General features: G+C 40.5%; 1 protein-coding gene across 1 annotated transcript; it reads left to right on the forward strand.

Annotated features, from left to right (window-relative positions):
- Window positions 1–26,383: 26,383 nt before the first annotated feature.
- On the forward strand, window positions 26,384–52,845 carry LOC127526643 (E3 ubiquitin-protein ligase RNF135-like). The gene is made up of 5 exons (XM_051922583.1): window positions 26,384–26,761; window positions 27,275–27,410; window positions 28,193–28,261; window positions 35,794–36,048; window positions 52,366–52,845. Exons 1-5 carry the CDS (start codon window positions 26,384–26,386, stop codon window positions 52,800–52,802), a joined length of 1,275 nt encoding a protein of 424 aa, XP_051778543.1. The 3' UTR covers window positions 52,803–52,845.
- Window positions 52,846–72,089: the final 19,244 nt, after the last annotated feature.

Here is a 72,089-nt window from a genome sequence, read left to right on the forward strand (position 1 = left end):
AAGTCAAGTTTATTTTTGTAGCACATTTGAAACAACAAACAGTTGATGAAAGTGCTTTACAACACTAAACGAAATTAGAACATTTGAGAAGTGCTGACGAGAACAGGCCTTCAGCACAACAAAGGTAGCCAATCCAATTCATCTAAAACCACTAAAATAATATCAGATTGAGATTTGAAGGTCACTAAAGTCCTGCTGCCTGCCACACACCTTCATAATTTATTCCATGAGTCTGTGGTTCTGTGTGCACAATTTACCCCTAATGTGTTTGCAACTGTGTGCCCATATTCTTGTTGAACTAATTTAAAAGTAACAACCTGAATCAACTGAATCAATCCTTTTATAACTTCTAAACCTTGCATCATGTCACCTCTTAATCTGTGTTTAACTGAAAAGGTTCATCTCCTTCAGCCTCTTCTCATAGCTCACACCTCTCAGTCCCAGAATCAGCCTAGTTGCTCTTCTCTGGACTTTTTCAAATGGTGCTATGTCTTTTTTTGTAATATGGAGACCAGGTCTACACAGTATTCCAGATGAGGCCTCACCAGTTCATTATAAAGCTTAAACATGACCTCCCTTGACTTTTATTCTATACATTGTGCTATATAACCTAACATCCTATTAATCATCTTGACTTGTTCTAAACACTGTCTTTCAAGTTGCAAACCTCCCATTGTGTTTTCAAATCCTACATTTCTAATTATTACGTGTAGCACCATACATTCACTTACATAAAATTTCATCTGCCACAAATCTGCCCAAGTCTGTATTCTGACCAAGTCCCTCTGTAATTTGTCAGATGTTTCTAGATTATCAGCCATTCCACCTAGTATGGTATCATAAGCAAACTTATCTGGCTTGTTATTTTTAACTTTAACAGGTTTGACCACCCTAACCTACTCTCACCTTGGAGTACTGCACCCTCCACCCATACTTCTACTGATACCAGCATAGGAGAGAGTTTCCCCCCTACCCACAATTACAGCAGCCCAGGTAAGCATAGAGCTGAGGAGACTTCGTGCCAGCAAAGAAGTGGGTCCAGATGGAGTATCGCCACGACTGTTGAAGGCCTGTGCGTTGGAGCTGGGAAGTCCTCTACAGCGCATCTTCAACCTGAGCCTGGAACAGGGGAGAGTCCTGAGGCTTTGGAAAACATCTTGCATCACCCCAGTCCCAAAGGTATCATGCCCTAGTGAGCTGAACGACTTCCGGCCTGTTGCTCTGACATCACATGTGATGAAGACCATGGAGCAGCTGCTTCTTCACCACCTGAGGCCACAGGTCCGCCATGCCCTCGACCCTCTGCAGTTCACATACCAGGAGAAGGTGGGAGCGGAGGATGCCATCATCTATATGTTACACTGATCCCTCTCCCACTTGGACAGAGGCAGTGGTGCTGTAAGAGTTATGTTTCTGGACTTCTCTAGCGCCTTCAACACCATCCAACCTCTGCTCCTTAGGGACAAGCTGATAGAGATGGGAGTAGATTCATACCTGGTGGCATGGATCGTGGACTATCTTACAGACAGACCTCAGTATGTGCGTCTTGGGAACTGCAGGTCTCATATTGTGTTCAGCAACACAGGAGCGCTGCAGGGGACTGTACTTTCTGTGGTCCTGTTCAGCCTATATACATCGGACTTCCAATACAACTAGGAGTCCTGCCACGGGCAAAAGTTCGCTGACGACACTCCTATCGTGGGCTGCATCAGGAGTGGGCAGGAGGAGGAGTATAGGAACTTAATCAAGGACTTTGTTAAATGGTAAGACTCAAACCATCTACACCTGAACACCAGCAAAACCAAGGAGCTGGTGGTGGATTTTAGGAGGCCGAGGCCCCTCCTGGATCCCGTGATTATCAGAGGTGACTGTGTGCAGAGGGTGCAGACCTATAAAAACCTGGGAGTGCAGCTAGACGATAAATTGGACTGGACTGCCAATACTGATGCTCTGTGCAAGAGAGGGCAGAGCCGACTATACTTCCTTAGAAGGCTGGCGTCTTTCAACATCTGCAATAAGATGCTGCAGATGTTCTATCAAACGGTTGTGGTGAGCGTCCTCTTCTACGCAGCGGTGTGCTGGGGAGGAAGCATAAAGAAGAAGGACGCCTCACGCCTGGACAAACTGGTGAGGAAGGCAGGCTCTATTGTAGACATGGAGCTGGACAGTTTGACATCTGTGGCAGAGTGACAGACACTGAGCAGGCTCCTGTCAATCATTGAGAATCCACTCCATCCACTGAACAGTATCATCTCCAGACAGAGGAGCAGCTTCAGCAACACACTGCTGTCAATGTCCTGCTCCACTGACAGACTGAGGAGATCGTTCTTCCTCCACACTATGCGACTCTTCATTTCCACCCAGGGGGTTAAACGTTAACATTATACAAAGTTATTGTCTATTTTACCTGCATTTTTATCACTCTTTAATTTAATATTGTTTTTTATCAGTATGCTGCTGCTAGAGTATGTGAATTTCCCCTTGGGATTAATAAAGTATCTATCTATCTATCTATCTATCTATCTATCTATCTATCTATCTATCTATCTATCTATCTATCTATCTATCTATCTATCTATCTATCTATCTATCTATCTATCTATCTATCTATCTATCTATCTATCTATCTATCTATATTATTACACTGATCATTCATATATGTTAAAATAGCAGCACTGACCCTTGAAGAACACTACTCTTAACATCAGCCAATTCCGATAAGGCTCCTCTCACCATAACAATCTGCTTTCTGTGTTTTAGCCAATTCTGCAACCATCTACAAAATATACCCTTGACGCCAAACCTCTCATGTGGGACCTTATCAAATCTCTCTATTATATATAAAAATCTTGGGACGAGACAAGACTTTTTCAGAGAGACGAGACGTGACTTTCTCAGAGAGACACTTTCACATCCAGCGAGACAAAGAGTAGATGACAAAGTAGAACATCGTAAAAAATTCAAAAATGTTGGCGTGATACCCATGCAGAGCAGATTAGAAATAATGGAAGTGTGAAAGTTCAAAAGTCACCAACAAATGATAGTAAATATCACATTAGCGCAAACAAACGGAAATTATTACTCTGTGAAATAATGGAACAGATCAAATATATTGTTCAGATTTAAACTATAAGTCTGAGACTTGTAGATCGTCTAATTTGAAGCCCCTTAGTACCATCTAAAAATCAAGATTAATAATATCATAGCCATCTCTCTTTTTGCTTTTGGCTTCTTTATAGAATTCCAGCATATTAGTAAAAGACAAGCTCCTCATCTGAACCAATGCTGACTGTTCACTAAAACACCTGTTCTTGCCATGTAATGTTTAATGTTTTCCTTAATAATTCTGTTCATTAATATTCATTAGTTTTCGTCCTGGTCGTGGAACAGTGGACCAGCTCTACACCCTTAGCAGAGTCCTGGAGGGTGCATGGGAGTTCGCCCAACCAGTCTACATGTGTTTTGTGGACTTGGAAAAGGTGTTCGACCGTGTCCCTCGAGGAATCCTGTGGGGAGTGCTCCGGGAGTATGGGGTACCGGACCCCCTGATAAGGGCTGTTCGGTCCCTGTACAACCAGTGTCAGAGCTTGGTCCGCATTGCCGGCAGTAAGTCGAACCCGTTTCCAGTGAGAGTTGGACTCCGCCAGGGCTGCCCTTTGTCACTGATTCTGTTGATAACTTTTATGGACAGAATTTCTGGGTGCAGCCAGGGTGTTGAGGGGGTCCGGTTTGGTGGACTCAGGATTGGGTCACTGCTTTTTGCAGATGATGTTGTCCTGTTTGCTTCATCAGGCTGTGATCTTCAGCTCTCTCTGGATCGGTTCGCAGCTGAGTTTGAAGCGGCTGGGATGGGAATCAGCACCTCCAAATCCGAGACCATGGTCCTCAGCCGGAAAAGGGTGAAGTGCCCTCTCAGGGTTGGGAGCGAGATCCTGCCTCAAGTGGAGGAGTTCAAGTATCTCGGGGTCTTGTTCACGAGTGAGGGAAGAATGGAGCGTGAGATCGACAGGCGGATCGGTGCGGTGTCCGCAGTGATGCGGACTCTTGATCGGTCTGTCGTGGTGAAAAAGGAGCTGAGCCGTAAGGCAAAGCTCTCAATTTACCAGTCGATCTATGTTCATACCCTCACCTATGGTCATGAGCTGTAGGTAGTGACCGAAAGAACGAGATCGCGAATAGAAGCGGCTGAAATGAATTTCCTCCGCAGGGTGTCTGGGCTTTCCCTTAAAGATAGGGTGAGAAGCTCAGTCATCCGGGAGGGGCTCAGAGTAGAGCCGTTGCTCCTCCGCATCTAGAGGAGTCAGATGAGGTGGCTCGGGCATCTGATCAGGATGCCTCCTGGACGCCTCCCTGGTGAGGTGTTCCGGGCATGTCCAACCGGGAGGAGGCCCCGGGGAAGACCCAGGACACGCTGGAGGGACTATGTCTCCCGGCTGGCCTGGGAACACCTCGGGATTCTCCCGGAAGAGCTAGAAGAAGTGGCTGGGGAGAGGGAAGTCTGGGTATCTCTGCTCAAGCTGCTGCCCCCGCGACCCGACCTCAGATAAGTGGAAGAGAATGGATGGATGAATGGATTAATTTTTATGCCATGTAAAGCATAATCTTTTCCTTAACATTTCTTCTATTAAATTACCTGGGATGGTTGTTAAGGTTACAGACCTATGGTTACTTGGATCTCCTCTGTGAAAGAAACAAATTGAAAATTTATTAAAGAAACACATTTTGTCCTCAACTACAACTTCTTTGAGTCAGAAATCAGACAGGAGGAAGCTTGCTCATGCATCTTTCATTTCTATTTATGAAGTGGGAGCACCCATAAGGGATAGTACCCAGAGCAGAGGTGGCAAAGGAATGATCACAGTACAAAGATAGAGACTCATTCTTATAGATAACTGAATTTACATAACATTATTGCTTACACATCATCTAACATTTACTGTGATTGGTTCATTGACTTACACCATTTAACATTTCACTCAGACTGGTCCATTGGCTTACACACCCAAATAGCATACACACATTTTTTATTACATTCTTGTCCTTCTCCATATCTCTTAAGTTCAGCTCTTACGTTTTTTATGGAAAACTGTGTACATGACAACTGTCAAGTCTTACTGGGTTCACAAAAGAAGATTGCATCAACCAACCCTCACCTGAAACACTCTGTCTAAGACAAATGATATAACGTTGTATATATATTCTTCCTTAATGTACACTGCACACAAAATACATCATGCAAAAACTATGTTATTCTTAAATAAATATATTATTCTCTCACAACCCCATTACCCTTTTTATATAATGACATCATATTTTTTGATTTCCAGTCCTTAGAAATTTCCCAAGTAACTTCCTAAAAATATGCCTCATGAGTTTACAGTATATACAGTATGTATTTGCTAACCTCTTTATGCACTCAAAGACAGATGTTCTCTGGTCCTGGTGATGTGTTAGATTTCATCCTATTGAATCTAAGCAGTACTTCTTCCTCTACAATTTCCAAATCACTCAGTACCCCATTGGCAGTCCCTGTTACTGCTCGAAGGTTAGCCACATCTACATGTGTGGAAACTTCAAGTTCAAAGCATTTGCTATTACAATGTCTATACATTCTTGGTTACATTTACTGTTCTTAACATTTATCATCTTCTCCTTAACTGTTTTTTATTACTAAAATATAGAAAGAATCTCTTTGGGTCATCTTTCACCTTTTCTACAGTACTTCTCTCTAATGGTCTTTTAGCCTTTCTAATGGTCTTTTTAACTTTTGCTCTCAAATAGCCTTACAATTAGCACTGCAGTTATTAGTCTTACACACCTTAAGTGGCTGTTTTTTTTCCTTGCAGATTTTTTTTATTTACCCAATGACAGATTAATAGAAGGATCAGGACACAATAAATTAAAATAAAAAATAAAAATAAAGGAAACAAGAACTGACACTTATCTAAGAAAAATTAATGCAAGTGTGTAATCATAATACCGAAAATAAAATTAAAGAAGCAGCAACAGAGTTGAATACAGTCTTAACATGACCTAAAATCAAATTTAGTACTATTTATTATAAAGAATGAACTGCTCTTGATTTTTGAAGATTCTGCTTTGTGAATACTTCCAAAATCTAGTTTCTTCCCATATTTTGACTTAGTGTCTGTTTTTGATTTACTTTTATTGGATTGCATATTGAATTGTTTAAACAATGCTCATTTTTCATCTGCATAATCGTGGTTTCTCTCATTAGTCTTGATTGCATCAATCAACATTCTCAGTTTGACTTACACTGCCAGGCAAGCACTAAGAATATGGAGAGAAGCCACAACAAAAAAATGTTTTTAGTCCACAGTTGAAAAACTTAAAACAGGCATTTGGTCAAAACATGGGAAAGCAACAACATTAACTACTGTTCAAAATCCAGCCTTGTGTTCTGTGAATTATGGGGAGCACACACTTCCTGAAGAATTATTCTTTTATTTTGCAAGTTCATCTAAGTGCCATAACTTTCCAGTAGGTTCAGAAGATGTAATTTGGAGGAAAGTCTCAGTGGCTGGATGGCAATGCTAATGGAATATGAGATATTAAACCAATGGATGGAGGCTGCTGGATGGATTAAGCAGGTTAACTTGTATAAGACATCTTTTGTAAATTGCCTTGGATTAATAAATAATAACTCTCTGTACTCACTTCATCCATCCATCCATTTTCCAACCCGCTGAATCCGAACACAGGGTCACGGGGGTCTGCTGCAGCCAATCCCAGCCAACACAGGGCACAAGGCAGGAACCAATTCCGGGCAGGGTGCCAACCCACCGCAGTCACTTTATCCAGTTCAGGGTTATTCAAACCAGAGCTTCAGATATAGGTTAGGAACAAATCTGGATGAGCATTAAAACACTAAAAAGAATTCAAAAATCATGAAAAAGGCAAAGGAATTTTAAGTAAACTCCAAATAATTCATAGCACAATACTAGATGGTTTTCAAAGAAGTCCAATTAAAAGAGTATTGGGAATGAAGGGGTCTGTGTTGTTTACATTTTCAATTTAAGATTCCCTTCATTTTTGTGAATGCTGTCCTTGGAACTTCACCATTGATAGTCTAGGCCTCAAATGTTGCAAGAATGACTGAATTGTCCACCTCTCTCAGTTTAAACTCTGTTTTCTGCTTGGATATCTCAGTTTGCATATACAGTAGCTAAAGGGCAATTTCTTCTTTGAATCTGGTGCCTCAGTCAGATCACATCTTGCAACATCTTTTCAGAAATGAAATTCCAGAGTGATCTAAAGAAAAATTCTTGGTTTAGGATTTCTGCTTGAGAAATCATTCCTTTAATGGACCCCTAGCTAAGAACCAAACTCTTCTGTACTTACATCTAACCCAGAAGTAACAAAGAAGGAATAATTGAGGAGAAATTGGAACTTAGCTTAACTTTCAATTGTAGTATAACATCTTGAAACAAGCAAAGCAGAATATCATCATAGTCATCATTATCATCATCAGAAGAGACTTTGATTCACTTCAGTGACAGACATGATACCTCAGCAAATCTCTCATCAAGTGTGCAAGTCCAGTGGCCCTTTAGTTGTTTCTGGGTGTTGTTGCTTTTGTAAAAGGCATCCAGATAGCTGATCAGTGACTGTCAAGTGTTGAAAAAGGGGGTGGTAGCTGTTCCATAAATTCAAGTTATTATTAATCCAAACAATTCTTGGATTAAAAACACTTAATTTGTTAGAAACAGGTAAATAACATTCTGCTCACCCAAACTCCCTTCCTTCCCCTTCTCACCCTGCTTCTTTAGAACAGTTGATCAAGTTCTTATTTAAAAGTGTGGCCTGAAATTAAGCTCATTCTTTGTCTCTAAGTATTTATCTTAAAAATGCTTTTTTCCCCTTGCTCTTCAAGTTGCCTGTCTTAGATTGTTTAAAATCATTCTCTTTGATTTAATCAGGAACAGGTTTAAAGCAAAATCTTTTTTATCTTTCACAAGCTAAGAACTTTTATATATGTAGATATAAATGAAACTTACTATACACATATGTTGTACTTTCTAAAATCTGCTTAATTCAATTCAAGGGTGTGTGTTGCTATAGTTCATCCTGTCAGCTTTAGGCACAAGTCCAATGTAGTGCACACTGGGAGCTATTACTCACATTTTTGGGATACGGGAACAAAACTAGAATACCTCAAGGAAAATATTATGCAGAAACAATGATTACAATTATTACAAACTCTATACAGAAAACAACTGTGTTTGGGATTCAAACTCCAAAGGTTTGATTCTGTACCACTGTGACACCCCTTAAACTAATAAACTGTTTTTATATATTCCAAAAATAGCTAAAATAGAATACCCATGTTTGTTCAATCATTTAAGGTGAAAATCACAAAAATTGCTCTTTTTACTGATTGTTTGAATGTTTTTTGCTTTCTCTACTTGTCCTACATTTAAAGAAGATACACCACATTTTCTCATTGTGTCTCTCCACTCTAACAGTAAACGACTTGAAGTAGCTGAAATCTGTAGAGTAAAAAACAGGCTGGAATAGACAAAGATGAGACGGCAGAAAACAGGCCATGTCAGGAGGCTTACTTCTGCCCTGCCACTTGTTACATTCCACACATTTGTGCTGATACCAGAAATGAACTTCTACAAAAAGTTCCTCTGGTCAAAGTCTAAATGAGCATCTGAGTAATAGGATTTTTAGCATCCAGTACAGTCAAATGTATTGTGTTCCAGTTGACCACTGTGGTGTAATATAATTGTGTGACTGGACACAAGTTTGAGGTTACTTAGCCTCTACCAGAAGGCTAAATCACTTTGCCTTCAAGGAAACTGGGAGCCTGTGAATATTGCAAGAAAGATATTTCAGCTGTGTGAAAGTTTCATGCGGTGATCCCATGAAATGTGTACGTTTCTGAAACTTCATATGATATATACATCCAAAAGTTTGGTTTATACAGCTATTTATCTGTTTTAGGCTGTGGTTACACAACCACATCTTGGAATCAGAGTTGGTGATAATTACCTGCCCTGTTTAGAGTTTATGGACTAGACATGTCCTGTGTGTTTACATACATATTCAGCTTACTTAGAATGTATGTGCTGATCTTGTGTTGTAAAATAGCAACATGGGTATGTGTTAATCATGGATCCCCGCATGTTTTCCCTATGGATGCTTTTCATATTTCCATGTTTCAGAAGAAGACCTTTTCTTTTTAAATTATGCTGAGTAAATGAAGATGGGCTATGACAGTATATGCCTCAGCATCTTGTCCCCAGGGGGAATCCGGATTTTTATAGAAGCTCCATAGATAGATAGATAGATAGATAGATAGATAGATAGATAGATAGATAGATAGATAGATAGATAGATAGATAGATAGATAGATAGATAGATAGATAGATAGATAGATAGATAGATAGATAGATAGATAGATAGATAGATAGACAGGCAGGCAGGTAAGCAGGTAGGCAGGTAGGCAGAGAGAGAGAGAGACATACAGAGAGAGAGAGTTTGGTCTGAGCACACACCAGAATGACTATTGGATCACCACTCTCTGGGAATCACGGCAAATGGCCATAGTGCCAGAACTGACACTCCCTCACAATGCTGGTGATGTGTCTCATTTGGGACTCCATGACTATAAAGAAAGAAAATTAAAAAGAAAGAAAAGTTCTGACTTTTTGTCTGTCACAATCATAGCTGGTGTATTGCTGTTGGTAAAAAAGAGCCCCAGTATTGTTTCTTGACACACTTCTGCTGAATAATTCATTGGCTGAAAGTCCTTAGTATTAGTGTATCAGGGAAAAGATGTGCAGCATTGTTCATAGTGGCACTCAGTTTTGTTTTAATTCTCTCCTTTACTATGACCACCAGGGTCTCCAGAATGTACCATATTACTGAGCTTACCCTTTTAATTAGCATGTTGATATGGTGGGCATTTCTTGAAGTGATGTTACCAGGCCAGCTCACCACAGCGTAGAAAACTGCACTGGCTATCACAGAGTTGTCACTTCCCACATTACAGGAACATAGTCTCTTAAGGAAAAAGAGCCTGCTCTGCCCTTTCTTATACTGTATAGTTCCTCTGTGTTCTAAGACCAGCCAAACTGGTCATTAATGTTGATCTCCAAGTACTTAAAAAGAGTGGATCAGTTCTATCTCCACTAATTGAACAGTGAACAGACACATTATTTCTTTGATGCGGCAAAAATCAATAACCAGTTCCTTGGCTTTACTGATATTAAGATGCAGACAATTCACTTTGCACCAAGAAACAAAGTTCTCCACCTCACTGCTGTACTCTGTCCATCCCATTTATCAATATACCCTATAAGTGCCGAATCATCTGAGCATTTCTGCAAGTGACATGACCTGGTGTTACATTTGTTGTCAGAGGGTGTACAGCATGAAGAGAAAAAGAGACAGGACTGTTTCTTGTGGTGCTCCAGTGTTGCTCACATTTGGTATCAGAAACACAGTCTTTGAGTCTCACAAACTGCCATCTGCCTGACAGACAGTCAATTGTCCAGGACACCACAGGCTCATCTACCTGCATATCTCTTGAATTTACCCTGTAACAGGGACAACTGGATGGTGCAGAAGGCACTGGAGAAATCAATAAAACACAATCCTCACAGTGCTGCCATCTTTGTTCATGTGAGAATAGGCCTTGTGGAACAGACAGATAATTGCTTCCTCCACTCCAGTCTTTGATAGGCAAACTGCAGTGGGTCCAGGTGGTCTGCCACAAAAGGAATCATATAGTCCAGTTCCAGGCTCTCAAAGGTATTAATGATGTGAGACGTAAGGGCAACTAGTCTGTAGTCATCAATTCTTTGGGGCATGAAGACAAATTCCAACTGTCAGAATTTCAATATCTGAAGTACAAACTGTAGTTTTACACCATTCCTCATTCACATAGATGTCCAGTCCCCCTCCTGTCTTTTTCCACACCACACTGGGTCTCTGTTTGTTCAAATAAAATGAAATTCGTCAAGCATTAAAATACATGGTGATTTAAAAAGATTCATCCCATTTCACTGTGCCATATTTTTACAACCGTGAGGCGCCTAGGAACCAATTACATACCAATTGAAAGAAGGGGTCACAGACTTTCTGACTGTCACCAGAAGATGGCTCCCTTCAGTCTGCAAGGAGATGACGACCCCTGACCAGAAAGCGTTTCTCAACAATGAGCTTCCTCATCTCTGGATTGGCCGTAAAGGAGCCCATGATTTGGCACTCCACTTCTGGCCCCCAAGATCACCAGATTTCACGCCATGTAACTGTTTTTTGTGGGGATACGTTAAGGATTCTGTTAATGTGCCACCACTCCCAACAACACTGGATTATCTCCGAAATCGCATTGAAAGAGTTGTGAGCACAGTGACACCTGACATGCTCAAACAAGTATGGGATGAATTTGAATTTGATGTTGTCCGTACACCTGGAGGAGGTCATATTGAGCACTTTTAAAAAAACATAATAAACTTTATGCTCACTTAAACCACTTACAATTTACTGCATTGTTCTGTAATGATTTATAAGTGAAATAAATCATGTTGAAATCAGATGAATCATTTTGAATCACCCTGTAGTGTGAGGTATCAGCTCTACATTAAGCACAAGATGCTACTGTACTTATATGCTCCATGACCCACTGTAGTAGCACTACAACTTAAAGGACTCCATTTCCCAGCTGCCCCGAGGGTATTGCCCTGATTGGACATTTGATGAGAGCACAGGGGCTGCTGGGGACAAGAGGGGCCTGCAGCAATCTTTAAAGGGAGCCAGCTAACAAGTAAAGGAGGTCAGTTTTTGAGTTTGTGTTCACTTGCTTGTTTTGTCATCTACATCATCTGCCTTGGATTATTGCTTTTTCCTGGATCACTGCCTGTATGAATGTATGGACTGTCTTGTCGTATAAGTACTGTCGTGCTTCATTGGAGGAAGCGCTCCCCAATCTCATCACCTCTCATCGCATCAGGACTACCGGCAGGACTATTTGATGCATTACTTATGGAAAGCTGATCCCTGGTCTGTCATTCTTTTCCTTCATTCCATTTCATCTGTTACTGCTGCATTTGGACTGTGTTAAGGACTTTGTTGCGAGTGTTTATTGTTAGATGTTTATTGTTATGTCGGGATTTGATATCATCAGTGGGGGAAAGGGAGGGTTATCTGTTTATTTGCTTATATTTTTTTGTTTCATGCAATTTGCAGCTTTATTAGTTCCTGGGGTCCCCACCAAACAAATAAACAAATCACTGTCCCTATGATGGCGTGAATCTGAGCAGCTCTAGACTGCTATAAGCCCAGACAGTTCATCCATCTTATATGACAGTGAATAAACATTGCCCGTTACAGTGGATGGTAGACCAGTTCTAAAACCTTTTTGCCTTGCCTTTATTCTTGTGTCACCATGTCTCCCTTTCTGTCTGTGGACAAAAAGCTCCTGTGGTAAAGTGTAACTGAACTCCTTTGACATTCATGATCGCAATGAAAATAGCTGATTATGGGAGTATTTAATGCACCCCGCTTTTACTTTCTCAGTGTCTCTTACTGTTTCAGGTGTTGCAGACATAGGGCAGCCTTTGGGTCATCTTTGCGACTCCATCCAAGTTTGCAGCCCATTTGAAGTTCACTCATGACTAGCTGGCACCTGGGTTTGCATACAATGCAGTTCGTTGGTAAATTTAAAATCCATTTATCTCTTTTCTAGTGGCTACTATCAGTGATAATTCTAATTATAAATTAAACTAGTTACTAGAAATTAAGTTCAGAAGTAAAAAGAAAAAAAGAAATCAGTGAGAAATGAGGAGCTCCCGGAAGCAGAAATCCTTCACCTCAATGTATATCAATAATTTGAAAGAAATCAAAAGAAAGAGCTTGTGGAAGGTAGATAAAGTAACAGCAAAACAGGAATGTCAGGTTCAACAGCGAGGTAGAACTGGATTATGGCAAAATGTATTTTTAGAGTGCTAGAGACTTATTTAAAATCTGTTGTTAGTACACCTGTTAACCAAAAAGCAGAGCAGTGTGGTAGAAAAATCTGTTTTATAAATGACAATACAAACTAACAATTATAAATCATTAAAACGGTCATTGTGGATGTGATGTGAAAAACACATTTCAGCATAGCATTTCTAAGAGCAACACAATGCTGAAATTACTACAAGGTTAAATAAAGGACTGTTCTTTTACAATCAAGTGTCAGTATTTGGCTTTAAATAAGAATTTTGTATATAGATTTGAATTGTTTTTCAAATAGTGATGTTCATTCTGACAGCCCTAATACTTAAAATCCATCCAGGAAAATCTGCAAAAAATAAACAAAGACTGCTAATTCTAACAATAATGCTAATTCTGATTTCATTTGATTTGACTCATTGCTTTACAAGCTGTTAGTAGTTGGAGCTCAGGAGTGCAAAGGGAGATAGAAGACTTATGCCGTGCTATTATGATTTGTTTCTCGTAGCTGTGTGAGTATATATATATATATATTACATTTTTAGTTCTGAATCGCAATCTGAATATTTAGGTGGTGTGACAGATAGGGGCGCTCTCGCTCCCTTGAACCCTCGGACACCACGCCAGACACCAGGTAAAAGTCCAAAATGACTTTATTATTAATAATAAATGTGCACAAAGCACCCTTCACTCCACTATACTCCAATAAACAATGCACAATAATCAATAATCAATCCTCCACTCTCCCAGACACGTTGCCACCCTTCCACCCAGCTCAGCTCAACGTCTGGGATCTCCCATCGTCCTTTTATAATCCCTGACCCTGAAGTGTTTCCAATCCTTCAGTCCATGTGACTTTCTTTCACTTCCGGGTCAGATAAAAAGTTCTCTTCTTCATCCCGGAAGTACGTCATTTCCCTTGTCGATTTGCCTATGACGTACTTCCGGGTTATAGGGCACATACGACTCTCTGGGCCTCCCTGCAGCGTCCTCTGTTGGCCCCTGTGGTATCCAGCAGGGCTGTAAAGGAAAACTCTATCGTCCAGGATTCCCTGCTGGTATTCGGGGCACCTCCATACTGCAGGGAGAGCTCCACCTGGCGGCCTGGGGATATTGGCCGGGATGACAAGCCGGCCATAGACCACAGTGGTCACCTACCAGGTAACACTTGCGGTTGGTCGGCCAGTCGGCAAACATCTGTCACGTCCTCTCAGCAGCTTGTAGATATGTGATATAGTATTCACCAAATAATACAAAGAGTAGAGTCCCAAAAATACATCTAGCCCAGGGGCCCCAACCCTCCTCAATCTGGTCTTGGATATGGGCAATCAGAATTCCTCACTTGTTCTCTTTTTACCATATTCTGAACTTCAGCACAGCATGCACTACAAAATCTGTCAGTCCAAATATAATTCTGTTGGTTATTTATAACATCACAAAATAATAGGTAGTGAACAGCTATGTTTCATATGTGATCCCGCAAATACAGAACTCACTAAAATGAATGTTTTGGAGTTTTAAAAGTGGGGTTTGAAAGAAATGGACATTGCTTCTTAAGGGTTTAGCAACACTGTACGTTCATATTGTACCTGTATGTTTCTCAGAAAAGAGTATAATTGAAAACAAATGGAGAAAAACTGTCTTTTGGAAATTAAACATTGCTAAACATAACAAACAATGCTACAACATTATTTACTCTTAGACAAAAGCTATAATCCATGTGAGACAATAAAGTTGTTATCCATATTAATTGAGAAGGAAATGCTGTACCTGCGGTCCTAGAGAAGATCCCATTTTGGCCAGTACAAAAATTTGTGAATGATTATAATGATGTCTTCCTACCAGCACAATCACTCTCCTGTTGCTTGATGGGAATTGTAGTCTCCATACTGTTGTTGGGCTGCCCCGTCCATTACACCCCCCGCCCCCCATATGTCATGAAGCCTATATTTTAACTTCAACTAACAGCAACATACATGCAAAACTTCATAAAAAGCAGCTCAGCCTTCTATGCTTGATTGGTGAAAATACCCACAAATAAACAGATAATGATTTTATTTATATAGATATATTATTATTATTATTACTATTTTGTAGCCTAGAATTTTTTGCTAAATGTCGTTTATGACAAGTTGGCACCCTTGATAACAACCTTTATATAATATGGAACCTTTCCATAGTAAACACTGTTCTTAGGTGCCTTACAAATGCAAAACTATTACTAAAATTATTATAGCTGGAGCAGTAAGTCAAAAATGAAGATTACATTGGTAACCTTTTTGTTTAAAGTTCCATGCCGTAACTGCTAGACCTTACTGCCAGCTTCTGTTTCTCAGTCTTCTCTGCAATGTAAACATCACCAATCTTATAAAACATATTTTTCCTTTTACTATAAAAAAGGATCTATCTCAATCAGTGGTGGTCATATTTTATAGGACAATCACTCAACACATCCTTTCTTCCTTCATAAATATTTATTTTGGCAATGCATCTGTCCAGTCAACCCTCATATGGCAATGTGTTCTCAGGACAGTAGACATGATTATGAGCTGAAAACCAAACTCCTTCCATATGTGCATGGGAAGACTGTAGTTACCAGGACAGACATTTAAATCTGTTATTACAATTAAGAGGACTCTAAAAGCTGTTCAAAACAAGATTCACTTAGCATATCAGTAGTTTCTTTTCTAAAGCATCTACCAGAAAGATCCCAATGTTTGATTTTATTTTTCATGTTACGGCCTGAGGAAAGTATAATTTTCCAAGTGTGACAATTGCACTTTATTATATAGGACATACATTATGTGCTTGTTGAGTAAACAGTGTTATATATTTTGTATTGCTGTTGCAGGTAACATTTTGGGTTGTTTAATATTGAATGTTGTGTTGTGTTCTGATGTTACTTTTATTAGACAAAGTGATAAAAGGTTCAATTCAATATAAGCATCACTGAGCTAATATCAATGCATGTATGCCAAGTCTAAAATTGTTGGTGATGCCTGCTTCATGACTCCTCTGAACTTTGCGTGCAATGCATTTATATACAAAATTGGCCATGGTTTGCAAATGGAGAGGATTTGTATTTCCTGAATCCAGTGATATTAATGAAGTGTGCAGTGAATGGGGCTGTAGAGTCACTAAGGGGGAAATATAACAGATATTTAGTATTTTTGTTATATTACAAGAAAATGTTGTTAAAATGTAGTTAAATGTAATTTTAGTTATTTGCTATTTAATTGTAAATCCTCCTTCATTATTCTTCATTTTCATTTCTTTTATGGTACTGCTTGAGTAGACATGATACAGTAACTGTGGCTATTGACACACAGAATGCTTTTACAGGTATTTACCACTAAAAAATTCTGAAATGTCAGGAGGGAAAATTATATCTGATAATGCTTTTTGCATAGTGGCCCCATACAATGTAAATTTTATAAAATGACACAAAAACACAGATAAAGATTTGGGGCATCACCTTGGTAACCCCAAATAATTTGACAATTTGAAAAGTGTAAATGCGAAATTAGCTGTGGTGATGTCTTTACAGACATGCGTCCAAGCAGAACCCAAATACATAGCTGGTTTGCCAGTTTATGAAGGAAGATGGTAGGATGGGGCAGGTCCACGAGGACAGACACTGGAGATGACATCAGTAATGGTAGGGCTGTCAATCAGCCATTCTGCAGAGGGAGAAAGAGAGAAAGGATCAGAGAACAGTGCCAGCCCCTGGCTCAGCGGGCAATTACATTTACTAAAGCCCATAAGCTGTCTTGCATGTGTACAATGTGTATATATCAAAATGAGTCAAAACACTATGAATGTGAGTCAAATTAATAGCTAATGAAAACAAATATATTTAAACTGAAAAGGATTCAGAATGGTATAATGATCTTAAATAAGAGCAGCAAAAACTAGTGAACAGTAGAACTGTGCATTTAACAATTTAGGTGGACTAAGAGTATTAAAGAGCATATGAAAACTCTTTACAAGGAACTGCACCAAATTAATAAAAAAAAAATTAACAACACCCCTCTTTTGAAATTCTGACAACAGTGTGAAAATATCACATTCAAACTGTTTAACATACTTCCATATAACATTAGTAGCAGTGATCATTACTTTTATAATAATAAAATACTGTTGATAGCATTAGGAAAAACATGTAATGCTTGTTATCATACTTAAAAAATAGAAATGGTAGTTAGGTTCACAATGCTTCAGCTGTGTAGCCTGATGAGGCATTATGTTGCTAACCTTTTTATTTTTTTACAGATTTATTTACAGATTCTTTTCTCCTTTTTTGCTGATGCACCTTGACACAGGCTCATGCATGTACTGTCTGCAAAAAAAGCAGTTAGTTCAGAAAATAGGAGTAAGGCACAAGAAAATGACAAACAAAACAAAGTTAGGGTGAAAAATCATAAACCAAAACTCAAACTCAAAAGACAGTGGCGTGGACTAGGAGTCTCATGTTCTAAAAACGTTTCAAGGCACTTCCAATAATGAAATGAACTGACAGAAACTGTGGAAGGCCCTCTAGATGTATAGGGCATAGGGCAGTTCCTGGTAGTGATGGCTCCAGCTCTTCAGAGACAACCCACAAAACAGATGGAACATAACACGGGCAGCTCATATACATAGACAAAATCAAAAATAAAAAGATACACAATCAGTATAAATAAAAGAAAAAGTGATCACAATAGACATTAAACATGATTTGAACCCTAGCCAGGGGAAGAGAGCTTTGTTTCAATAACCAGAAATCAAAATAGAAAAGTAGAGTAAGTCATTAGATTTGCTTCATTCTCAAATGCAAAATGGCCATCAAGAAGACCTTTTAACCCCTCTTCAATCATCCCAATGTCATGACCCAAGAGGCCACGCCCCTACCAACCAGGACCTGCACCATGACGACTTAAAGTACAAAATAGCCACCCCCATAGTCTAAACGCAATGGCATCTAAAAAGACATTAGGCAAAAGTCAATTTCTAAACAATGGCTCCAATCAAGAAAATAACCACAGAATTAAATTCCCAGAGTGCATAAACACCTAGATGATTTTTCTTAACCTCAGAAAAGCCTGAAAATATTTTAAAAGAAAATCTATTCATAACAACCCCCGCCCCCACCAATTTCTAGGTCATGGTCTCAGAATGGGCTCATCAGGCTTGTTAGAGAACCATTTAAGAAACCTAGAAAGTAGATCAGACACATTGATGTCACTGGAATGGGGACAAGAGAGGTCCTCAGTGCCATACCCATTCCATTAAATAAAATACTCAACCCCTTTACAGTCAAAAGTGGACTGAATCTCAAATTTTTCAGAACCGTCCACTGACACTCTGATTAGAAAAACATGGACTATATCCCACATGTTTTAACCAAGAAACATAAAATGTACAATGAATCTTAATGTGTCTTAATGACATAAGGACCTATATAATGTGGTACAAAGACAGAACCCTCAGGCAGATATCATGAATAACCAATCAAACATTTTGCCAGACCTTGTATACTGGAGCGGACTTCCTTTTATGGTCTCCAAAATGCTTGGCAATTAAATGTGCCATCTTCATATTCCTCCTAAACAACTTCTGCTTACTCTTCAAAGAGTTAAAATATTCAGTTACACTAGGAATTGTTCTAAGATCCAGAAGATGAGGACTAAAACCATGCAAGCACTCAAATGGTAGACAGTTAAGTCCTGTGTGATAAAGAATGTTTCTTTGCTAATTCTGCCAACAGCAGTAAGTTGCTCCATCTACCCTGACTTAAATTGCACAAACAGCTCAGGAATTTCTGGAGGTCTTGATTAACCCTCTCTGTGAAATGAAACATGCATGTTTGGAAAAATGATTGTCAACTACACACAAAGTTCTGTAACCTTTAGAACAGGGGTGCCCACACTTTTTTGGCTTCTGAGCTACCTTTAAAATGAGCAGGTCGAAATGATCTACCTACATTAGAAATGCTATATATATATATATATATATATATATATATATATATATATATATATATATATATACTGAGTATGCTTTATTCATAAAATATATGTTGTCGTACCTTGCATAACTGAATAACCTTTATGACACAATAACAATTCAATACATTTATGGTCACTACAGTATTTGGATTTAATAATCTTCATGTGGGAAAAGGCTGACTCGCATAAATAAGTAGAGCCGAATAATGCAGTCAAGGAGGTAGCACATTTCTTCATGTCTGGGTACTTTTCCTCTGTGAGTAAGTTCCAAAACTGTCCATGAGCCCCAGACTTCAGCTGAATGCCATCCTGTAGTGTCAAAATCTCATCCTCCACTGTAGAGGTGTTTTAGGTGAAACAGTGTTGCAATTTTTGATGCGGGTGAATCACCCTCAACATCTTCCCTAAATGGATAGCACTTAAATGTAGCGATTGGTTCAAGTAAAGCTGAGTCTTGAAACCATCTGTCAAAGCCTGACAAGCTCTGTCAAAGTCTGCTCTGTGTAGCATATGCTGTCAAGTTGTGCACACGCCTTCCATTGCGTCTCCAGCTCTGATGTGAGGTTTTGGATGTTCCCCAAATCAAGGCGCTGCAGCTTTGAGGACAGATGTTGCATTTTTCATTTGAAAGCATTAACTGAGCTAATCATATTGACCATGGTTTTGTCTTTTCCTTGCAGGTGCAAAATTAAGCTCATTCAACATGTTGGTCAGATCGGAAAAAAAATACCAAGTCTAACAGCCATTGATCGTTATTAAGTTGCTTGTATTCTGCATGTTTAATGACAAGGAGAAACTCCTTTTTCTCTGGCCAGGGGTCTCGAAATCTCAGCAGGAATTTCTCCCTAGCCATCTGCCTCAATGAAGGCCTCTTTTATCATCTCTCTATCTTGGAAGGACTTCTTATGCTTAATGATCGAGTGACTCACCCAGAACGATGCTTCGGTGTGTCTGCCTTTGCTTTTGAATTCAGCCGAGTGAAAAATGACGGCTGTCCGATTAACTGCGATTTTAGTTCCCTCTCCTTTCTCCTTCTCAGATCGCTTTTTGGAAGAAAGTCAGTTTTGTAGTTTTATGAACAGTTCGAAAGTGCCTTAGATAGCCGGAGTTTTGCAGTAGCTCGCGCGTTTGATCGTGCATGCGGGATGACCAGTGGGTTAGAAGAAAAGAGAACTCAGACTGGCCGCCCTGTATGGCAAATGCCATAAGGATGATATATGAATGCAGTACGATCTACCTGCACTACCTTTCCGATCTATCGGTCAATCGCGATCGATGTAATGGGCACCCCTGCTTTAGAAGGAGGGAGATCAGTGATAAAGTCCACTGAGGGTGCTTCTAATGGACATGAAGGGCAAGGAATAATAACTACAGGGAGACCCCAAGAGGAGTTTCCCCTACAGCAAACCTCACATGTTGAAATATACTCCCTCGTGACTTTTTGCATATTCTACCATTTAAAATATCTCTTGAGGTTAACTAGAGTTTGTGCCACTCCCAAGTGGCCAAACATATTAGACTCATGACCCCAGTCTAATACCTTATGACGAAGGTTTGGAGAAACAAAATACCATTTAGAAATGTGACAGTAGGAGGCTTAGTAGACTGAGCTTCTTGAATCAGTGTTTCTAAATTGTCTGATGGAGCTGTGACATATGCTGAATGTGAGTTTTGAAATCTTCAGGAAAAATACAAAATGTCATAATGTCCAGGAACATCCCTGAATATATAATTGGCAAATGAATGACAAATCACCAGAGCGTTTGTTACCCCAAAGGGCATTACCCAGTATTCATAATGCCCATTAGTGGTGTTAAATGCAGTTTTCCATTCATCTACTTTCCTTATTCTAATCAAATTATGTACACCTCTTAGAAAAAATGGTGGATCCCATCACTCGAATTAAGAAGAAATGAGATAAGTGGAAGAGGGTAATTTGTTCTTTGCTGTATTTTCGTTTAGCACTCAATAGACAATGCATGGTCTAATCCTTTTTCATGATGAAGGATTTTGAAGGAAGCCTGTCACCACTGAACTGCACAAAAGAGTAACAAATCACTTCTGTAATCTCTTTTTAATATATTCCTCCATAGCTTCACTTTTTGGATGGTTTAATGGATAAATTTTAAACTTGGGGAAGGGTGTGTCAGGTGAAAGATCAATGATACCATCACATTCACAATGCGGAGGGAGTCCTTGTGAAAGGTTCTTGCTAAAAACATGGTGTTAATCAAAATATTCCTTTGGTTGGAGGATAATCTATGCACAAATAATAGGGGTCTGTACCTGAATATCAAGGCAATCTTTTATACCCCAGTTATTAATTTCTTGTCTTCCCAAACCAATCCATTACAGAATTATGTTTATGTTTATCCTTAGAAGACCAAAGATAAGCTGACAGCTGGAGGATGGAATAATGAAACAAATATATGGAGATATTTCAGCGACCCATTAGCAATTGCTTTCCAATCCACTGAAATGACCCCCGGTTTAATTTTTAAAGGTATAAAACTGACTCCTTGATCTTTTGACAATGAGGCACTAATAAAATTCTCTGTTGCTCCATAATTCCTCAATGTTGTTCATTAATGTTGGCACCATAAATAAATTCTGACAGAAAAGTTAGGTATCTAATTTTACCCTTCCAGTACTAAATGAGAGGTTAGATGACCGCATTTCCCGTGAATCAATTTTCTCTTTACGTCCTCTACTTTGTTTTGTGGCAGTACACTTTGTTTCAAGAAATTCTCCTCTTTTCCTTTTAAGTGCATTTATTTCTTTTGCTAAAAACTATTTGACCGAACATCTTTTCTTAGAGCTCAGAGGTGATTTCTGCCACTTGAACTCACATACCATCAACCTCCCCCTTTAATTATTTTAAATCAGAAAACTTCTGTTCTTTTTCAGTGTCACTCATGGTCATCTGAGATTATGTACTCTAAGCAGAAAAGGACATAAACCCCAGAACTGGCACCTAGATTATTTGTTTTAGTCTCAGGAAAGCCTAGAAAACATTCCAAAGAAACACCATTCATAACAATGATAAATCCAATAGATGGCATAAGATCTAAGACTGAGCAGGCAGATTTTAGATCTAGTGTACAACTGGAACACTGCATGTTGTTTTGGTCTCCATATTACAAGGACAAAACAGCAGAAGAAGTTTGAGTAACTACTTCCAGAACTATGGGGAAGAAACTATTAGAAACGATAGAAGAAGCTGAATCTTTTTAGCTTAATACATGTTGATTAACAAGTGGTATGATAGTGGAGGGCACATTGGTTCAATATGTAGCATTGCAGCCTTATAGTTCCAGGATGGAGGCTTTCAATACCAGTCCCATCACTGCATGGAATTTGCTGTTATCTTCATGTTTGTATTCTCAATAAGATGCTGGTGAGGGGACTGTAAAATGATCATCTGTAAGTGAGGGTGGCTGCATGATTGAGTATGGCCTATGATAGACTGGAGTACTACTAACTTTTGGTTTGTTTTTCTGTCCCAATGTTGCCAAGAGAGATTTTGGCTTTCAGCAAGAGTGTTCAGATAGCAGCAACTTGTGGCAAAATTGAGATAAACACAAGGGCCAGACATGGAGTCTTAACCTATATCTGACAATGCTATTCTGTGAATACATGAGAACTTTCATTCCTACAACCACAGTCTGCTTGAGGGCTGTAGAAATAGGCAAACAGACATTTTCATAATGTGGGAAATCTAAACTCCACTGCAGGGCAATATATAACAGAACATAAAATGGAAATAAAATGCAGGGATCTGTCTTGAAGCTTCTATCACAGTGATACTTTTATATATAAATGAATCTATACAAATTAATGAATCTATACAATCTGTATTAATCTATATAATTTAATCCCTCTTTGTAAATATGGGGGTGGTTAAATAACAGTCATCTGTATCTCATACAACTGTGCATAATCATCTTTAATTAATGTTCAGTTTCATTCACCCTGCTTGTCTCCTTATCTCCTGTTTGCCAAGCGTTACAAATCACAATGAAAGTTGCCACTTGTCAGCCTTTAATCATTTCACTAAAGTGTATTCCTTTGATGCATTAAGCAGTCAGTGCACTCCCCTGTAACTTTCCAACACAAGACAGTAAAGTGGGAAGCAGAATGTCTGGTTTGTGGGTCTGGCCATGGAGCTCAGGGTTTGGAGTTTGCACAGAGCTTCTAGGCACTCACCTCAGGTACTTGTTTGGCCACCCATAAGAAAAATGTCTTTGAGTAAGAAAAAATTGATTTGGGCAATTTGCTGCAAAAGGCTTGGTCTTCAGCATTATTGGTACCGTATTAGCAGAATTCCTAATTGAGTGCCTATTGTGGATGATTGGAAGGACACTTGAAATGTTAAGGAAGTGTTAGGGTGTTAGCCAGGTCATTTCTTTTAATCCCAGCATACTTACATTTAAACAAAAAGAACATTTGATGGCATATACAGAGGTCTTTAGTGGGAATTATTCAGGTCGTCTTCGGGAGCTCCGCACTGTTAACAGTACAGGTACAATATGAAATGCCATTCTTTGGGGCATCTGTTCTTTTGTAGGCCAATAGGAGCAGAGTCAATTGTCCTTAGTGGGCATCTTGTCACTGCTGTTGGTGACAAAAGAAACAACAGTTTTAGCAATTGCACCCCATCTTAATCCGGGGTGGTATCTCAATAAACATGGGAGGTGATCCCCCCCATGTGCACACGTGACATGATATAAAATCTCATTCATACCTTTCACTTTCCTTAAGTTCATTTCTGATCCTCACTCCTTAAGATCACACCTCCTCTCCTGATATTTTAATACTACTTTTGCAGCCCCTTGGTGTCTCACATGGACACCCACCCCCTTACGTGAAGCTACTAGTTCTGGCATGATGATCTTCAGACTGTGGCACTGCCTGTGTGGACTTTGCATGTTTCTCCGTATCTTCATGTATTTTCTTCTGGGTATAGTTTTCCTCCTATATTCCAAAGCCATGCATGTTAAATTAATTGTAGACTTAACAATGGCACAATGTGGGTGTGACCATGTGTGGTCCACTATGGACTTACTCACCATCCAAAGGTGATTACCAGCTTGAGCCCAGTGCTGCCGGCCATTCACAAGATGAATGGATGGATTACTATATGGTTCCTTTGTATATGACTTTACACACATGATATGAAATTTACCTTGTCATCAACCGAGGGAACAAAATGTCCACAAAAAGAAATGCTGAGCACCAACCATGTCGCCCTTTTTAATAATTGCAAAGTCCCCAAATAAACAGGCACTTGCAAATAATCACAAAGAAACAAAAGAAAAGTAGCCAAGCAAAACTGAGGATGGTTTAAGGCTCTGAAGAGCAGTTGATATTCAGGTAGGAGCTCTCTCCGGAATGAGACAACCCCTGCTGGGAACACCTCAGCTTTATACCAGCTGGACCAGAAGTGGCGAAGTCAGTTGCCTTCATTGGGTTGTGAGAGAAAGAAGAGATGATACCATTTGCAACAGTGCCCCCTCGTGTCCCATAGTGGTAATGCTGATCTCTGATGAGCCTGAAAGACAAGCCTAAGTGATCATGTGTGACAACTTTCACCTTTTATTGTTATACAGTATTGATTCACAATGGATTTTATTCTTTTTTACATTAATCCACAGATCAAGACTTTTAATGTCATTATGAAAACAGATCCCTGCAAATTGATCCAAATTAATTATTAATATAAAACACAATAAATAATTGGTTACTTAAGTATTCACGCCCTTTAGTGTGACACACCTGAACCATCACTGGTGTAGCCAATTGGTTTTAGAAGTCACATGATTAGTTTAATGGAGACCACCTGTTTGATGTTTCAATTAATTGTAGTGTAAATGCACCTCATCCTGAAGGTCGAGCTTGTGCTAAGCCAGTATTGTGGCCTAACATGCACAATGAAGTCAAAAGAACATTCCAAGCAGCTCTGTGAAAAGGTGATTGAAAAGCACAAGTCAAGGATGAAGACAAGACAATATCCAAGTCACTGAACATCTCTTTGAAGTTCAGGCAAATCAATCAATAAGAAAGGAAAAGAGTATGGCCTAGAGTAGTCCGGCTACAAAAAACTGAGTGATCATGCAAGAAAACATAATGAGGGGGGACATCAAGAGCCAGCTGGAGGAGTTACAAGCTACAGTGACTGAGATTGGAGAGACTCAGCAGGCAACTCTTGCCTGGCTGCTTCACCAATCGCAGCTTTATGGGAAAGTGGCAATTAAACACACACGACATCTCAGGAAGTCAGCTGGTAGAAAGCTCTATGGTTCTGAAGAGACTAAAATCGAGCTTTTAGTTGATCTGACTAAATGCCATGTTTGGTTTAATCAAAAAATAAAAGGGATGCATCTCAACAGTAGGCTTTGGAAGGTTTGCGAGAGGAGATGGTGAAGTGAATGCAGCGACATACAGGGAGATTCTGCAGGAACATTTGATACAGTCCGCAAGAAACCTGTGTCTTGAGAGGAGATTTATTTTCTTGGAAGAAAACAACTCCAAACATAAAGCCAAAGATACAAAGGGATAGCTAAAAAAACAGCAAAGATAATTTCGTGAAGTGGCAGAGTCAGAGTCCAGATCTCAATCCAAATGAGAAATGAAGACTGGACTTGAAGAAAACTGTCCACTTATGATCCCCATGCGACCTGACTGAGCTTCAGCAGTTTTGAAAAGAAGAATTAGGAAATTATGGCAGTTTCCAGATGTGCAAAGCTGACAAAGAGACTTAAGGCTGTCATGGCTGCCAAAGGTGCATCCACTAAATTCTGATTGGAATGGGTGAATAATTATGAGATCAATTGTTTTGTATTTTATATTTGTTATGAATTTAGTCCCCTTTGCAGAGATCTGTTTTCACTTTTATATTAAAGATTTTTTTTCTTTGACCAGTCAAAAAAAAACCAAATGAAATCCACAGGGATTCAAAGTTGAATAACAATAACAATGTCAAAACTTTCAGATGGGTCGAGTACTTTTTATAGGCACTGTAAGACTGCAGTCCTTTTATCCTTGCTATCTGATGCTTGCCTATGCAGGTCCAGCTGTTATCCTCCTGCTGTATCACACACATATGCACAAATACCATCAGTCAAGCAGTGAAATTATCTATGTTGCAGATAAACATAAAACTTTGGATCACTGAGTGGAGGTGGACCTCTTGTCCTTTGAATGCACAGCACCATGGAAACCTGTGACACGGCAGGAGCAATAAAGTCTTGGAATTCACTAAAAGTCGTAAAAGTCTGCTAGTGGGATGCATTGCTGTGATAATAAAGGGGAAACACAAAGCATTCCAGATGGTGACTACTAGGATCTTCTGTTATAGATTTCTGAAGAGATAGGACACCGTTTCTTCCTTTGCTGTCTTGTGAGTTATGGTTTTTCAGGCATCTTGCAGCATGCCCAAGGGAGAGGAGTATGCTAGAGAGCTTTCTTGCTCCTGCTGTCAGCAGTATTTTGACATGCTCCGGCTTCTGCCCTGTTCTCACAGCTTGTGCGAGCCCTGCTTACTGAAGCTAAGCGCAGCCAGCCGCCTGCAATGTCACCTCTATCCGTGGACTTGCTGCATTTTTTGCCCAAGCTGCCATGTGAATGTTGAGCTTCCTTGTCTCAGCTACACTGGCATCCTAAACACCTTGCCAGTTAACTATAGCGTAAAGGTGGAAGCAGAGCAGTGCAGTGCTGCCGAAGACAACAGTAACCATCGGTTGGTCTGCAAGAGTGGCTGTGAACTGCTAGAAGAAGGCAATCTGCTCAGTTTGGAGGATTCTAGACAGGTGATGTCTCTCTCTCCTCATTTAAGTTGACAATGTAAAATATGGAAGCATGGGAGCTGCCAAGGAAGAAACAATAAGCATGAGACAAAATGAGCAAAGAAGTTCACTCAGTACAGCAAGGAAAAGGGAATGCCAAACATGTTAAGTAATTGTCAGGTTGTATGAAGAGAGCCCACTGTAAAGTGCAGACCTGAGCCAGAAGTGCCTTGGCATTTGTGAATGTGACAGACGACATGAACTGTATGTAACCGTGAGGATTTTTGCTTAAGATTGCAGATGAAAGTAGGTGTATATGAGCATGCATTTGAATGGCTGTGTTTATGTAGGCTGTTTGTGCATCTACATGAGTTAGTGTAAGTTTATTTGTGTCAATGACAAGATTACGTTGTAAAAGTTCAGAGAGCTCATTAATACAGAAATGACAGTAGTTTTAGCACACAATCAAAATGCAAGCAGTTTTTTATCTGGTGCTCACAGGTGCTTGTCTTGATGGTCTTGTTTGTTTCTTAACAGAAAAGGACCGTGATAGCTGACCAGAAAACCTTGCAAGAGGCCATGGCAGCACAGGAGCAGCCATCCAGCTTTGGGAAGGAAACCACACAAACAGAGGCACACACATCTTCATCTCCATCAGCAAGGTTGACAAATGGTCAGTGGAATGTTCCTTGTTGCTAGTTCTTTCTGCATTAATAATAAATAATAATGAATTTAATTTATATATTGTCGTTCTGATGCACAACAAAAAACATTAACAAAAAAAGATAGTTCTGTCCTCCTAAAAAACAAGCATGATTAAGAAGATTATGGCAAGCAAATCCCGTCTGGTTTGGGCATCTGATAAAGATGCCTCTGTGACGCTTCCCTGTTTAAGTTTTACTGGCATGACCAGCTGGGTGGAGACCCTAAGGAAGACCCAGGGCTTACTGGGTGGATTATATATCCTGGATGACCTGGGAATGCCTTGGATTCCCACAGTACGAGTTGGCGAGTGTTGCTGGGGATAAGGACGTATGGGCCTCTCTGCCAAGACTGTTGCCCCCATGATCCGCCTCAGATTAGCAATGGAAAATGAATGAATGAGTCCTGTCTTCCTCATGAGAATTCAGGCAGTATGTACTCTATAGTTATGGACTTTTATAAACATGAGTCTTTAAGTGAAGGCATGGGCAAATGTTTGGCATTAGGCCTAATAAACACATGATCTCAGGCAGTTCTTTGTATTTATTTATGTGTATATTCATTTGCTATTTTACTTTCATTCATTAATACAAAATGATTTTCAGTTTGTTTCTTTGGAATTAAGAACAATAAATTGCAGCGCAGAAGTCTCATGATGTCCTTACTTTGAAGAATAAATGTGACAAGGCATGTGTGTGAGCAAAAAAGTGATATTGCTTTATTACATATATTGCATCTGTTTATGATAAGCAGGTCCCAGAAACCCATTTCAGAGAGGAGACACCGAACTGTCAGAGGAGGAGATGGAAAAATCACTGCAAGGTAACCAAATCTGGTGGAAAACGGGGAGGAGAAAAACAAAAGATGAACACAAGCTTATTAATGTTACACTCATAGAACCAGAGGGTGTAGACTTGGGCTCACTAAAACAACAATATTGATTTCTAAAGCACATTTTCATACACAGGATGTAGTGCCTTACAAGATGTCAAATAAATAGTTATAAGCAAAAAAAAAACAATTTAAAATTAGAGCAAAAATGAATAAATAACATACAAAAATATGTAAATAATGCATATTTTACATATGGTAGATATATAATTAGTAGTAAAGTAAAGGCCATATACTGTAGACATAAATTGTTTTTTAACAGAAAATTAAAAAAAAAAATCTCCAGTTAAACTGGAGGGAAAAAAAACACTTTAACATACATTTTACCTTCTTATGTAGTTCATCGTTAATTTTTAGGCATCATCTTAGAGAATTCGACACAGTGGGTCTCTTGAGAAGTTGCGGTATCTGCTTCCATTCTGACATCACAGGCAGCAGCACAGGACTTTGATCAGGTGGTGGTGGTGGCACAGAACACCATCATAGAAGAACCAGAAAAGAAAGACAAAAGTAAAGATTAACAATCGTTGCAAATCCATTATTGTTGCATATTTAGTTTTTTAAGAGCAGTAATAAAATGTAGGAGTTTTTTAAATGCTCCACAATACTAGTTTGGCATATCTCTATTGATGAATTATTCCAGGTTTTTGGTGGCAAAGGCCATCTCACCATTTGTATTATGCTTGGCTCTTGGAATAATTAGCAGACCACTATTAGAGAATCTAAGGTCACATCTTGGAATGTAGAGGGACAAACATTCTAAAATATAAGAAGTAAGATTACTTAAAGCTTTACATACCTTTAGTAGTATTTTAAAGTCAATTCTGAAGGACATGGGTAACCAATGTAATGACGCTAAGAGTGGTGAAATGTGCTCAGATTTTCATTTTTTGGTTAAGATTCTTGCTGCTGCATTCTGGAGTAACTACAACCAATTGATGTCTTTCTTAGGTAGTCCAGTTAGCAGTTCAATACAGTGATCTAATTGACTAAAAACAAATGCATGAATTAATTTCTCAGCATCTTGCAATGTTATAAGAGGTCAAACTTTTGGAAAGTTCCTAAGATGGAAAAAATGCACTCCTGGTAATCTGGTCAATGTTTGATTTAAAGTTTAGGTCAGAGTCCATGATTACACATAAATTCTTTACTGCGGCCTTGACTTTTAATGCTAAAGGATCAAATTTATTTAAAATACCCTAATTGCTTCAGTTTTTACCAACTACTAAGATTTTAGTTTTTCCCTTATTTAGCTTGAGGAACTTACTACTCATCTATTCCAAAATACAAGACAGACATGCGGTCAGAGAGCCCAGAGCATCAGGGTCATCAGGTGCTACAGATAAATTAAGCAGCATGTCCTCCGCATGACTGTCGTAGTTACCTTGTGCTTTGGAATAATCTGGCCTAATGGGAGCATGTAGATTGAAAATAATAGTGAGCCTAGAATAGTTCCTTGTGGTACACCATTTTCAATATCATGGATCACTGAACTAAAATCACCACAACTGAAAAAGAATTTTCTACCTGTTAAATAAGACTGAAGAAAGTTTAAAACACTGCCAGAGAGGCACACCCATTGACTGCATTAACAAGTAAGTCATTTACAGTTTCTGTACTGTGATTTGTTCTCAATCTGACCAAAATTTATTCAGAATAGAATGCTTATTTAAATAGTCATTTGACTACTGAAAAACTAAATTTTCTAGAATTTATCTTAAAAAAGGCTGGTTAGAGATAGGTCTAAAGTTGTCAGGTACAGAGGAGTCGAAATTATTTTTCTTGAGTTGTGGTTTAACAGCTGGAGTCTTTAAAGAATAAATGGTATCTAATGATGAGTTAACTAATGACAAGTACACTATCAATTAGCACATCAGAGACTTCTCTGAAAAATACTATTGGGACTGGATCAAGGACACAAGTGGAGAGTTTTAGCTTAGAAATTATTCAACAACACCTATTTTATTGAAGGAATTTAATTCTGAAAGAAGAGCATGCTGTGGTTCAACATGATTCATTTTTGACGCATGTATTTTATTAAATGTAATGTTGTTTATTTTGTGTTTAAAAATTGTGGCAAAAGCCTTACAAGTTTTGCTAGATGTTTTCAGGAGGCATTTCTTTGGCTGAACTGGATTTAGAAGACAATTAATGGTTGAAAATAAAACTCCTGTGTTTCATGCATAATCATTTATAGTTTTGGAAAAATAGGACCGCCTCTCAAGATGGACTGCTTTGTTTTACTCAGCTATATGTCCCTTTAATATTTCATAGTGTATTGTTAATTCAGTCTTCCTCACTTTATGCTCAACTCTGGTGCATTTTCTTTTAATATCTGATACTCTCTGTGTTTTCTAAGGTACTTTAGTGCTGGAGTATTTCTTTACAATTTTTTCTCGGATTACTTGTTGTGGGCAGCTCTCGCCATATATTTAATATATTCCACACTGTTGATAACATTGAAGGTTGGGCTGTGATTGTTCAGAATATTAACAAACCTAAATGCTTCACAAGCATCAAAATAATGTTTTTAGCAATACGCTGCTTTTTAGTCCTAGTTATCATAACTTCTATGTTAAACAGAATGCAGAAATGGTAAGAAACACCAACATCCAAGACCTGCCTCACCTCAACTTTTAAGAAAGATGGGATCAGAACTTAGAGGTTACTTCACAAATCTTCATGAATAAACAAAGATGATTTTATACCCAGGCCTCCTCAATAGCAAACTCCACACCAAAATGAAAATGTTTGGGGCTTTGATCATGAAATAAAAAAAGAAATATGGTGCAAGTGCATATAAAACTTTGTTCCATGCATTTGCTAAATCTCCATAATACAGATTTTAGGGTTACAGCAAGACTGGAACTTGTCCTGGCAGCGCTGGTTGTATGTCAGGAACTGGCAGTATACAGTACAGGATGCCAGTCCATTATGGGGTAAACTTACATTTACATCTGCATTCACTCACACCTACTGTACCTAAATTAGAGTTGCCTGTTTAACCTAACCTGCATGTCTTTGGGATGTGAGAAAAGATGTGGGACGTTCCAGAATAAAACACATGGACATATTTCAATGTTATAAATTAGACTAACCAACAGAAATACAAAAAAAAATAGCATAAGCCACCTAATTTAACGTGTTCAAAAGAAATATAATTATCTACTTCATGAGGTAGAAATACATAATAAACAAGAACAGTTGAGTCAAATATTAAAAAATATTAAAATGTGTGCTTCAGTTGAAATTTTAGAGTTTAAATATTCTCGATTGTAATAGAAGTTTGTTATTTTTCACCCTCTGATGAGAGGGCTAGACACCTAGTAAAGGATCAAAAATAACATTAAATTCATAATGCCTGAGCTTGAAATAGTCTAAAATGGTACTCCATGCCTATGTTTGAAATTTGTCATTTATAACTTTCTGGCAGTGGATGGGACATCAGCAAATAATCAAATATCAAAAATAGTATCGTATTCATAATCAGCAACCTTGTGACAGCAGAAAATGACACTTCACATAAATATATTGCTGTTGCCCATTTTCTCAAAGTTTTGTGAAAAGGAGTAATTTTGGCCTCTTCTATTCCATTAGAGGCTGGACCGTCTGGGGTTGGTTGATGTGGCATGCTCAACTTCAAGTTCTGCTGACCATTTTTTGCTTAAGACACCTATTAGTGTACTCTTTGTTTTAATGATGTAATATCCTGCATATAATATGGTCCAAAATGGCCTAAAGGGACAAAAATACAGAGGAGCTTCAAAAAGCTCAACGTTTTTCATAACTAGACATCAAGATGAGTTGAATGGTATATCATATGTGGGAGTTTTCTTGTGCTGGTGAGTCAGGAGGTGCCAGACAAAAGCATTTATGTGATTTCAAAGTGTGCATAAGCAATTCTTATAAACAAAAAAAGAGAAAGAGAGAGAGAAAGAAAGAAAGGAAAGCTAATTAACATTAAGAGGCAGGGGGCACTGCTGCTTTGGATTATAATGCAGTCCATGTAGTGTCTTAGCGCTGATGTCTCTTTCATATGGCCCATCCCTCAAATAAAATTTAGGAATGGACTTTATTACTCACATCACTACATAAGCACTTGGACAGGCATTAAAACTATGCTGTGCCTGTAAGGGATTAGGCACAGTTAAAGACACAGTCATTGGTTTGTCTCCACTGCTGTTTATTCCACGGTTCCACCTGAGCATGCAAACCTTTTTCTTAAAAATCCTACCACGCCATTTAAGACTGGTGCCATTCAGGGTTCATCTCCTCTCTTTTTCCCATGCATATAGCCGTTACCTGGCCGAGGTTTAGCTATAAAAGAAGGGGAAACAATGCATCTCCATGCCCTGTCACAAAGTCCACACATGTATTTTAAATCCATGCATGCCTATCCCTCACAGGCACAGCACATTTTTGATCCCCGTCCAAGTGATTATGCAGTGATGTGAGTAATTAATACATTTTGAGAAATGTGAAGCACAGCATGCAATTAGCTAATACAAATAAGATAGCAAAACACAATTCAAACACCAGGAAATTAACATCAGAATCATTGAACGCCTAAGTCAATCCCTGTGGCATAGAGCAGAAAGCTCAGACCAAACCTGAGCAGGGTACCTTTGCAGATATGGAAGGGAAACCAAAAAGAAACAAAAAGTTTTGGTTGTAGTTGATTGAAACCAGCAAACTTTATTCTGTTTACAAAATTACCAATAGTTGTATGAATCTGTGGATTTTTCAAGTGTTTCAGCCATTTTGGTTTTTAGCTTGAAATGTGTTTGGTCTTTAGAACAGCATGGTGACTCAGTGGCTTGCACTACTGCCACACAACTTCTGAGTCCTGGGATCAAATCCTGGACTTGTTACTGCTTGGATGGACTTTATGCATTCCAATATATGCGGTGGTTACTCTAACATTTCTTTTACATCACTTAGTCACAGGCCAAGGCTCTTGTTCATTAGCTCCTGGAGAGTTTGAAGTTCCATGCTCATGGCTTACTGTTTAAAGGAATCTTCAGATTTTATATCAACCCCTTAACCTTAGCGCAGAAAACTGTATCTTCCCTAGGAGTTTCACCAAAGGTCTCAGTTTAATAGCACTCTTACTCCACCCTTCATCTTGGCAGTTAATCCAAAAAGGCTGTGCTTTCTGTTCTTCTAGCTCTCTTGACTATATAATCTTAATCAATTCTTGCTGGCCCTTTTTCCAGCTGTAGTGCCTGACCTTCTTGTACTGCCAAGAAAAACCTTTAGAGCTGATGATGCATCTGCTGCTGAAAAGCTTTTCTCACAGTTCAGATCGTGAGTCTCTGAATAAAAATGGTTCCAAACTGTCAAATTACTCTGTGCAGACCTTTCCGGTTCCACACTTTGCAATTTTGGAAACAGTTCTAATAACCAAAGTAGGAAGACTCATAGTCTCTTGGCTGTGCTGCCGCCAAGTAAAACGCATAATATGCAATTGAAGAGCAGCAGACTGCTGATTACAAATACTAATGAAAATGTCATTCTGATTTTTAGCACATTTCTTATTAACATATTAACACTTGTATATTTATATCTTTTTAGTCCATTTGAAAGGATGCCTCCAGTGCTGCTGGGGTACTCTGCAATGCCTCGGTTGGATTAAGCTGCTCTGAGAATGTCATTTTATGATTTAAAATAGCCCATTCTTTCCAAGATTGCATTGCCTGTCTTCTCATGTACCAGTAACCCATGTTAGCTTTTGATATCCTTGGCATGGAGATCACATTCATTATTCCATGACCCAGGTTTTGTTCAGTCTCCCCATATATCACTATGAATTAATTAATATCATATTCTAATGTGTATTTGAGTGATGGCTGTCAAAAAAGTAGGACAAATCTGCTGCAGTTGCGTACCTTCTAAGGCATTAGATACTGAACTCTGACTAACAGTTTCTTGCAATTCAAAAGCACAACACGGCCACAAAAAGGCAAAAATGGTCAGAGTTTAGTTTTTAAAAGAACAAGAAAATTCAGTTCAGTAGTTCTAAAACTATAAAAATCTATCAACCAGTAACAGTGCACTGCAGTGAATACACTTGACTTGAGCATTCATAGTTTTCATCCTCTTTCTCTGTATGTTTACCATTCGTTTGCTCAGAGGTTCATGCACTTGCTACTTCCTGAGCAGCTCTTCTTTTCTCCACCCTAGCGACCCGCTTCTTCTCTTCTTCCGTTAGCATCTTTTCGCATTAAAACTGATTCAGAGTTTGTGTTGCAATTACTTAGTACGTTTTCTTTAACTCAAGACTGATTTAAGATATGAAGCGGTAGGGTAAGTGATGGCGAAGGTGGTAGTGATGAGAACGGCACCTGTACACATGCACCACACGGCCGCCCTGCAGGCTGCTACATGCACCACACGGCCGCCCTGCAGGCTGCTACCCAGAGTTGAGGAGTAACCTTGGAGGTCAATCATCACCCCGAAAGCGAATAGTAGATGTCACGTAGTATATGTGTACCAAACTTCAGGTCAATAGTTCAAACGGTTCGCGAGCTACAGGTGATTTAAAATCCTGAGCAGACAAATGGACAGCCATGGTAGTGTATTATATAAGACGGTAAAACATCTAACTCTTACTGAAAGAACCTAAATCTTGTCTAGCCATGTGTTATTTAAGCAGCAAATAAAATATCCAATGTGCCCTGTAAATCATTTTCCCTACATAAAGATACGATTTTAGCAGTTAAATGTTTCAGGCCAATATTCTATAATTGTTGAGCACAAATGTGCATAATATATTTGCACAACAAACCCAAATACATTATCTCTGTACTGGAGCACTCTGCACTCATTTTAGTTTCTATGCTTACTTTTTCACTAAAAGGATAACAGTGCATAGTCAAAGAAAATGAGAAAGCTGTAAAGTTGTGAAAATGATATATAAATAACTTTGAAGTGAAAAACTAAAATGCCTAGCACACACTAAACTTATCAAATTATTACATACTAAACAGTCACTCTGAAACTACTATTATCTCATCCTTGTCCTACATCTTGCCTTTTAACTTTACAGTTGCTCAACGAAGCTCTGCTTCTCATCCTAACATTCAGGATTGCCCTTTGGATACAGCTCACCATGACATGGAAGTCCAAACTTCTTATCCAGTTCAGGGATATACAAAGTTGGTATCTGTCCCAGCAGCGCTGGACACAAAGCAGAAACCTAACTAAATGTGTCACTGTCTCTTCCAGGGCACACTCATGCACATTTTTACCATTCCTCATACTGGTCCATCATCTGCAGTAAAAGAATTAACATTTGTTGTACTATCACATAAATTGACAATGACATTCTTCTCTTTCCTGCAGCAAACACCTTGGTTTTACCTCACCCTCACTTCCTAACTTCTCCTTTGATTGCTGATGTAGCCATTTAGTGTTTCATAGCTGACACTCACTCTGACTGTATCAATATTTTTGTCCTATAGGTCTGTCATTCAGGCTCGATCTTAGCACTGTACCTCCATCACTGCAGATCTCACCATCAGGCCTGACACTGACACACAGGGACAACGCTGAGCCAACAAGTAGTCCTAGAAGACTTCAGAAGAGCACAGAGCTGAAGGACAGTGGCAGTGCAGAACTGTCTTCTTGTACACTGTGGGTTCTGGCAGACATCAGCATTGCAAAGGGTCTTTGCTACTGGGAGGTGGATGTCTACAATAGTGTCTCCTATCGAATTGGTGAGTAAGCTGCAATACACAATCCCAGGATGTCTTCAAAGTCAGTGTATCCTTTGGTTTACTTTGGCCTTTTCAACCAAACTTCAAGTGCTCCTTTTGTGAAACTACATTCACGAGTGAGAGAAAATGCATCCCAGCTGCAAACTTTGAAAAGAAATCAACCACCATTTGGAATCACACAAAATAGTGTATGCTGTGGTCATTAAGGCTGCAGAAGTTTATCACAGCAACCCTGCAGTCTTACGTCTTTATGAGAGAAAGCCATGCCCCTCTCCCAATAAGATGGCCTTTTGTCCCAAATATGTTACCACCACCTGTTCCAGTAAGGCTGCACGTTTTTATAGCTGGAAGATGGCTGTCTGTATACTTGCTATTGGGTATGTCTTGCAGTCTCCTTGATTACTTCCTCCTCTAGCTGCATTTGCTACCTCTTGGAGCCCCTGGCAACGTCCCTACCTTTGCTGAGTAGTACAGAAACCTTCAGGTGGCCATTGTCACCAGCTCTGACATGTGTCCTTCCAGTTGAATGGTTTCTAATGTAATGACCATTTGGAGAGACACCTAGGGGGCATTGAAATTCAAGTACAATTGCTGCTTATTACATATACTGTAGGACAAGTATTGTGACGAGATTAAAATTTGAGTTTTGAGTATTCAATATGTTTTAGACATTGGTGAACACAATCTGACCATTTTAGGAGTGATTTCTTCTGTTGTGTGCATGAGAAGATGGAAATCTGTGGACTCAAAAATAAATAACTCCATCCAAATTAAACTCAGCTCAGTTAATAGCAGAAGCTGGTTGAATTTAAACAAAATTGCTATAATAGATTTTGCTATATTAAGATAATAATATTGCAATTTTGCACAACCGCAGCAGAGTTGTGGCAGGGAAATGTAATTTTTGTCAAAGTGATGGGATTCTTCCATTTCATTTCACAAAGTAGAATATTAGCTGGTAACAATTTATTGAAAAAATCACAGCTTTACATGGGGGAAAATCATGTGTAGACATATCTCATTTTTAGTAATTTATTTTTAGCAATTGCTTTGCATTAAGTTAATTAAGTTAAGAGATGACTCTAAACCAGTGCAGTGTAAGAGAGGGTGCTTTACAGTTAGGGGCACAATATGGGGCCCATAGTGGTGAGGGACCATTTATACCCTTGCTGTCCCCCAGTCATGGCAGAATTAAGTATAGCAATTTGTGTACAAGGAGGTACATCACTACTGGGCTAAAAAAAAATCTTGTATACCCACCTTGAAACAGCTTATTGCGATTTGGCCTACAGTGGGCTAGTGCCCCATCCAGGGTCAATTTCGGCCATGCAATCAACAATGCCAGGGTAATCTCATATCACGGTGACCTCTAATACTGGCATTTGGAATAAGGGGACCAAGAAAATAGGAAAAGGTCATAATGTGCAATGCAGCACAACTTATTTTGTGTCCAGAGCATTTTGCCAATGACGACCAGGAAAGGTGGGACTGTGAATATGGTGGTCCCTAGAAACAAACTGATGTGAGCAATGATCACTAGACAGTTGTGTGAGGCAGGACTGCAACTTGACAGGTGTGTCCATGACTGAGCAGTCATGTTCTGGATGTTAATAAGGGGCTAATAAAGATGCACTAATCATAGGCCATCCCTCCTCCACTCTGGCTTAAAAAATACACCCAGAGTGACAATTCTGCATTATTCTGCCATCTTTGTCTCAAAGATTGTGAAACAAGCATTAGACTCCTCTGTTGTTTCAAGTGAGTGTTGAGAAGGAGACAGAGAGAGCGTTAACAGGAGGTAAAGAAGTGTACACCACATCACTCAACACCTTCAAGGCTGAAGGTAATTAGTGAATTTGGAAGCTCAAGCAACGCTCATTTTAAGAGGCAAGATAATTCAATTTACTTATAAACAAAACAATTACAGAAGCAGGATAAGCATAATGTGCAAAAGACAACAAAGAAGCGGCACAAAAATGCAGCTGCTTAATCCCTTGGCTCTCTCTACAAGAATACAAAATCTTTGAAGCGTTCAGATTCTCTTTGTTTCTTGGCCAACGAATTAACTTTTGTATCAGTCTTATCTAAGAACCAGCAACTGGATGATGTTCTTATAACTCCTTTATGATTCGCTTTTGGCAGCAATGAATCCCATTTCTTTAACAGATTTTGTAAGTTAAAATTCAAAATCATAGACTCAGAGTTGAACATCTTGCCACTCAACAAAACTTAACTTGGCATCACAGCATGCCAGCTTCTCAAGTGCGCTGCAGACGCAGCTCTGCTATAAGAAAAAAAGATATGGTGTTCTTTATTGAATTATGGGACAAAATTTTACACATATACAGAACCACATTAACTGTTTGCTGCAAAAGAGCAGAGTTAGCTATCATGCACTAGCACATCTGAATGGCAGAAAAATATTTCTGCTTGTCCAGTTTCTGTCATCACCTCCTGGTTTGGACATAATCCTCTTTTTCAAAATCCTAAGGCATATGGTGAAGTGGTGTTAACACAATTGCAAGTTAGGTGCACTTTTCAGCATTGTATGCCTCTCATAGCTCTTTTTTCTGTGATCTCAAAATACTAATTCTTTTCTAGTTAACTTCAATTGTTCATTGAATATCATTGATCAGATGACCCCTCAATTCAACATGGTGTCTGTTTTGTCATTGGAGTTCATCTCCATGCTCTTGACCACACATACCATGTGCCTCTTGTCTCAGATTTGCCTCCCACATTCAGTTGCTTGGCAACTATAATTGCACGGCATTTACCTGAGGCTCATTTAAGGTGACCAGCTTCATTATCTAAACAGTTTGTTGCTCAGTCACTTTTACATAAAATGTCTAGTACTTTTTTGTTTATGTAAATTTGTTTTCTGTGTGTCTGTTACATTCTTGACTTTGTTTTTTACCTATTGTAATAGAATTCAAAAACAAAGATAAAGGCTTTGGGCATGTGAGTGATCCCCTTATATTGTAAGGCAGAAGATATGGCAAAGATTCTCAAAAAAAAAAAACAACACAAGCAGTCAGTTGTCATATGCTGGTGATAGAGCAGAATGTTGCTAGACGTGAGTCTTCTTTCACACTGACTGGTCCTCTGAGTGTTGTCAGGTTTTATGAAGCAGGAGGAGTTAGGGTTAGTTGCAGAAGTGATATCACTGGGTCTTGTTTCTGGAAGTCTTTTGCCCTGTGGATGGGAAAGGGAAAGACATGAGCCTGACAGCCCCACAACTCAAGGTGGTATTACAAGTACTATACAAGCCCTGAAACTGTCCTCTAATCACACGTGTGTGACACTTCCAGTGCCCAAACCCTTTGGATCAGGTGACCCAAATTGAAAGATCATGGACATGAGAGACAGCATCGGCATTGGTATAAAGTGGTTCAGGATATGAATATTTAAATGGATGAAGGACCAAAAATCACCAAGCGACAAGGGGATTTAACTCTTTATGGGTGGCCCTCTACTGGAGAGGGGCATGTTCAGTAACAAGAGTGAACTCCTGACCCAGAAGGATGTACCTTTGCTACTGAATTGCCCGCTTAATTGTGAATTTCCCATTGGGATTAATAAAGTATCTATCTATCTATCTATCTATCTATCTATCTATCTATCTATCTATCTATCTATCTATCTATCTATCTATCTATCTATCTATCTATCTATCTATCTATCTATCTATCTATCTATCTATCTATCTATCTATCTATCTATCTATCTATCTATCTATCTATCTATCTATCTATCTATCTATCTAATTGCTAGAGTTTCCCACTCTCTTACTGCATACTTCATCTCGTGGTCCAAAAGTTGCTGACTCAGTTACATCATTTGGGGGGTTCGGCATCGTTGATTCTTTAGTTCAGCATGGCATCCAAGACTCTGTAAGAACCATTGGTCTGGAGAATAAAAGGAAGAGAAAAATCAGGAGAAATTAAGACAGATGCTGAGACCGTGGCCTGTTTTAAGTCATGTAATGGAGCCTCCATTTGTTTATCTCATACCATGATATTAGGAGCACAAATTACTCAAATTTGTTACGAATGTATCCCTCTCAGAGAACGGAGGTACAAACTGGTGATAGTACCCCACTAACCATAAGAAAGCCGGGATTTGCTGCATGGTTCTCAGACAGGACCAATTCTTAATGGCATTCGTTTTTGAACATTATGACCTTTTTGTTCCACTGATCAAATGGGCTAAATAGTTTGCATCCATTTTTTTTTAATTTTATTGATTTTATTGAAATCAAACAACATTCCATACAAATAGATCAATTTTACAAGAATAGGATTGAAAACAAATCAACCTTCACCCATGAGAAAGAGAGCATGGGCAGCAGAATAAAACTTCAACACTAGTAAAAATAAGTAAATAGATAAATTAATAAGTGACGATAGATAAATATAGAAGTAAAAGAAAAAAAAAGAGAATAGGGAGAGAATCTGCTTCCTCAGTGCTTTAAAAGCTTATTCTAAAATGTTATTGATTAGATCCTGCAAGGTTTTGAAAAATTTCTGCACAGATCCTCTAAGTAAGAATTTTATTTTTTCCAATTTCAAATAATATAAAACATCAGTTACCCACTGACTTAAAAGGGGAGAGTTAGGATTCTTCCAGTTGAGCAAGATAAGTCTACGTGCCAATAGTGTAGTAAAGGCAATTACAGTTTGTTTGTCCTTCTCAACTTTAAGCCCCTCTGGAAGTACACCAAACACAGCAATTAGTGGATTAGGAGAGATTGTGACACCAAGGCTGTCTGAAAGGCATTTAAAAATTTTGGTTCAAAATGTTGTTAATTTGGTGCAGGCCCAAAACATGTGACCCAGTGAGGCTGGAACTTGATTGAAGCGTTCACAGGTTGGATCAATATATAATTTTTAGGTGAATAATTGTATGCTTTGCGCATTTGGAGCTCGAGTGAATTCTCTGCATTGCTACCTTCCACTCCTTTTCTGATATGTTGAGGGAGAGATCCTTTTCCCACTGTCCTCTTGGATCTTTGAAAGGGAGGAACTGTAAAATGGTTTTATATATTGCAGAGATGCTGTCTAAGTCCTTGAAACTGATGAATATATTTTCCAGCATAGAGGAAGGTGGGAGGTGAGAAAAATCGGGCAGGTTCTGTTTAACAAAGTTTGTAATTTGAAGGTAGTGAAAGAAATGTGTTGCTGGAAAGTTAAATTTAGAATGTAATTGTTCGTTGGATGCAAAGACGTTATCTATGTACAGATCTCAAAGTGATTTAATCCCAAATGTTTTCCAGACGTTAAAAACTGCATATGTTTGCGAGGGTTGAAAATGGTGATTCTCGTGCAGAGGTGCCACCAATAAAAGATTCTCTATCTTAAAATGCTTCCTACATTGGTTCCACATTCTGAGTGACTGAAGCACTATTGGGTTATTAGTATATTGACGATAATTTGCATTTATTGGGGCACAAAGCAAGGAATATAAAGTGGAACTGCAGGATTCTATTTCTATTGCAGACCAAGCCTGCATATGTTCATCTATTTGTGTCAATGTTTAGGGTTTAATATGTTGTATGTTTGCTGCCCAGTAGTAAAATTGAAAGTTGGGTAGAGCCATGCCACCTTCTGCCTTTGGCCTTTGTAGGGTCGCTCTTTGGATACGTGGATATTTTGAATTCCAAATAAATGTGGTTATGGTTGAATTTAATTTCTTAAAGAATGATTTATTGATGTACATTGGAATATTTTGAAATAAAAAGAGAAGCTTAGGGAGGATATTCATCTTAACCAGTGGTTCTCAAACTGTGGGCGCACCCGAAATAACAAAAAGGGGGGCACGAAGATGTGAAAAAAAGAAAACAATAATTGAAAATATGAAAAATACATCTACTGAAACCAAAACAAATTAACTTAAACTACATTCTGATACTAGAAAAATAAATCTAGAGTTAGATAAATGTCGATAAAAGTTAAGTAAGTATAATAAAATATGAATCTATGATATATCATTAATTAAAAAAGAACAAATTGGTATTAGTGGGCGCCTTTCAAAAAATGATAGGGGGTGTGATTAAAACTGTTATGAAAACTCGGGTCACAAATACTTAAAGGTTGAGAAACGCTGATCTTAACAATGTTAATTCTTCCAGCTAAAGTGAGATGAAGGGTTGACCATCTATCCAAGTCTTGCTTGATTTTTTCCATACAGACAACAAAATTTTGTTGATAAAGAGCTTTATGTTTACTTGTGATGTTTACCCCTAGATATTTGAACTGATCTGCGATGATAAAAGGGAAGGTGTCCAATCTAATATTGTGTGCTTGAGAATTCACTGGAAAGAGCACACTTTTAGTCAAATTAATTCTGAGACCAGAAATCTTTTGAAATTCTGTTAGTGCTGTTAGGACTGCAGGCACAGTATTTTGTGGGTCTGATATATACAGTACCATATCATCTGCATATAGAGAAATGTTCTGTTCAAGTCCTTCTCTGATAATCCCCTTTATCTCATAAGCATTTCGATAGTGAACTGCCAGTGGCTCAATGGCGATTGCAAAAAGTAGTGGTGACAAGGGGCATCCTTGTCTGGTATCATGTTCTAGTTTAAAGTAGTCTGAATTAATGTTGTTAATACAAACTGAAGCTTCTGGATTGGCATACAGTAGTTTGATCAACACACAAATGTTCTGGCCAAACCCAAATTTCTCCACTGTAGTGAAAAGGTAGATCCATTCAATCATTTCAAATGCTTTTTCTGCATCCAAGGATAATAAAATCTCTGGGATGTTTGACTTTGCTGGTGAGTATATTTCATTAAACAGGCGTCAAAGATTGGATGTTGGCCTTTAATAAATCTAGTTTGATCTTGTGATATTACTGAAGTCAGCACTTTCTCCATCCTTCTAGCTAGGACTTTGGAGGGTATCTTAACATCATTATTCAGAAGTGAAATTGGTCTGTATGATGCACATTGTAATAAGTCCTTATTTTGTTTAGGAAAGACGGTGATTAATGCTTGACGAAAAGTTTGAGGTAGAATTTTATTGTCTCTAGCTTCTGTGAATGCTGCTAATAGGAGGGGAGCTAGCTGAGTGGAGAACTTCTTATAAAATTCGGCAGGGGTAGCAATCGGGGCCTGCTGCTTTCCCACTCTGAAGTGACTTTATAGCATCTAATAATTCTGATAGTGCCAACGGTTTATCCAATTCCTCTGCAGTAAGAGTATCTATTTGTGGTATCTGTAATGCATCCAGAAATGCATTAGATTGTGTGTTGTCTTCTTTAAACTCAGCAGAATATAAGGATTTATAGTAGTCTCTAAATGTGTGCATTATATTTTTATGGTCAATGATTATGTCTCCGTTCGTGCTGGTAATTGCTGGGATTGCATTGCGAACTTCTTGCTTGTGGATTTGTTGAGCTAAAAGCTTATTAGCTTTCTCTCAATGTTCATAGTAATGATGTCTTGATTTAAAAATGAGTTGTTCAGTTTCTTTAGTTGTTAAAAGGTTGAGTTCTGAATGCAAACCTGCCTTTTCTTATGAAGAGCCTCACTTGGACACCTGGCATGTTCTTGATCTATTCTAGTAATTTCGTTGGTTAACTTTGATACCTGCTTGGTTTCCAATTTATTTCTGTGGAAAAGATATGAGATAATCTGTCCTCTTAAGAAGGCCTTTAGTGTTTCCCCGAGTATTCCTGCAGAGACCTCTGAGGATATATTTGTCTCTAGAAAAAAAACTGATTTGTTTTGATATAAATTCTGTAAATTTCTCGTCTGCTAATAAAAGTGGGTTAAGACGCCATCTGCGAGATGAGTATGTGGGGCATAATGATTTTATCTCCAAGATCAGAGGGGCATGGTTGGAAATAACAATAGCATCAATGCTTGCAGGATTTAATTGTAGGCAAGAAATTGTTATCTACAAAAAAATAATCAATTCTTGAGTAGCAATGATGCAGTGGTGAGTAGAAGGAATATGTTCTTGAATTTGGGTTTAGAAATCTCCAGGAGTCCGATAAGTTGTGGTCAGTTACAAATTGTGTAATTGTCTTTGCAGTGTCAGATGTCATCACCCCTGTGGCAGGAGACCTATCTAGGTCTGGATTTAAAACACAATTAAAATCCCCATCCATTAAAATTTTATGAGTGTTCACATTGGGAATGGATGCAAATACATTTTGGATGAATTCCCTATCATCCACATTGGGTGCATAAACATTTATCAAAATCACTTAATATTTTGCATCCATTAACTACAAAACAATTTTCTTGGGATTTATATAGAGACAGTCAATGGAGGACAGCCAAAACGTGCACCACATGCTCCTCCAAAATACCAGACCAGATGATGATGTCATCCAAATAGGAGGCATTAAAGGAATTTTGGGGCCTGAGGAGTTTATGCATCAGACGTTGGAAGATAGCTGGCACCGCATACAAACCAAATGGAAGGACATGACATTGCCAATGTCCACTAGGGGTACTAAATGCAGTCTTCTCCTTAGCAGATTCCATTAAAGGAATCTGCAAATAGTGTTTGGTAATGTCACCTTATCGTGGTGGAGGGGTTTGCGTGTCCCAATGATCTTAGGAGCTCTGTTGTCCGGGGCTTTATGCCCCTGGTAGGGCCACCCAAGGCAAACTGGTCCTAGGTGAGGGATGAGACAAAGAGCGGTTAAACAAACGTCCTATGATGAAAAACAATTTTGGACGGCGTTTTCTCTTGCCCGGACGCGGGTCACCGGGGCCCCACTCTGGAGCCAGGCCTGGAGGTGGGGCTCGATGGCGAGCGCCTGGTGGCCGGGCCTGCACCCATGGGGCTCGGCCGGGCACAGCCCGAAGAGGCAACGTGGGTCCCCCTTCCCATGGGCTCACCACCTATGGGAGGGGCCAAGGAGGTCGGGTGCAGTGTGAGTTGGGTGGTGGCCGAAGGCGGGGACCTTGGCGGTCCGATCCTCGGCTACAGAAGCTGGCTTTTGGGACGTGGAATGTCACCTCTCTGAAGGGGAAGGAGCCTGAGCTAGTGCGCGAAGTTGAGAGGTTCCGGCTAAATATAGTCGGACTCACCTCGACGCACAGCTTGGACTCTGGAACCAATCTCCTTGAGAGGGGCTGGACTCTGTACCACTCTGGAGTTGCCCCCGGTGAGAGGCGCCGAGCGGGTGTGGGTATACTTATTGCCCCCCGACTTGGAGCCTGTACATTGGGGTTTACCCCATTGGACGAGAGGGTAGCCTCCCTTCGCCTTCGGGTGGGGGGACGGGTCCTAACTGTTGTTTGTGCGTATGCACCGAACAGCAGTTCAGAGTACCCACCCTTTTTGGAGTCCCTGGAGGGGGTGCTAGAGGCATACCTTCTGGAGACTCCCTCGTTCTTCTGGGAGACTTCAATGCTCACGTGGGGCAATGACAGTGAGACCTGGAAGGGCATGATTGGGAGGAATGGCCCCCCCCGATCTGAACCCGAGTGGTGTTTTGTTATTGGAATTCTGTGCTCGTCACGGATTGTTCATAACGAACACCATGTTCAAGCATAGGGGTGTTCATATGTGCACTTGGCACCAGGACACCCTAGGCCTCAGTTTGATGATCGACTTTGTGGTCGTGTCGTCGGACTTGCGGCCACATGTCTTGGACACTCAGGTGAAGAGAGGGGCGGAGCTGTCAACTGATCACCACCTGGTGGTGAGTTGGCTTCGATGGTGGGGGAGGATGCCGGTCAGGCCTGGTAGGCCCAAACGTGTTGTGAGGGTCTGCTGGGAACATCTGGCAGAGCCCCCTGTCAGAAGTAGCTTCAACTCCCACCTCCAGCAGAACTTCGACCACATCCCGAGGGAGGTGGGGGACATTGAGTCCGAATGGGCCATGTTCCGTGCCTCTATTGTTGAGGCAGTTGACCGGAGCTGTGGCTGTAAGGTGGTCGGTGCCTGTCATGGTGGCAATCCCCGAACCCGTTGGTGGACACCGGCGGTGAAGGATGCCGTCAAACTGAAGAAGGAGTCCTACAGGACCCTTTTGTCCTGTGGGACCCTGGAGGCAGCTGATAGGTACCGGCAGGCCAAGCGGAATGCGGCTTTGGTGGTTGCTGAGGCAAAAACTCGGGCGTGGGAGGAGTTTGGGGAGGCCATGGAGAACGACTTTCAGACGGCTTCGAGGAGATTCTGGTCCACCATCCGGCATCTCAGGAAGGGGAAGCAGTGCAGTGTCAACACTGTATATGGTGGGGATGGTGCGCTGCTGACCTCGACTCGGGACGTTGTGGGTCGGTGGGGGGAGTACTTCGAAGCCCTCCTCAATCCCATTAACATGCCTTCCAATGAGGAAGCAGAGCCTGGGGACTCAGAGTTGGGCTCCCCCATCACTGGGACTGAGGTCACCGAGGTGGTCAAAAAACTCCTTGGTGGCAGGGCCCCGGGGGTGGATGAGATACGCCCGGAGTTCCTCAAGGCTCTGGATGTTGTAGGACTGTCTTGGTTGACAAGCCTCTGCAACATCGCGTGGACATCAGGGACAGTGCCTCTGGATTGGCAGACCGGGGTGGTGGTCCCCCTCTTTAAGAAGGGGGATCGGAGGGTGTGTTCCAACTACAGTGGGATCACACTCCTCAGCCTCCCTGGAAAAGTCTATTCAGGGGTCCTGGAGAGGAGGGTCCGTCGGATAGTCGAGCCTCGGATTCCAGCTTTACACCCTTAGCAGGGTCCTGGAGGGTGCATGGGAGTTTGCCCAACCAGTCTACATGTGTTTTGTGGACTTGGAAAAGGCATTCGACCGTGTCCCTCGGGGAATCCTGTGGGGGGTACTCTGAGAGTATGGGGTACCGGCCCCCCTGATAAGGGCTGTTCGGTCCCTGTACGATCGGTGCCAGAGCCTGGTCCGCATTGCCGGCAGTAAGTCGATACCCGTTTCCAGTGAGAGTTGGACTCCATCATGGCTGCCCTTTGTCACCGATTCTGTTCATAACTTTTATGGACAGAATTTCTAGGCGCAGCCAGGGCGTTGAGGGGGTCCGATTTGGTGGGCTCAGGATTGGGTCACTGCTTTTTGCAGATGATGTTGTCCTGTTTGCTTCATCAGGTCGTGATCTTCAGCTCTCTCTGGATCGGTTCGCAGCCGAGTGTGAAGCGGCTGGGATGAGAATCAGCACCTCCAAATCCAAGACCATGGTCCTCAGCCGGAAAAGGGTGGAGTGCCCTCTCAGGGTTGGTAGCGAGATCCTGCCCCAAGTGGAGGAGTTCAAGTCTTGTTCACGAGTGAGGGAAGAATGGAGCGTGAGATCGACAAGCGGATCGGTGCGGCATCCGCAGTAATGCGGGCGCTGCATCGGTCTGTCGTGGTGAAAAAGGAGCTGAGCCGTAAGGCAAAGCTCTCAATTTACCAGTTGATCTATGTTCCTACCCTCACCTATGGTCATGAGCTATGGGTAGTGACCGAAAGAACGAGATCGCGAATACAAGTGGCTGAAATGAGTTTCCTCCGCAGGGTGTCTGGGCTTTCCCTTAAAGATAGGGTGAGAAGCTCAGTCATCCGGGAGGGGCTCAGAGTAGAGTTGCTGCTCCTCCGCATCGAGAGGAGTCAAATGAGGTGGCTCGGGCATCTGATCAGGATGTCTCCTGGACGCCTCCCTGGTGAGGTGTTCCAGGCACGTCTAACCGGGAGGAGGCCCCGGGGAAGACCCAGGACACGTTGGAGGGACTATGTCTCTCGACTGGCCTGGGAACGCCTTGGGATTCTCCCGGAAGAGCTAGAAGAAGTGGCCGGGGAGAGGGAAGTCTGGGCATCTCTGCTCAAGCTGCTGCCCCCGCGACCCGACCTCGGATAAGCGGGAGACAATGGATGGATGGATGGATGGAATGTCAACTATGGTCAGGAAACAAGCTACCCTGAGCCACTGAAGGAGTTCATCCGCTCAAGGCATTGGATATACTTCAAAACAGGAAACCTGATTAAGCCAAAGGAAGCTGTGCAAAAGTGCCAACTTCCGTCTGGCTTTGGCATGAGAATTATGGGGATAGACCAGAGACTGAATCTCTTGTCAGCATTCTTTGGATCTCAAGTTCTACTTCGGCTCTTTTTGCCACTGGAAGTCGGTATGGACGTTCCCTGACAATCACCCCAGGTTCCATAACAATGTCATGTGCAACCAGTGTGGTATATTTACACTGACTGCAAAAGCAAAGCATGTACAGTATGTCACATTTGGAGTTCAAGACAAATGTGGTCTGTTTTATTCAGTTGTGGTAAACTCTGTGTTTTCCACTGCATGCTTTGCTATTTTGTTTTTGGGTTCTACTGGAAACAACGAGTTTTGTCACTCATAATAACACTGTTAAAGATGTTAATTTACAGAAAGATCAGTCGCAACTTCAAGCCACCCCTGTTTCTGTTCATCTGTCAAGACTTGAGACACAAAGGTGACACTACATTACTGTTCTAAGAATTAAATTGTCACACCTCATATGTCATGAGCTGGACTAAGGATGCAGTATTGTAACACCAGCGATAGCTTTCAATATGGCATTCAGGCTTCTAACAAGTCAGGCAGTTGCAATATTGAAATTTCTCACGTGAATCATATAGTTCACCCTTTGAAAGAGAGTGGGCATGGAACTAGTCCTATTCTGAAGGAGCTAAAGATGGGGCAACACTCCAGCATCAAAGGATAAAAACCATCGGGCAGTCAACTTTCTACTGTATTGGTCAGACCTTAATGGTTAGGTCATGGCTGTTGCTCACCAGGTAACAACCTGCTTCCTGTTTGACAGAGTTTGGCATTAAAGGTTGCAAAGGTATTCACTTGATCACTTTTGACCAGCTAGCTTTGGATGGCACCTTCTGTGTCTAGTTTGAGTTTTGAGAATGCCATCATATGTTAAGGTGTGACCATTTATCCAATATAGTGTTTGGATGCATCGCTATACTGTAAAGGTCTGTACAAGTCTGTTAAAAAAGCAAAAAAAACTTTAGCATTAGCTCACTGAAGTGTAATTAGAGATTTTTCTTACAAACATAGAAAACTTCTGTTCTGCAGTCTGATAACCTGGCTGAAGGAGTATTGTGCTACAGCAAAGGAAAAGCAAGATGACAGGCTAATTGTACAAGGCCAGCATTTGAAAGAAGGAATTCATGGCTACCAGGCAAAGTGAAGATTCCCTTAGGGTCTTTGCTACATTTGATTACACTGCTGATATCCTAAAGAGACTGTAATGGCATTCTGTCATTTTCTAATTAAAATTGTGTATAATTTATTTTACGCATGTTTATGTGTTTTTTATTTTGTTTAATGCTGCATCAATAAAATGTACATGCAGTTAATGCACTTATATGTTTGATAAGACCTTAAACACATTTGTAGATAACAATAACGAGTTGTTTTTTTAATTATGTAATTAATATAGCTTAAATTTCTGATGACTTCCTTCTTAAATATAGAGGTCAGACATATTCCAATCCATTGATTCCTAATGAGAGATGCAGGAGATGGAGCCAATCTTAGGGACACATCTTTAGGAAAAATCCCCACAGACAATATCCCAGCATGGGACTCAAGCCCAGGACATGAGATCTGTGACCCCTGCGCCACCATGACACCCACATGTAGAGCTGGACTGCTCACAATATTTGTATGTGATTTGGCCACAGCTGATGTAGATGTATTTTATGCTCTCTAGCACATCTGTTTTTCAGAAAAACGTATTGCAACAGTGTTGAAAAGTGACTACAAACTCTGGGAATGTACAGTAATTAAATACACAATTTCCTCATATCTTCTTAACTGAATCATTTCTTATGTTCATATGGCCTTGACTGCACTGCAGATGTCTCATGATACTATTCAGGTAGCCTTAACCTTTGTCTCAGGTCCCTCACCTTTAATGGAAATTACCCTGACTAGTTGACCAGGAAGAAAAATCTCTCCAAATGTTTACATTTTGACAATTTCTTCCCTTCTCTTGAGTCTTTATGTTTTTAACATAGTTGCCAGAAATGCACTACAGTTTCTGTATCTCCAATCTACTAGTGACCACAACATGACCTTCCTCTTAGATTAGATAGATAGGACTCTATTTGTCTCCAGGTGGAAATATGGCTTTTACAGAAGCTCTTTAAATAAATAATAAACACACACACTTTGGTCTAAACACACACAAATGACTATAAAGCAAGAAAATTAAAAAGAAAGAAAAGTTCTGCCTTGGCTGTCACAATCACAGTGAAGCATTAGGCAGATGTATTGCTTTTGGTATAAATGAGCCCCAGTAGTGTTTCTTGACACACTTCTGTTGAACAATTCATTGGCTGAAAGTCTTTAGTGTTAGTGTGTCATGGAGAAGATGAGCAGGATTGTGCAGAATAGCAGTCAGTTTTCTTTTAATTCTCTCCTTTGCTGCTACCTCCAGGGGGTCCAGAGTGTGTCCTTTAACTGAGTTTGCCCATTTAATTATCTTGTTGATTCATGGGCCTCTCTTGAAGTGATGTTACCGGCTTAGCATAAAACAGCATAGAAAATCACACTGGCCATTACATAGTCATAGAAGATGTGAAGGATGTCACTTTCCAAATTAAAGGAACACTGTCTCCTAAGGAAAAAGAGCCTGCTCTGCCCTTTCTTATATGAGAGTGTTATGAGACCAGTCCAACCTGTCATTAATGTGGACCTCCAAGTACTTGTAGGAGTGGACCACCTCTACATCCACTCCTTGAATAGTGACTGGACACAAAGGCACTTTGCTGCAGCAAAAGTTAATAACTAATTCCTTGGTTTTACTGATGTTAAGATGAAGACAATTCTCTTTACACCAAGAAGCACATTTCTCCACCTTACTCCTATATTTTGTCTCATCCCCTTTATCAATAATAATTAATTTTTAACTTTCAGTGCACCTCATAAGTGCAGAATCATCTGAGAATTTCTGAAAATGACATGACCTGGTGTTATATTTAAAGTATGAGGTGTACAGAGTGAAGAGAAATGGAGACCAGACTGTTTCTTGTGGTGCTTCAGTGTTGCTCATATCTGTATCAGAAACATAGTCTCACCTACTGTAGTCTCACCTACTGTAGTCTGCCCAACAGGTAGTCTATTATCCAGGACACCACAGGCTCATCCACCTCCATACTGTGACGTTTACCCCATAACGGGGATGGTTAGGTAGTACTGAAGGCTCTGGAGAAATCAAAAAACATAATCCTCACAGTGCTGCCAGCTTTGTTCATGTGAGAATAAGCGTTGTGGAGCAGATGGATAATTGCATCCTCCACTCCAATCTTTATCAAATAGGCAAACTGCAGTGGGTCCAGGTGGTCTACCACAAGAGAACTCATGTAGTCCAGGACCAGCCTCTCAAGGGTCTTCATAATGTGAGATACAAGTGCACTGGTCTGTAGTCATTAGGTGAAGAGGCGCCTGCCTTCTTTGAAATAGCAATAATGTAGGATGTTTTCCACAGCAGTGGTGCTTTCCGAAGCCTTGGGGACAGACTGAATAGGTGACAGAGGACACCACAAAGTTAGTCAGCACAGGATTTAAAAACTCAAGGACCGACTGCATCTGGTCCCGCAGCTTTTTATGTGTGTAGCTTCCTCAGTTGTCCCCTTACTTGGTCTTCAGATATGGACAGTCGAAACTGATGGTCAGAGGTGGACTTGTCACTGGCCATTCCAGTTGATGTGGTAGGAGCCGTTGATTTAGTAGGGATGGTTTGGGGAGATTGGTCATTGGAAGAAAGTGGCAGTAGGAAGGAAAATCTATTTAAAAAATTAGTTCAGGGAGTTAGCTTTGTCCACATCTCCTTCTAGCACCTGAACACTCCAGCTTCAGCACCCTCTTTCTGAAGGGCTATGATCAATCGAAGTGTTGTGGCCATTTATCAGTGTTGTGATCGTTGGTTTATGAAGTTATTATTGCTTTACATCTACTGCACATCAACCCAGTTCACTTTTAGATTTCTTCTTCCTTGAATAAGATAGCTGGGACAGTTTAACATGCTTGTAGACTTTTACGCCAACTGTGTGTGGACTCTTTAGTACTGCAACAAGTCTTATGTGCACAAGCCTATCTTGGTGGTGAGTCTAAGGTCATTAACTCCACGCTAGTTCTGGGTATGTCTTTCTCTTGTATATCTGACAGGGATCTGACACTGTGCTATCACTTCTTTATAGGACCTCCGAGTCCAGCATTACCACTGTTAACCCTTTCATTTATACTGGAATCAAGTCTCCTAGTGTTTCCAGTTAGTCTTTTTAACCTCTGTTATAGTTTGCCTACCTGTGATGTTGTAGGTCAATGCTTACGTTTGACAGCATTTTTCTCTCTCATTCTCTGTCTTCCTAAAGGAGTGTGCACAAAGGATAGGCAGCGTTCCTGGTGGCTGCAACGAGAAGGAATCCAGTTTGTGGCTCTTTACGATGGAGACAAAGAGGAGATCAAGTCAATTCCTCCTTGCATGAAGACCCTAGGAGTCTGTTTGAATCATACGGGAGGCACCCTTAGCTTCCATAACACACTGGAGCAAGAGCACCTTGTCACCCTGCCGACAAACTTTGGAGCAGCAGTTACTCCAGCTATTGCACTGTGCCAAGGCAAGCTGATAATCCATTGTGGAATTCCAGTGCCTGATTATATTTTTACTGATTGCCAATCTCCCTACAGAGAAGTCCAAGGTGCTGGCAAACGTTGGAGCAAAGATGTCCTCTTTCAACCAGTCATCTCCCTTATCCAGAGGTTTGAAGAGCTTGCCACCACTGATTCAGATTGTGCTTTTGGCTCCTAACATTCAGTACAGTAAATCCCAAATCTACAACAATAATAAGTTAAGGAGTTCCAGAACAAGTGCCAGATAAGATCCTCGATTATGTGTGACAGACAATGCAATGGCAGTTTCTATAGACTTTTATTTTTGTTGTTCTTACTGAAGGACAGCAGTCACTGCCAGGGTGGCAGGGTGGTTAGTACAGCTGCCCCCTGGCTACAGAGTCCAAATGCTGGCCCAATTATAGTTTATAGTCTGTACATTCTCCACTTGTTTGTGTGTGTGTGCTTTTTTTCCTCTGAGTATTCCTGTTCACCTTGCTCATCCCAACGACACGTATGTTAAGTTAACTTACAACTGTAGTCTGACCTGGTATGAGTGATTGTGAATGTGTGCTTGAGTGTGTCCTGCGGTGGTTCCTGTCTTACTGCTAATGCTGCTGGAATGGGAGCAACTCTGAATGTGAATGACAGCCTTAAGCAATGGATGGGAGGAACTGTCATTGCAAAACCATCAGAATGCTTTAACTCTACACATACATAGCGAAGGACTGAGGGATTCAAACCCAGAACGTTGTGTCTGTGAGGCAGAGGAAGAAAAATGAGGAATGAAATTGTAGAGAGTCATCAAGAGTCGCAAAATCAACTTTCTGGGTCATAGGAACAAAAGTTTAGAACAAACCTGCAAAATTTCACAAAAAAATGGTGGGAAAGTAGATCTGCAATTCAAAGCAAATACAGTTCTGTGGAGACGGAGAGTGTCACAGCAGATTGATGAAACTTTTGGTCCTTCATGTGATTTTTATTTGAATCGTTTATTTGTATTTTATTAATTCAGTTTATTTCATTTTACATACATTCTCTTTAAGCACCTTTTTAAATGAACACTAAACTTTTTTATTTGTATTATCAGCGTTCAGTATTACATTGAATTGTCTTCTGCGTTTAATAACAGGATGCCTCAAGCTGTGGTGGCTAGAAAAACTGGGTACGGTTCAAAAGGCTGTGAATCACAAATATGTGAAAACCTGCACCAGCAGACCCCTGCATCAGTGACCACCTCCTGCATTACATTAAAGAGAGCAAGTCATGACTTTTGGATAGTGCAAGCTATTCCTCACTGTCCACATGGAAGTTTTCACATTCTCCCTTAGATTTGGTGGCTTTTTCTCCCAGTATGTAAAGTGCCACCAATCCCAAAGACAAGTCCTTCAAACCAACATAAGTGTGTGCTGTGCTGTGATGGGATAAGGGTTGGTTCCAGGCTTGATCATAACACTGCTGGGATTATCTCTTGGTCCCTCTTGGCCATAAACAGGGAAAAGTGGATATGAAAATGAACTGATGGATGAAACTGCAAATTGGTGTAAATAAATGCAATGTAAGTAAAGGCTGATGCTCTGACAGCTACCGTTAAAGGAAAGAACATCAGTATGACCTTAAGCAAAGGAGCTGGCAATAAGGTATGGTACAACCCCAATTCCAAAAAAATTGGGACGCTGTGTAAAATGTAAATAAAAATCAGAATGCAATGATATGCAAATCCCATAAACCCATATTTTATTCACAAAAGAACATAGAAGGTATATCAAATGTTTAAACTGAGAAATTGTACCATTTTAAGAAAAGAATAAGGTCATTTTGAATTTGAAAAAACAAAGTTGGGACAGGGCCATGTTTCCCCCTGTGGAGCATCCTCTCTTCTTTTAACAACATTCCATAAACAGCTAGGAACTGAGGAGATCAGTTACTCGACTTTTGTGAGGGGAATATTGTACCATTCTTCTTATAGAATTCTAGCTGCTCAACAGTCCTGGGTCTTCTTTGTCATATTTTTCATTTCATGAAGCTGCAAATGTATTCAACTGGTGAAACGTTTGGACTGCAGGCAGGCCAGTACAGCACCCGGACTCTTCTACTACGAAGCCATGCTGTTGTAATAAATGCAGTATGTGGTTAAGCATTGTCTGTCGAAATATGCAAGGCCTTCCCTGAAAAAGACATCATCTGGATGGGAGCTTATGTTGCTCTAAAACCTGCATATACCTTTAGGCATTGATGGTGCCTTTCGAGATGTGCAAGCTGCCAATTCCATAGGCACAAATGCACCTCCATGCCATCAGAGATGCAGGCTTTTGAACTGCACGCTGATAACAAGCCAGATGATCCCTTTGCTCTTTAGTCCGGAGGATGCAGCGTCCATACTTTCCAAAAAGAATTTCCAATTTCAATTTGTCTGACCGCAGAACAGTTTTCCACTTTGCCTCAGTTCGTTTTAAATGAGCTTTGGCACAGAGAAGATGGTGGCGTTTCTGGATCATGTTCAGATATGAGTTCTTCCTTGCGTGATAGAGCTTTAACTTGTATTCGCAAATGGCACTGAGAGCTTTGTTCACAGACAGTGATTTCTGGAAATGTTCCTAAATGATTTCCATGACAGAATCATGATTGTTCTTAATGCAGTGCCGCCTGAAGATCACAGGCAGTCAATATTGATTTTTGGCCTTGTCCCTTGTGCACAGAGATTTCTTCTGATTCTCTGAATCTTTTCATGATACTGTAGATGATGAGATATTCCAAAAGTCCTCACAATTTTACATTGAGGAACATTATTCTGAATTTGTAGACACAGGTTTTTGCAGATTGGTGAATGAAAGTAGCATCTGTGGTTTGTGACAATATGATGTCAGTTTTATTTCACAGTGTTTCTGAAACTATTTGCGGACATTGTATTTTGCGTTAAATAATTGCAGGGAGCACATGCCTTGAGTGTTTGAAGGTGGAGCTGTTAAAAGCTCAGGTGAAAGAAAAGGCAGGCCAGCTGCGCAAGTGTGAATGCATCCGAGGCAGTGCGGTGGGTGAGCAGTGGTGCGTTACATAACTCCTCTGAGCCTGGATGGGAGGATGAAACCTGGCTGCAAGAAAGAGAATAAACATTATTGAAGTCATGTCCAGTGTAAGTTAAAGGTCCCAATAGAGAGAAAAAATGGCTTTCCAGGGAATTCAGTAGTTGAAGTTAGAGTGTCAGTGGCTGTACACACACACACACGAGCATGGGCATAGATTCAAAGGGTTCATTCCAGACTATGGTGCATAAAACAAAACTGCCTAAGGGTGCATTAGGTAATTGGAAAGGGCTGGGAGAGACTTCTGTCGGGCAGGGGAGGGTCTACTATGAAACTATGATGCTTAAACCTCAGGGCCCCTAATCCCAGAAGCAACTTTAATTCACATGACTTAAACATTTTGGATCTCTACTGTATGAGAAGGGTTTTTAAAAAATAACATTAATAATATAGTGTAATTCAGTACAAAATGATAGTTAAACAAAAATTAAAAGTTTATTAAAGTATCCAAAAAGAAATTCTTGTGATCTGTCATTGAACAATCCTATTGAAGAAGATAACAGTGGTTACTCAGACCTCACCGCTGGTTGCAAAGGGTTCAAGCTTCATGGCCCTAAAAATGTAGGTCCACCAATGCTGGCAAAATGGGATTCCGTGGGCAGATTAAATAGGACAATAGATATCAGAGATGGCCTTCGTAGGTCAGCACAAGCTTAACACTAGTGGAGTGTGAACCACAATATTTATGAATCTCCTGAATAAGGCGCACATTTTTCTTTGTATATCCCTGAAGATATATAATGCGATGAGCATGGACATTAGTTTAATTAGTTTCATAGTCCCTAGTTCCTTTGAACATCCTGGGAAAGGGATTTTGATTATTGTTGGGCTTTCTGCTTTAGAAAGTCCTTATGTCCTTTTGAGCAGCCTAAAGAAGGGACAGGGATCATGGTGTTTTTGTTTGTCTTCATTTTTTTCACTTTTTCATCTTTATTTGTGCTCAAGGTATCTGTGAATAGATGGACCTGCTTGTGTACTTTGTTTCACTTTTTATACTTTTATGGACATCACCTGTGTGTACCATCTTGTCTGTGCCTCTCTCATTCACCCTGATTTATACTGAGTATGACTACTAGATGCCCCATGGTTAGATAGGTGTGGGGGTACAGACAGGGCATCACAACACCAAAAATATTTTTCCTTTCAGCTTTATATACCATTGCAACCCATAAAAACATCCAACCACGTTGCCCTGACATACAAATAAGAATGTAATTGAACATTGTACACATGACAGTAAATCTGAACTTGACCATGGCCAAATCACTATGAAAAATAAGACCAGGGCAAATGAAATGAGAGCTATAATATTTGTAAATGTCGTCAATGTGTGAACCGTTGTGATATTATCAGCTTGTTTCTGTACTCAAGTTTCCGGTCTCCTAGAAACAACGTAAGCGTAATTCTGTTTTCTCTTTTGCACTGTCCTTTGCATGATATCTGACTAATCAAATCCTCCTAGTCTGTGAGTCAAGGGGTCGGCTTTCAGCATCAAACTATGACGCACACCCGCCTTATCCTGTCCTGCTTGCTTGTTCAGGTGCACAGCGCACATTCGGCACGCTTCTCTTTACACGACCTTTTTCCACCAATACCGTTCGAGTCACCGCTCTAAAGTGGACCAATAAGAGAATGTGGAGGCGGGACTTAATGCCTCGGCGCTGTGAGGCATTCGAGGCGGATGTGCCCAGGAGGATTTCCAGTTTTTAAAGCCTTCGCTACTCATCTCTCTAGTGACATCTCCTGGCTATTTCTATTAACATTTCACACTCTGACTGAAACGGGTAGTATCCACTTGCGGAGCCACAGCAGCATACGTCACCGCAGTTGACTAAACAGAGGGTGTAACGACCGGATAAACACCGGACATTGAAAGCCGCAGACGAACCCTGATTCTCATGGAAGCTGTGATGCAGCATCTTCAAGAATCGAAAAATAAATAAAATACAACTAGCGCAACACAAAAGTTTTAATAATACGAAATAAGACGCAAAGAGGAACCGATTACGTGGCGTATATGTTTAACTTAAATTGACAAAATAATTTTAAGAGGAGATTCTCTTGCCTGGAATCCTTTCCAATCAGAATTCTCATTAAAAGTGAAGGAAGTAACACTGAGAAATGAAGATTTTCCCGCTGGGGTTAAAACTCGTGTTAAATAATAAATTGAGTGTGCCGATTCCAGATCTTAACACACGATTTACCCAGCACGTCCAGCTCCTAAGTTACACTCACTCGTTTGGCTATTGCCTAGTAGTCTACTTTACGTGGCGTGGCGCCACGGTTACCACAACCATACCTGAGAGCCGCCAGCCCCGCTATATTCTGGAGGCAAGTCTGAAGCGGTGTCAGGATGCGTTTGGACTGACAGTCAGCTGATGACAGCAGTAACCGCATAAGGCGAGAGGGACCGAAGTCACGCATAGAGCTTGCTAAGGTGTATGTTTTAAACTTAAAGTGAGGGTCTGAGTCAACCATCCCGTTCATTTTTGTTACATCTAAACTACACCAAATACTTCGCTTGATCAGCACAAGAACTTGACAAAGAGTGAAGTATTATTATGGATGTCAAATCGGAGATCAGGATAAAGTTGGTTAAAAGGTGTGTTATTCCGAAGTTGAATGACAAAACTACGATGTGTCGTGAAATAAAATCACCCAGACTGTTTCTCTATGCTGGATTTTTCAGAGAAAAGAATCCAGTGCACAAGACATTCTGCAGCTGCTTCTATTGAAAGTGACAGTTCTGACAAACATCTGGAAGATGGCGTCGTCGCTGATTAGACTGATTTTGATGATCTAGCGAAAGATTAGCACTGTCAAAAAAGAAATCTGAATTGACAGATTAGCCGACAGATTACAAAAATTTGCTACAAAATGTTACCTGAAGTACACACTTTCGTAATCACCACTGCATCTCAGCTGCCTACTACAAATTGGAAAATGGTATGTTTCTGGATTGGTGTGAACGGTCTCATGGTATCGAGTTAGGTTGTATGGATTATGTGCCTGATCATATTCATAGACAATGGCAAAGTGAACTTCAAAGTCTTATTGCAGAATGGTATAACGAAACACCTTCTGTTCCAGCTCGTGGTCATAAAAGAGAGATATGCATCAATCGAGCTAATTTTAAAAATAATAAAGTACTTAGCACATAACTGGAACATTTGTGGTGATCTGAAAATGATTCTTCTTGGCTTACAGTTGGGTCATACAAAGCATTTATGCTTTCTGGATTGGAACAGTCGTGATGACAGCAAACATTGCAAAATGAAACAGTGACCTTCCAGAGGTGAGCACACTGTTGGCTGGTACAACGTGCGGCAAAATCATTGGAGATCCACTGAAAGTACAACTTCACATTAAGATGGGCCTCGTGAACACGTTCGTGGAACAAACCGACCATGATGGAATTGCTGTTGGTCTCAAGAACAAGTTTGGAGCAGTGAAAACCGATGTTAAACTGAAAGCAGGAATGTATACTGAACTGAAAAATCTGCAGACTGACGTGTGATGCCACATTCAGAGCAACATTCAACGCACTTGGACTTGCTGCTTGGGAGGCGTTTGTGGCGCTACTTCAAAAATTTCTTGGCAAACAGCGAGTTGAAAACTATGCCGAACTCGCAAAATCACCGTTAATTTTACAGTGTAAAACTGTTAAACAGCGAAGGTAAACAACTGTAAAATGCAAAACGGTAAAGCACTGTTCGTGACACCGAAGCGCTGAAATGAAATGTACAGAGCAATATAATAATTGTACATTGTTAACCCGTAAAAAAGATATTCTTTTTCTGTGAGAAAGTGGAAATCACGGCTCAAAAAAAAAAAAAAAAAAAACACGAGATAATGCCATCAGAAAGGAAATCATATTATACCTTCCATTTTACTGAAACTTGTTGTTTGTTGACCGTGTGTGGTTTGCTCTAATACACTGTCACATGGTTACCAGGAATATATTCTCTTTAACTTTAAACAGCTACCTTACATTCATTTAACTGTAAATGATCATGTGTATTTGCTCTATGTAGCTCATTCTTCAATATTACTTTTAGGCATCCTATAGGTAAAATAAGTTTGTGTGGTTACCATGATAATTTTTTTTCAGAACTTTAACATGTGTTTCTATTTCACAATATGGTTCTATTTAGTGTGAATGCAGGGAGCCAAAAGGCGAAAAATGCACAACAGCCAGCCCATGTATCCCCAGCTAAGAAAGAACATTTTAAAATTCTACTTTTACCAATGTGATAGGCAAAATCTGACTTCAGTCTTGAAATCAGCACACTCGATTTAATGTAGGAAACAACGGATTTTTTTTAATGCAGATTGCCTGTTTGTAATTCTTTACCACCTGAAGTCACCTCATCCTGCTCAGCCCACCTCTCCTGCTGTCCAAAGCGCAGCAATTTTAACTGAGCGCCGCGTCTGTTTTTGAACCGCAGTGCAGATGTTAACGGGGGACAAAGCTCGCCGACTGTGTTTAATTGCTTCACGGGGTCTCCAAACCCCTTGATCACTGATCGCGTGCCATTTCCTCTCCGCATTTGATGCTTCACTGCATACACCAACCCCCTGATCGACAATCGAGTCTCTAAGCTTCACGGATGACACATTTACAAGATTATTTAGATTTACAAAGATAAACTGCTCGATTTAATTTTAAATTTTATTCCCTGAATTAAAAGCTTATTTTTAGTCAAATGTGTTCACCCGCAATAGTGTATGTAGTTTAAAAATGAGAAATCTGAGTTCATCTTCAAATGTGACATTAATTTTGTAGGGAGTGTGAACATAAATCACACATTTTCTAGGAGTGTGGGGCATAACAAAGCTTGGGAACCACTTGGGAGCCTCACAACACAGTAAAGTGTCATTTTAGAACCAGTTTTTTGAGTGTACGAGACTCACACTAGTGTCCGGAGTCCATGTTTGCCTCTTTTGCCAAACTCAGCCAGTTGAGCCCATCATTTAAGCAACTGACTAGTTTCGCATTTTTGTTAAGAAATAAATAACATATTAAAGTGTTACCTCTACACAACGCAAAAAAAGAAAATTGGTACGTACTACAGCAACATATGAAGAAGTAAGCAGACTGAACGAGAAACAGAAAGATTTAGAAGACGTAAAGACAAGCAGACAGACAAAAAGGCATGTGAGCATTAGAACTGAGAACCGACTAACGGCAGGATGGGCAGGAAGGTGGGTTGGGTGTTCTTTGTTAGAAGGCTGCATTTTAAACTTCTTAGCTGCCTTACAATTCCGGATATATGCCCCAATTTTAGTGTCTAATCTTTCTATCAAAAAAAAAATCCTTGTCTCGTGTTTTAGACGTATTTTCTTGTTTAAGTCACCAAACCACGTGTTGTGCGGTACGCAGACACACCCCCACCAATCACATCATGTATATTCAAAACAGACATACGGTCTGGCCAATCAGATGTCCTGTGATTGTGACACTCGCACTTACGTTAACTGCTCTCACACGTGACGGATCAGTTTAGTGTGCTCGCAGGCTGCCAAGACGCGAAAACTGGGAACAACCAGCCCAGAATCTCCAGCTAAAAAAGAACATTTTTAAAATTCTACTTTTGCTAATTATGGTGCTGCAGTTGGTGATGCTGCCACTAACATTACTGAATGGTTTTGATTTTCACTTTATGGTTCGTGGATTGAATCCTACAGTATGTAGCGGTTTTCATCTTTTATTTGCTGCTTATTATCACTGAGTTGACAAGCATCTACAGTGTAATAATAACGTATCCAGAATAATTCGTGTGGCTGTGTAGGACCTTATCCTACCTCTCTAGAGTAGTCATATGTTCATTTACTGTTAATATGCATGAAAACCACGGTATGCATTCTAAAACCAACATTATAGCAGGAAATTAGAAAATACAATTATTATTATTAATATTAAATGTTTGAAACATTAGAAGCTTAGAATCAGACACAACCCAGGCTGCATTGATTCTGAAAGAATCTGGTCAAACAGTCTAAATAATGCGCTAGTGAAACTTCACCTTCATCCAATGTTTCGTCTTTAATCCGCTACCTCTTCATTTCCACAGATTTCCTCAATACTCAATTTCATTATTTGAGAACATTTTTTTGGATTATCTTTATTAGTGATTATTTTCAGAATGTCATTACTTGGATCAGGTTTTTACTTAGCCTTTTTTTTTTTTTTGCTCAAGGCCAGTCGAGGTTCAGACTTGCTCTATCATACCTTTGTATGCAAGCAGTAGAACAGCAGGTTAGGGAACAGTCCCTTATTTGTCCTTTTGGATTTTGGCCTCACTCTATGCTACCAGACTTGAAGACCACCCATGACAGTTTATCTATATGTCTAGCTTTAACCCCTTCATTATTTTCCCACCATAGAGACCCAGACAGCAACAAGTATAAGGCAGGTGCTGCCACTCGAAGGGCTGATGCCACAGCCTCTCATAATGGACCTGCACAAAGTCATCAGCCAAACAAGCAGCAGGCCTTTGAACTCCACTAGTAAGCAGGAAACCCCACAACAAGCCTATAAGAATACATGAAGAACGTGTAAAATCCACAAAGATGACAGCTCTGCTAGGAATTAAACCGCGGTCCAGGCAATGTGAGGTGACAGCAGTTATTGACAGTTTGTTTGTTTCCACATTGGGTTGGGACTTTTCAGCATAAATTCTGACTCATGTTTCTTGTAAGCAAGGGAAATTGAGGTTACAAGAACTGAACATGTTTAAGTTAACAAATCTATTAATTTTCAATCTGAAAACCACCGCTCCCTGTCTATTCATGTGTCCATCCACCTCTGTCACATTTTACATTATCTGCAGGAAAATGCAGTGGAATCATAAGAAATTAAACAGACAACAGTCAAAATAGTCACAATGCATATAGCTTTTACAAAAATTATAGTTGCATTCCAATTATTCTATCCACTTCTGATATGCCAAACTTGTGGGTGGCAGGCCAATAAGTGACTTTAAACTGTCTTGGGTGAGTGCCGACTAGTACTCTGTCCGGGGTTGGCTACCACCTTGTCCTTGATGCCAAACAAAATCTTTTTATTAGAAGTTCACTCATTTTCTGAGAGAATTGTGTTCATGATAGATATATGTATAAATATTTCCAATATAAAGAGTACATGCAAATATAACTACGCAAGAACTACCCCAGAACGGGTCACCAGTCCATCCCCGGTTCCAGTCACGCGCGCTCCCTTTATCAAGTCACTGTACTCGGCTCTCTGTAGTGTGTAAAGAGTGCCCTCTAGCGGCCAGTCTGACACCGCGCTCTATGGAATTGCTGACAAAGCGTTTCCGCTCTGCTAGGTGGTCACGCCCATGGCGTGACGTGATCATCTCACTAAAAGAAGAAACTGAGATAGAAAAGCCGGGGTTACTAACATTATTTAAAGTATATTTTTTCAGTTATGTTTTTTAGAATGCTCACGTATGGGAATTGTATGAAATAGGCAGGTAATGGTGGTCAGTTCTTAGCACTGTTCTCACTCTCCTCCAGATTCCTGACTGTACAGTTTGCCCAATTCCCTTTCTATTTTTGTACGTTCTTCCGAACACAGCAGATAAGATTAATTGAACTCAGGTATGAGTGAACGAGCTTGAGGGCAGCTTTCGAAAGGCCAGAGCCCTGTTCCCGGCTGATTACATCCTTGAGCCCGTTGGTCTCGAGGTATGCGGTACCTGTTTATAATTTAAAAAGATACCTCAGAAAGTGGGTTGTTAAGTAAAGAAAGCGGGTTGAATGTCACGCTCACTGAGTATGAACCAAACTTCACAGCTGGTTCTAGGAACCTTCGGGAAAACGCATAGCCTTTTATTTTAGGCTTCATTTTTTTTCTCGACGGAATCAGTTAAACAACATAAACGTAATTGTTAAAGAAAGAAAGAAAGAGAGAGAGAGAGGGAAAGAAAGAAAGAAAGAAAGAAAGAAAGAAAGAAAGAAAGATGACAGGGCATTTTAAGTTCCGTATATATAAAAAGGTGCTGAAGTGGTTCCTTAGAACGATGCCATAGAGCAGGGGTGGCAAACTCCAGTCCTGGACTGCAGCAGTGGCTGCAGGTTTTCATTCTATCCATCTTCTTCATTAGTTTTTGCTGCTAATTAACTTCTTTTGCCTTAAGTTTAATTAACTTGATTCAGGCCCCTTAGTTGTTTCTTTTTCTTTAATTAGCTTCTTCTTCTTTCGGCTGATCCACAGCGGATCATCTTCTTCCATATCTTTCTGTCCTCTGCATCTTCTTCTGTTTCACCCATCACCTGTATGTCCTCTCTCACCACATCCATAAACCTTCTCTTAGGCCTTCCTCTTTTTCTCTTGCCTGGCAGCTCTATCCTTAGCATCCTTCTCCCAATATACCCAGCATCTCTCCTCTGCACACATCCAAACCAATGCAATCTCGCCTCTGTGACTTTGTCTCCCAACTGTCCAACTTGAGCTGACCCTCTAATGTCCTCATTTCTAATCCTATACATCCTCATCACGCCCAGTGCAAATCTTAGCATCTTTAACTCTACCACCTCCAGCTCTGTCTCCTGCTTTCTGGTCAGTGCCACCTTCTCCAACCCATATAACATAGCTGGTCTCACTACCGTCCTGTAGACCTTCCTTTTCACTCTTGCTGATATCCGTCTGTCACAAATTACTCCTGATGCTCTTCTCCACCCATTCCACCCTGCCTGCACTCTCTTTTTCACCTATCATCTACACTCCCCGTAACTCTGTACTGTTGATCCCAAGTATTTAAACTCATCACCTTCGCCAACTCTACTCCTTGCATCCTCACCATTCCAATGACCTCACTCTCATTTACACACATGTATTCCGTATTGTTCCTACTGATCTTAATTCCGCTCCCTTCCAGGGTCTCCTCAACCTGTTCCCGACTCTCGCTACATATCACAATGTCATCAGCAAACATCACAGTCCATGGGGACTCCTGTCTAATCTCGTCTGTCAACCTGTCCATCACCATTGCAAATAAGAAAGGGCTCAGAGCCGATCCCTGATGTAATCCCACCTCTACCTGTCACTCCTACCGCAGACCTCACCACGGTCACACTTCCTTCGTACATATCCTGTATAACTCTTATACTTCTCTGCCACTCCCGACTTCCTCATACAATACCGCAGCTCCTCTCGAGGCACCCTGTCATATGCTTTCTCCAGGTCCACAAAGAAACAATGCAACTCCTTCTGGGCTTCTCTAAACTTCTCCATCAACACCCTCAGAGCAAACATCGCATCTGTGGTGCTCTTTCTTGGCATGAAACCATACTGCTGCTCACTAATCATCACCTCACTTCTTAACTTTGCTTCCAGTACTCTTTCCCATAACTTAGTGCTGTGGCTCATCAATTTTATCCCCCTGTAGTTACTACAGTCCTGCACATCCACCTTATTCTTAAATATTGGTACCAGTAACAACAACAACATTTATTTATATAGCACATTTTCATACAAAAAGTAGCTCAAATTGCTTTACATAATGAAGAGAAGAAAAATAAAAGACAAAATAAGAAATTAAAATAAGACAACATTAATTAACATAGAAAGGAGTAAGGTCCGATGGCCAGGGTGGACAGAAAAAACAAAAAAAAACTCCAGAAGGCTGGAGAAAAAAATAAAATCTGTAGGGGTTCCAGGCCACGAGACCGCCCAGTCCCCTTTGGGCATTCTACCTAACATAAATGAAATAGTCCTCTTGGTAGTTCGGGTTTTTCACGGAGTCACTTGATGCTGATGGTCATACAGACTTCTGGCTTTTAATCCATCCATCATTGTTGGAACATCATGGTGCTTTGGGTAGATGGTGGTGGCGCACGCCACCACCAACAGGACACCGGAAAAGGAAACAGAAGAGAGAGTAGGGGTTAGTACAGATTTTGAATGAATAGTTATTATAATGAATTGGATATACAGAGTATCAGGATTAAATTACAGTGAAGTTATGAGAAGGCCATGTTAAAATAATGTGTTTTCAGTAGTTTTTTAAAGTGCTCCACTGTATTAGCCTGGCGAATTCCTACTGGCAGGCTATTCCAGATTTTAGGTGCATAACAGCAGAAGGCCGCCTCACCACTTCTTTTAAGTTTTGCTCTTGGAATTCTAAGGAGACACTCAGTTGAGGATCTGAGGTTACGATTTGGAATATAAGGTGTCAGACATTCCGATATATAAGCCGGGGTGAGATTATTTAAAGCTTTATAAACCATAAGCAGAATTTTAAAGTCAATTCTGAATGACACAGGTAACCAGTGTAGTGACATCAAAACTGGAGAAATGTGTTCGGATTTTCTTTTCCTGGTAAGGATTCTAGCAGCTGCATTCTGCACTAGTTGCAAACGATTGATGTCTTTTTTGGGTAGTCCTGAGAGGAGTGCGTTACAGTAATCTAGCCGACTGAAAACAAACGCATGAACTAATTTCTCTGCATCTTTCGATGATATAAGAGGTCTAACTTTTGCTATGTTTCTTAGGTGAAAAAATGCTGTCCTAGTAATCTGATTAATATGCGATTTAAAATTCAGATTACAATCAATGGTTACCCCTAAGCTTTTTACCTCCGATTTGACTTTTAATCCTAATGCATCCAGTTTATTTCTAATAGCCTCATTGTATCCATTATTGCCAATCACTAAGATTTCGGTTTTTTCTTTATTTAATTTGAGAAAGTTACTATTCATCCATTCTGAGATACAAGTTAGACATTGTGTTAGCGAATCAAAAGATTTGGGGTCATCAGGTGCTATTGATAAATACAGCTGTGTGTCATCAGCATAGCTGTGGTAGCTCACGTTGTGCCCTGAGATAATCTGACCTAATGGAAGCATGTAGATTGAGAAGAGCAGTGGACCCAGGATAGAGCCTTGTGGAACACCATATAGAATATCATGTGTCTTTGAGTTATAATTACCACAACTAACAAAGAATTTTCTCCCTGCCAGGTAGGATTCAAACCAATTTAAGACACTGCCAGAGAGGCCCACCCATTGACTAAGGCGATTCTTAAGAATATTATGATCAATGGTGTCAAATGCGGCACTCAGATCTATGAGGATGAGAACAGATAAATGACCTCTGTCTGCATTTACCCGCAAGTCATTTACTACTTTAACGAGTGCAGTTTCTGTGCTGTGATTTGTTCTAAAACCTGACTGAAATTTATCAAGAATAGCATGTTTATTGAGGTGCTCATTTAACTGCATAATGACTGCCTTCTCTAGAATTTTACTTAAGAAAGGCAGGTTAGAGATGGGTCTATAATTTTCAAGAGCAGAGGGATCGAGATTATTTTTCTTAAGTAGGGGTTTAACTACCGCAGTTTTAAGACAGTCTGGGAAGACCCCCGTATCTAATGACGAATTTACTATGTCAAGAACATTATCAATAAGCACGCCCGATACTTCTTTGAAAAAATTTGTTGGTATTGGGTCAAGGGCACAGGTGGAGGGTTTCATTTGAGAAATTATTTTATGTAAATCAGGTAAATCTATCCTAGTGAAAGACTTTAATTTGTTTATTATGGGGTACTGGGGTTTAGGAGGATCCTTAGTATTGGGGAGATATACTATGTTATTTCTAATATCATTAATTTTTTGATTGAAAAATACAGCGATAGCCTCACAGGTTTTACTGGAAGTACTTAGGAGGCATTCCTTTGAGTTACCTGGGTTTAACAGATGATCAATTGTCGAAAATAAGACTCTGGGATTACTAGCATTGTTATTTATAAGCTTAGAGAAATAGCAGCGCCTCTCAAGACGGACTGTGTTATTGTATTCTGTTATTTTAACTTTTAATATTTCATAGTCAATAGTTAGTTTAGTGGGCGGCACGGTGGCGCAGTGGGTAGTGCTGCTGCTTCGCAGTTGGGAGATCTGGGGACCTGGGTTCAATTCCCGGGTCCTCCCTGCGTGGAGTTTGCATGTTCTCCCCGCGTCTGCGTGGGTTTCCTCCAGGGGCTCCGGTTTCCTCCCACAGTCCAAAGACATGCAGGTTAGGTGGATTGGCGATTCTAAATTGGCCCTAGTGTGTGCTTGGTGTTTGTGTGTTCTGTGGTGGGTTGGCACCCTGCCCAGGATTGGTTCCTGCCTTGTGCCCTGTGTTGGCTGGGATTGGCTCCAGCAGACCCCCGTGACCCTGTGATTGGATTCAGCGGGTATGGAAAATGGATAGATGGATAGTTAGTTTAGTTTTCCTCCATTTACGCTCAGCTCTACGGCATGTTCTCTTTAAATCAGACACTCTTTGGGTCTTCCATGGTATAACAATGCTAGAAGATTTTTTAACTGTCTTTTCAGGTGCAACTAAGTCAACAGCAGCCCTCACTTTAGTATTAAATCTTTCCACTTTACTATTTACACTACTATTTTACTATTTTACTATTACTATTTACAGTACACTTCTTCTGCACTCCTCAGGCATCTTCTCACTTTCCAAGATTCCATTAAACAATCTGGTTAAAAACTCCACTACCATCTCTCCTAAACACCTCCATGCTTCCAAAGGTATATCATCTGGACCAACGGCCTTTCCATTTTTCATCCTCATCATAGCTGTCCTTACTTCCTCCTTGCTAATCAGTTGCACTTCCTGGTTCACTATCTCCACATTATCCAACCTCTTCTCTCTCTCGTTCTCTTCATTCATCAGCCTCTCAAAGTACTCTTTCCATCTGCTCAACACACTCTCTTCGCTTGTGAGTATGTTTCCATCTTTATCCTTTATCACCCTAACCTGCTGCACATCTTTCCCAGCTTGGTCCCTCTGTCTAGCCAATTGGTACAGGTCCTTTTCTCCCTCCTTAGTATCCAACCTCTCATACAACTCATCATATGCCTTTTCTTTAGCCTTCGCCACCTCTTTCTTCACCTTGCACCTTATCTCCTTGTACTCTTGTCTACTTTCTGCATCTCTCTGACTATCCCACTTCTTTTTTGTCATCCTCTTCCTTTGTATACTCTCCTGTACTTCCCCATTCAACCACTAGGTTTCCTTTTCCTTCTTCCTCTGTCCAGATGTCACACCAAGCACCCTTCTTGCTGTCACCCTTACTGCATCTGCTGTAGTTTCCCAACTGCCTGGTAATTCTTCACTACCACCCAGCGCCTGTCTCATCTCCACCCTAAACTCAGCCTTGCAGTGTTCCTTTTTCAACTTCCACTATTTGATCCTTGGCTCTGCCCTCACTCTCTTCCTCTTCTTGATCTCCAACGTCATCCTACAGACCACCATCTTATGCCGCTTAACTACACTTTCCCCTGCCACCACTTTGCAGTCTTCAATCTCCTTCAGATTGGCTCTTCTGCATAGGATGTAATCTACCTGTGTGCATCTTCCTCCACTCTTGTATGTAACCCTATGTTCCTCACTCTTCTTAAAATACGTATTCACCACAGCCATGTCCATCCTTTTGGCAAAATCCACTATCCTCTGACCTTCTTCATGCCTCCCCTTCCATTTAGTCTCTTGCACGCACAATATATCAACCGTCCTTCTCTCCATCATATCGGCTAACTCTCTCCACTTACCAGTCATACTGCCAACATTCAAAGTTCCTACCCTCAGTTTCACTCTCTTTACTTTCCTCCTGTCCTCCTGCCTCCGGACACATCTCCCCTCTCTTCTTCTCCTTCTTCTTCTTTGGCCAACAGTAGCCCAATTTCCGCCAGCACCCTGTTCACTTGCAGTACTGATGGCGGTTGTTGTTAACCCTGGGCTCAACCGATCCGGTATGGAAATTTGTATTGTTTTCCACATATTGATTTGGCAAAATTTTACACTGGATACCCTACCTGACGTAACCCTTCCCATTTATCCGGGCTTGGGACCGGCACGAAGAAACACACTGGTTTGTACATCCCCTGTGGCTGGTTTTTTTTTTTCTTTAATTCGCTGCCAAACAATAATGAGATCCAAAACAAGGTGCCACATGACCAGCTCACCAGTACCCATCACACAATATCTGAAAATAAATAAAGGTGAAGTTCTCAGTAAGGTTGATCTCTCAGGTCCCCAAAACATTTTGACAATGTTCTTAGAAATAACTGAAAATCAACAGTTATGGAAATGTCTGAATGAGAGCAGCAACAAGCCATAGAATTAAATAACAAGTTTAATTAACAGCAAGAATTGGCTTCTCATTAAGAAACTGGTTGGAGTGAAATTAGTTGGAGTTTGAAGCCCCAATTTAGCTGGTCAACTGTTGACTTGTTTCACATTTGATATCTGTTTGGCTGTCATTTAATGAAGAAAATAATTCAGAGCACTGAATCCTTAAAAACTGGGCTATTTAAATGAAGGGAAAAAGAAGTTAATTAGCAGTGAAAACTGGTCACTGATTAGGAAAAGGGTTAGAATGAAAACCTGCAGCCACTGTTGCACTCCAGGACTGGAGTTTGCCACCCCTGCCATAGGGGAACAATATTTGCTTCTCAAGACAACCATCCACAGGAACCGTTATTTATTTATTTAGATCTGTAACAGATTCCAAAAATATTCTTAAACAAATGATACCAGATTTGTGAAAATCCACTGAGTTCCTGATTTTAAAAGGACTCGGTCTGCATACAACAACAGAGACTGTGTTGGTGTCTTCTTGATCTGTCAGGTGTCTACTATACATTAAATACTTGTGTTTTGCTAACATATTAAGAACCTTTTCAAAGCCTAAAGAAAAAAAATCACATAACGAACCTTTTGCAAAGCAAAATTGTACGTTTTTCAAGTAATGATTCCGCGAGGACCCACGCAACACAGCACACTGCCATTACATAACCGTTATTTTTGGGAGTGTAAGCAAAGAGTCATAACAAAGATGCGATCGACACCAAAGAGTATCCAGCTACGAGCGGCTGATTGTTCACAGATTCATGAGCTCCGCTCCTTGGACCAGTCACTGTCCCCGTGCCGCTGTGGACTTTACCCCCGGTTCCTCGGTTTTATTCCCAAATCCCACAGCTATCTGAGTTCCGATATTTTGCCATTCCGAGCCGATGTAACTAAGCGCCAGATCGCGTATAAGTGCGCCCTGCAATGAGCTGTCGTCCCGGCCGGGTTGGTTGTCGCCTTGTGTCCTGCGTTCATGACATAAAGACATCACCTTTCTTGAACTTGATAAACGGCTTAGACAACGAATGGTCTGATGACCTTCAGTTATCGAGTCGTTTTGGGTGCTAAAGGTATTCTCACAAATAAGGGAAAGAGATATCACCCGCCTGGATTCGCTTCCCGGGACCTCCCTGCGTGGAATTTGCATGTTCTCCCCGTGTCTGCGTGAGTTTCCTCCTACAGAACAAAGACATGCAGGTTAGGTGCATTGGTGATCCTTAGTGTGTGCTTGGTGTGTGAGGGTGTGTGTCTTGCGGTGGGCTGGCGCCCTGCCCGGGGTTTGTTTCCTGCCTTGCGCCCTGTGTTGGCTGGGATTGGCTCCAGCAGACCCCCGTGACCCTGTAGTTAGGATATAGCGGGTTGCATAATGGATGGATGGATGGATGGTCATCACCCGTGAACAGCTTTTCCAAATGGTGTAAGGGACCTATTAAAACTTTCACATTTTTAAAACATTCATCCCGGTAATATAAAGTGGTTTGTAATCTAGCATACGTTTAAACGTGAACGTTTCTCATTTGTTTATTTATTTGCGTTTTTTCCAATCCCATTCACTGCTGGTTTACAGACGGAATGCGTTCCTGTAAGTGAGCAGCTATCCGTTTTAGTGCATTTGCGCGACCTTGTGGAGCAAAGATGTATAAGAAAATTGCAGCTCGAGCGAAAGCGCACGAACTTAGCCCACTGCAATACGAAGATTAAGGCAGGAGAAATCAAGCAAGACAGCCTGAAAGACCACTGGTGGTCAGTGAAGTGCATTTCCTACTGTGACACTACACTTACACCCGTTCAGTTCTAACGGGGAGAAAATGTGATATGTGCGGCAGTGAGTTCCGAGAGTGACCTTAGAAGCAGAAGTACTACTATGTTATGAAATATTTACTGTATGGGCCCGACATCCACCCAGAAGACTAGAACACAGTCTTTATACTGCCATCCAGAATTCCCCACTCCTCAGGCCACCCCAGGTTTTATTCCTGTCGTTCTTTTGTCCCTTCGGTTTTCTTGTGTGGTCCGGTAGTGCCGACGCATGCCAGTAAGTAAAGTGACTTTTCTTGTTATTCTGCTTCCTCCATTAACACATTCCGGTGTAGTTAAATAAGCAGCCATTCAGCGTTTCCCGCATTGTTAAAGTGTGATGTCAGGCTAATTTTGTGAGGTGCTTGGCAGAGCCTCACGCTTCCCTTTGTCTGGTTTGCATATCTCTATTATGACACATCATCTCTAACACTAAAGCTTCCAACAATCAGTATTTTAAACTGCATCATAC

This window comes from Erpetoichthys calabaricus, chromosome 2, assembly GCF_900747795.2.
Source record: "Erpetoichthys calabaricus chromosome 2, fErpCal1.3, whole genome shotgun sequence".
NCBI classification, from domain to species: Eukaryota; Metazoa; Chordata; class Cladistia; order Polypteriformes; family Polypteridae; genus Erpetoichthys; species Erpetoichthys calabaricus.

Coding starts and splice junctions, on each gene's coding strand:
- LOC127526643 (XM_051922583.1), top strand. CDS start 26,384: ATGCCCAAGGGAGAGGAGTATGCTAGAGAGCTTTCTTGCTCCTGCTGT. Junction 28,262..35,793: donor GATGGAAAAATCACTGCAAG/GTAACCAAATCT, acceptor TTTGTCCTATAG/GTCTGTCATTCAGGCTCGAT. Junction 36,049..52,365: donor TAGTGTCTCCTATCGAATTG/GTGAGTAAGCTG, acceptor GTCTTCCTAAAG/GAGTGTGCACAAAGGATAGG.